Raw genomic sequence first — 72,089 nt, forward strand, 5'->3', positions numbered from 1 at the left:
CCAAATTACCTTTTTTTGTAATTGAGAAAAAAAGACAATTGGAGTTATATATAAAAGTTTATTCTGATGTAATTGTGAATTATAATGTTGCCTTTACTACTTAAAAAAAATGTGTATTTTAAAAAAATATATCAACATCCCCATCTGAACAGACAACGGAAAATGCCCAGCAAATGCATGAAACTGATCTGTGGCTGCAAGTTGGATGACTTCAACTCCAGAGCTGGGTCCTACAATAGCCAGACGGGTCAACTCAGGACAAAATCATCAAATATCACAACTGCAAAGTTTTTAAAGGATTTGCCAGAACTCACACCTGAGGTGGAGGTGACGCAACCTGAGAGCATAAAACACTTTCCCCAAATTTTGGGGGTCTGACTCTTTGGTGTTAGTGAATAAACACCAAAGAGAGAAGCCCTGTATTAGTGTAGCCTGTTCAGTTGTTTTAAAAGCTTATTCTATTAGTGTAAGAAACTGTTACCTTATGTACAGTATTTAGCCCTTTGGTGTGCAGCTAATTCATTCGTGTGTACATATATATTTGTTTTCCTAGCACTTTTGGCCTCTCAAGGTTCAGACACCATCAGCACTTTGCTGTAATCTGCTCTGTGTTTGTAGCTGGACTTTTTCTCTTCTCGTTGACAGGCCCTCTCGAGCATGTCTTTCCTGCCTCTTGTAAAGTGTTAAATGTTACCAATGTGTCACTCACTACCTGTTTCTTTTTACTCCGGCATGCCCTCCTTCACCTAATGTAGCGGTGCCTGTGATGACGGAAGCCCTCCGCCTCCCACAACCTACCAGACTAGTTTTATATGTTTTTTTATATATATTTGAGTTAAAGTTTAATTTGTATCCATTGATGGTCCAAGATTTAACTTTACAAAATGTAAAATAATATAATAGTTATTATTTTTTAGAAAGTATTCAGTAACTTATTATTACATATGATTTAAGCACTTTTTTTTGTTTTCTGCCTTTTCTGTTGACATGAGATGTGCCAGCTGCATAAAAATATAAACCAAAATGCATCTACTACTTATTTTTTTTTCCTGTTACACTGAACAGATGCTGTGTGTCCTGATTTTTATATATGTCGTTTTCACTTCTATGTCCCAATCGATGTTGTTTTCTCACACCACCTGATTTATATGGTCCCTGTGCGCCACATTTCTTACACCCAAGACATTATATTTACTGTATATATATTTGCAGTTCTCTTCTTTATTTGTTATGGACACCAGTCGTCCTTTTAGCATCTGGATATTAGCTGGGGATTTACAAAAGGTTGTAAGTGGAGTGAAATCTCCTGTTTTTTTTTCTATTATATGTAGAAGTAGCCATTAAAGTTCTGTGAATCTTAACATGAATTCCCAAGATTCGAAGCACGCCAAAGACTGGGTGAAAATTGTCAGAGTTCATTTTCAACCACACCTGAAAACTAGCTGTTGACTTGCCTTGCCTTGCTACACTTGAACAAACTTTTGAGTCCTTGTAAATCACACACTTTATTTTTTGTTTTTGTTGGCTGATTTTGTTTTGTTTTTTTTTACACACCTCTACCTAGCTGAAATACTAGTCAATGCACAACTGAGCTAAGCTTACTTGTGGCATGTCTTTATTGTATCTCCTAAAAATATTATGCGTTGCCATCTTTTATCCATTTCCTGTTATGGCAAGTCCACATAATTTTATATACTTATTGGCTTTTTTTTTTAGGCAACACTTCTCACTTAGTAGTTATGTAGTGCGTTGGGTAGACCCTTTTAGCATCTACATGGGGCCCCAGGGTATTCTCTGTTCAGCCTCTTTTCCCACTTCATAAAACAAAATTGAAAGTAGAATTTGCTACGGAGAACCATTGCCGCTAGGAATATATTTTGTGCAAAATTGGTAGTTCACATGAAATGTCAACAACCTTCACAGTAAGATCTCCAAATTGCATTCCAGGTAATATTACTGTGTTAACATTATACGTGAAGTTGAATCAAGTTCTAGTAATTCAATTCACATAAACCAAGCATTACATATTAATAATTTCTAGCATTTTCTTGGATTCTCATACTTCCAAATACTTAAGGGAGGTATTACTGGGCTTTGTAGATTGCCAGGAAACCTTCTTCTTGAAAGTAAAGGCAAAAAGCCTGCCATGCATATTATTAAAATATTCAGGCATTATTTTCATTTACCGTGAAAAGCAAATTCTTGGGGCTCACATATTAGCTGTTAGTTTATTTTTATGCAATATATTTTTTCCAGATGACTTACAAGAATAATAAATCTAAATCTAAATGAATTGAATATCATTTCTTTAGGTTATACCCTCAGAGTTCAAAAGGGCACGTAGAAGCTATAGCTGTATGGTTATTCCTAAACTTTTGCAAAAAGCCTTTATTTGAAAGTAAAAAATAATTTGGAGGTACTTTGATTGGCTTCTTTGTGTCTGAGCATCTTTTTGTATGTTGGCCCAATTAAAGGTATCTTCAAGTTTATAATCTGGGTGTAGGTGACAAGATTGTAAGCTTGCGAGCCGGGCTCTCTCCACCTAATGTATCGGATTGTCTTAGTCTGTCAATTCTCGTCTTGTCAGAGCCCTTGAATATATGTATTGTATGAAGCGCTGCGTACATTGTTGGCACTATATAAATAAAAAATAATAATCTTATTTACTATTTTATAGTGTAGGATTTTATTCAGATTTATATCGGTCTGGTATCTTTTGGGAACTATACTTTTTTATTATTAATGTGCTCTGAATATGTGAAGCATTTGTTCTGTATCTAGTTTTGTGTATTAATGAATGTTTTTATATATATATATATATATATATATATTTCATATATGGAGTGAAAGGAATTATACTTAATTGATTAAGAGATATCACAGATGTGTAGAACGCAAAAGGATAATGTTTTTTCCCCCTTTTTTTTAGTAATGTTCTTGTGCATGCATACATATCACAAAGCGAAAGAAACAGTAAAAGCTATGTATAAAAAAGTAGTTTTAATGCAAAGTTTGATATATGGTCTTCAAACAATAGCAACCAATGGAAGCGTCCCATCAGGACTAGCATTTCATTGTTTGTAATAGTGATAAGGCCATTTTTCCAGTGATCACTTTTTACATAATATAACCGTACAGATATGTTTAACGAAATCAGACTCACATAACAAAAATCTGCACCCAGGGAAACATTTTGGTTTCATGCAATATTATTCCACAGCTGATGCCTTCCAGGAGGCCTTGTTTAACAAGCGTGCTTTTAAAAGTATCTCACCATTAAGTGAGTGTATCAAACACACATACTGCATGTTTATGATAGAGGTTTCCACCAACCTGGAATGTAATAACAGACTACATGGCTTCAGTTTAAAGTTACAGTCTGACAAACCTATAGCTGTTGAAAACAGACATCCAGGAACACCGGAGATTGAACAGGCAAGTCACTCTGTGAATGGCGGTGACTCCTACAGAGTATAGATAATATTACTTAAACCGTTTCAGAAGAGTTCCACAATTATGACTTCATTACACTTCAATTCAATAAAGTACCTAGTTATAATAAATAGGCTTTGCTATCATTATTTTTCTTATATCCAAATCTAATACTTTAAATGGATTGCCAAATGATTTATCAATGCATAGTTATATTCACCAACAAAATACACTGTATTTATATAGTTCTTGAGTCACTTTTGGATAAATAATATAGACATATGCAAAAATGAATGTTTTATCATGCCCTTACCCGCTTGTTAATCTTATCTTGTTTTTGTTGCAAAATCTCATAAGGTGAAGCTAGTACATGGTAACATGCCATGCATCCAGCAGTTACAACCCTCCTTCACTATTTGACCAAAACAAACATCTTGACTTTTTGACACACAATACTAATCCATTCCCATAGCCAACAGTGAATAAAGTTGCATGTTCTGTCATATAGGAACACCAAGTTATTTCAGAAACATACTATTGGGCACATTTACACTTTTCACCAAAATCCGATACCAAAGAGACACTAAAATGCAATGACCCCTCCCTTGTATATTATATCAGAGCTATAGTGAATGTGTAAAAGCTTCACAGGTTGTTGGAATTGTCGTATGAGATCCAAGGGTGTTAAATTAGATTTCTACTTCTTAAGAATTTACTGTGTTGATTTTTTGTACTTTGGAAAAAATTCTGCCTATGAAATCTGCGGTATCATGGGAAATGCAAAAAAAAAAGTCACAGAATGGTCAATAAGCTGGAACTACATCATGAGTAACAGAAGGAAAATAGCACATGCTATGTTGCAACAAGAAAGAATGAAAGGGGAGTAAGTTTGTGACTTTCTGGAGCCAGTTGAAAGAAGGCGCTATTGAACTTTCATTTGTGTTCTGGCAAATATGAATATTTAAAATAAGACTGGACATAGAAACATAGAAAGTGACGGCAGATAAGAACCAGTAGTCCCATCCAGTCTGCCCAACCTCTGAGTACTTTTGTTTAGTACCTTCCCTTATCCTATATCTAGCTTGACCTTATGCCTATCCCATGCTTGCTAAAATGCCTTTACTGTATTAAGATCTACTACTTCTGCTGGAAGGCTATTCCATGCGTCCACTACCCTTTCCGTAAAGTAATATTTTCTGATGTTACCATTAAACCTTTGCCCCTCTAGCTTATGGCTATGTCCTCTTGTTGTGGTAGTATTTCTTTTTTTAAATCTTCCTTTACCTTGTTGATTCCCTTTAAGTATTTAAATGTTTCTATCATATCCCCCCTGTCCCGTCTTTCTTCCAGGCTATATAGGTTAAGATCCTTTAACCTGTCCTGGTAAGGTTTATCTTCTAATCCATAAGCCATTTCAGCACATTTATACCACTCCAAACAAACCCCCAATTAGAAATTATAATAAAATAAAAAAAAAACAATAGCAAATTCTCAGTTGTACTGTAAGTACCTAGCAAAAACCCTCAAAAGATAATTTGGGACCTAAACTCAGGTCTAGAGAGCCTAGACCTTGCTCGTTTCCCTTCAGTTGTACTGCTGAGTTCAGTTCTCTTAATTAAGATGTTTTTAAAGTGATATAATACTGAGAGCCATATCATGCTTTATTAAGAAATGTTTATTACTATGTGTAGACATTGAAGAGATACTTCAATATATCAAATCGTTCCTATTAATGTAACATTTTTCCCCATTGCAAATACATGGAGGTTCATTAAATCCCATCTTCCATTCATTGGCTCTCTTTCCCCCTTCCCAGTCAGCCAAACAAATTTTCTGTTTACTAGTGCGCAAGTGGTCTATACCCAATAACAAGATCTCCTGTGCATGTAAGCGCATTTGAGCAGGGGCGTCCTCACCTGTTGTTTCTTTATGTCATCTTGTTATATTCTAATTGTTATGTTCTGTCTACCCTTTGCACAGGAATCTGATGGCTCTATATAAAAGCACAAAAAAGTGGTCTCGTTGATTTCAGATGAATATCAAAATGATTTTAATATGAATGAACTTTAATATGCATTCTTCATTAATGCTTTGTATGGGGTACTGCAGTGTCCCTTTAATCCAAATTATAGATTCTGTATTATTTACATTTTAGATTTAGTGACTCAATATTTTCTTTTTTTCCGTTGTGTCTTTGAAATATATGAAGTGGTTCAAATGCAAACTCAAAATCAAACTTGACAACCCCCTTGACTAACAAATATGGCTTCAGTATAAACTGTCAAATCAACTTCTATACGGTCTTGTCATTGCTCAGTAGCTACCAGCCAATGACAAAGTTGGAATCAACTCAGGTTTTAACTTATAGACGGCTTCTTGTTTTAATTTGATTTGTAATCAAGTGAAGAGTTCGGTCAGTTGCATTACCCTACTGACAACTCATTCTGTTGAGAACTGACTTATAAAACCAGGGGCGTAAGTAGAAAGCACAGGGCTCCTGTGTGAAAATTGTTCCGGGAACCTCCATCTTCATTAAGCAACATGTCCCACAGTGCCATATTTGCCCCTAAACAGCTTGTGAGTGACACCTTTGCCTCAAGCAGCTTATAAGTAGCCCCAAAAAGCTTATCTGTGTCATCTTTGCCTCCAAACAGCTTGTCTGTGCCATCATTGCCCCTTACTCTCCAACATACACTATAGCACACATATGTAAACACACAAACAAATTTACACATGCTAACATACACATTTACTCAAAAAACACGTACACATTCATTTGCGCACTTCCCGTTATACATACGTGCTAACACACGCTTACACATACACATCCACACCCTTGCTCACACACTAATACATCTGTATCCATGCTCACACACACTTATACATAGATATCCATACCTACATGCACTTATACATAAACATACATGATCACATACACATTCATGCTCACATACACTTATACAGAGACACTCATGCTCACATACATACTAACATACACACCACCTCCCTCCTTCCTGCCCATACCTCCTTACTTCTCCTGCAGATTTCTGTCCACTGCTCACACACTGTGCATTCAGACTCGATTTCACCGCGGGGGTCACGTGATGTAACCTGTCTCTCTTTATGACGCTTCAAAATTGTTTAGAAAGGGCCCTTCCAACCTGGACCAGCGCGGAGGAATTCAGAACCATTTTGAAGTGGTACGGAGAGACAGGGATGACCGGTTGCAGGGGGTTACACCACTGCGTATAACTACAGTGTGTTTTATACAAAATTGAGAAGCCACTCGTGTCTGAGTATTACTAATTAATTGAATTATTTAACTGTCAGTTTATGGTGATAGCTTATATCCATATGAAGACGTATTATACAGGAAACCCTCACCAATTTACAGAGAGGCAAAGCCATACAATAAAACCACCTGCAGTTTCTAGCAGAGAGAGTGAACTTTACTGCACTGCCATAATCCGCAATTCCAGCCCAAGTCTTTTTAGTGAAATAGAATAGGCCCTTACTTACTAAAATCACGCATCTTTAAAACAATTGCACTAATTGAAAGTGAAAAAGACACTGTGAAAGAATGAATAATATCAAAAGCTGTATAGGTGACAGATTTAATATTTGCCTAGGTGAATGAGCTACAGACTGCATTCTATACACAGATCCAGTTATCTATATTAAAAATAATACCTGCCTTGCAATCCGAGCGCTGTTCAGTGTCAAAACTAAAGGAAGTGCTGTTAAATCCCCCCCCCCAAAAAAACGTATTTATATGGTGTGTAGATAAAATACAGAGAATTCCTTGTGTTAAAGAGTAATCACTTTGAAATAAAAATTGGCAAGTTTTGGTTTGAGTCACTTGTGCCTGTCTGTAATAATAAATTATCTTCGGCTACAGCGTTGCTTTGTTCAGCATGTGTTTAGGTTGTGTTTAGGTTGTATCTGGCACTGATGCAATCTGCCCTAATACCCAGAGTCCATTTAAACACATTAAAGTAAATTGCAATTGTCCAAATTCTCCTCTTTCTCTATCTTATATCAGCGTTGCTGTCAATCAGGAGTTTACAGCCTACTCTCTTCTCTCACTGCTGGTCCTCCTCCTAGTGTTCCCTACGTTTGGAAATTGAACGTTAAACAAATGCATAAGTGAGTATGTTTAAAATGTTCCGCAAAAAAACATTGAAGAAATACAGAAGCGTTCTGAATGGTGCTCTATAGATACATATCAGCAACATTTTCATTTTTTAATTATGTTTTGATTATGTTTTTGTTCTATTTTACTTTCTTATACATTTTGCTATTAATCTCAAAAGCAAAGTGTAGCAATACAACAGCCACAAATATATTTGCAAGAAGAAAACATCTTGCTGTTCCAGAAGGCCTTCCAAGTGGTTATGTGAGAGTGTTGCTTTTATGATTACATCCTAGCATGTTATTCACTTATACCAACTGTTAGTAGTTATTATAATTAACAAAGTTACTTTTACCTCCTGGGCAATAAAGAGTGTTGAGAGAAAACATTTTGCACAAAGTGGAGGATTGCAGTAAGCAAGTGATGTGGAATTAGAATTTCTGTGAAGAATAGCTTGTTCGCTTTTCGGACGTATATCATACTTAGAACTCCTTGTATACAACGTTTCGTAAGGACGAGAGACTTTACATTTTTCACTTAAGATGTTAGATAAAATCTAGATGAAGTGAGCAAATGTGGTAAAGAGCAAAAGATCGACCCTCTCCAATCATTGGATTATGATTCAAGCCCTAGAGCCCTAGAATTATTTCACACCAAATAGTCATGGAGCTTGGAAAGTTGAATTACTTTTTTATATCAATAATTATGGTGATAATAGCACTTTTGTGCCAGAATCAGTTTTAACCCATGGCCCTTAAGAGGCAAGAACCTAGTCATTCTAGTAAGATAAGTGACTGTAGTCTACCCTTCATTTGTTACTTAAACAAGAAAGCATGATATAGCCCAAGAGAAAATTGAGATTTATAGTTAAAGTTGATACATTTCATTGGGCAACATAGAAAAATATATAAATTTACAGAAGCATTCGCGACCTTGGAGGTCTCATTCCATCTCTAAACATCAGTGGATCATGGAGTTGTTTGAAGAAGTAGCCCAAACATAGAATACAGTTTCAAATCCATTCTAGAAAATGTTACTTTAATATGGGCAGATTTTGAAATAAATACATTGTTCAATGATTATTCGTGGACTCCTGTATTTTAGTTAACCAACAGCAATTCACTAGCACTTGTAGACTGAGAAACAGATGTGCTTAGAGGGTGGAAAGGGCATAGATACACAACATACAGCAAAATGTCAATTTCTACATGAAAGGAACAGTCACAAGCCCCATAAAATGAACCTGGTTAGTCCTTTAGCATATTACCTGCAAACATTCTGGTGTTATGTTATAGCCTGAAACATTGGAGAGAGTTATATATTAGGGCAAAATCTGAAAAGTGGAATCATCACCCAAACAACCAGTGGAATGGACCAAGCAACTGGATTCCAACTAGTAATTGTAAACTTAAGCACATATTTAATACATTGCTCCAAGATAAATTGTAATGCAGTATCCCCGTGTGAGATGCTATTTAGTCTAAATAATTGTGTGAATAGGTTCAACAATAGCATTATGTATATATCTATATTTAGTTTGCAGTTCTCCCAAATCAAGTTATTGATTAAACAGACAATAAAAATTAAATAATTTAATATTACATTCTGATCATGTACAAGACTATATTTATTTCTAGAAATATACACATAATACTCCTAATGTAGTCCTCAGCAGTTTATTTTTTTTTTCCATAGTTCCAAATTTAAACCCATTGGCTCTGTGAGACCTCAGCTCAAAGGCATGTGGTTTGACTTGTAGCTCAACATGGGCTTGTAACCTGGTGATTGTGCAGCTAGCCTCTCCACAAATTAGTTGGACACTGAAGGGAAGATAGGGCACATATGGTTGACGTAAAAGACCAATCAAACTTGTCAGATACTGCTTGGTTACCCATATAATTAGACAGTAATTGTTAAGAAAACACTGTTGGAACACTAATTCCTTTTGACACCAAAGTGATACACATCAAGTCAACACATTAGAAGAGTGCATACAAAAATTGATGTGTGTAACAGAAGTGCTATTTATTTACTTATCACACACCCATCTGTTTGCTACTAGCAATTTACATAATGAGGGTAACTGAGGACAACTTCATATGGTAGTTTTCCATATACATATCATAATATTGCCACTCATGGTGTTACATCATAAGTTTAAATTTAACTTGTCTTCTTCCCTAGGCAATATTTGGTCTTGTTAAGTGGGGTGAATAATTTACAAGAAATCTAAATTGCTGTCATTTTATTATAAAGTCAATTAACCTCCAATAAAATAATATATGCTTGTCTATTCTTAGATTGTATGGAAAAACTAGCAACCATTTAATATTTTTTAGTTCTTATTACTTTTAGACTAACTGCTGATAGAAAAAAATATTAAAGCTATAAGTGATTTTATTACAATAAAAAAGAGGGGTGTTTTTGGAAAAAAAATATGAAATTGTGGCAGCCTTTTACACTTTTGTTTCTGAAAGGAAATTTGACAACACTCAGACCTTAATCGGTCCTTGGTCCTGTCTTCAGATTCAAGATGGATTTATCCCTCCCTGTGTTAGCCTCTACCACGTCTGGTGGGAGGCTGTCCCATTTACCTACTACCTTCTCAGTAAAGTCAAACTCACTTACATCCTTTTCAACAGCAATCCTTTCATAGACTGAAATTGGAAAACTCGGTGAGAAAAAATTATGAGACGTATTTCAGTTAATGATTTCTTAATGAGTTTTGTATCATTTTCTTCAATGAGAAAGTTTTAAGATTTTTCTTTGACATTGAATCGACATAATTAGATCAACAAAATATAGATAAAATAATAAAATAAACAAAATAGTAAAAGATATTATATCGGATATTTTTTTATTAATATGTGATATTTTACCCAAATATTGCTATTTCATATCATTTAACATAAATCAATGCTCACATACTATAAGGTTCTCAGATGTCCCTGATGAATTGCTTTGCTTATTCTATGCATTAACAAGAGTCTTCCATAACTATTGCTGACAGCTCATTGAGGGATTGTGTCTTTTGGGTCAGCATGTATAGGAATGTGGGTTTCCTTAAAGACAATAGGTGTATGTTCCTTCTCAGTGTTTGCATGTGAACGAATTCTAGAAATAACATTGCCAGTGTTGGTGAAGTTGTCATAAACACCTGGTACAGGTGGGTAATGAGGTCTATTGGAGACCTTCTGTTATTGCTCAGTTGGGACACAGTAAATAATCCTAACATTATTTAAGCTAATGTGTTTTTAATAGGAACATACGGTTTAATGGGGTTTTAATGAAATGTAAATAAGAATGGCACTACTGTTTTTTGCTAGTTAAGTTTTTTAATGCAGTTTGTTCTTTTTACAGCACTCCCCAGACTTTTATATCTCAGCATGGTGACTGAATGCATGTTCACATGTTGTAAGGATGCATGTTTTCACCCATTATAGATGGCTTTAAATTCTTAATTACCACTGCACCATAGGCTAGATCTTATTTTATATATTTTTTTGTTCTGTGGTTAAATCCACTGAGTTGTTCTAGTGTCAGTTTCACAGGAGCGACTGATGTGCAATAAACCTGTTATTCCCACCTCGCTTCCCCCACCGACAAATAATAATTCGGTAATAATTCTCTAACACAAACTTTTTCTCTCCCCCTGGCTTTTTCTTTGACTTTAAACCATCCCCGGTCTTGTTTCATTTACTTTTCGCTTCCACTATGTACATACTGATGATAATGCCAATGAAATTAATATTTTTTGCAAAAAATGCAGTATATGTATATATATATGATTTGTATAATGTTTATATACTTGTTTTATATCTATAGTCATTTATTTTACATATATATATATATAAAGATTTAAAAAATATTCATTTGTTCGTAATTCGTAAATTCCAGTTTGGTTTCTTGCAGGAATATCAATAATTGGCCACGCTTTTTTTGCACTTATATATTTGGTCAAGGAAATTTTGGTCTAAAAGTAAGGCTTTTCTGTAGCATGCAATGGTTCAATTATTGCTTTAAATACCGGTATTATAAGTGATAGGAACACTGCAAATGAACACGGCCAGTCGTGGGTTTGATTGAAAACACATCATCTTCTTGTGGTTGTTTTAATTATTTGTTTTCTTGGGTTTTTAGTAAGTGAATTTGTCTTATACTAATAAACGTGGGAGCCACACAAGGCATTATCACAAATGCTTTGAAGCCACATCGTTAATGCGCAGGCTGGCAGATTGATGTGGACTTTTTCATCTAAAAATAAAATAAAATGTAAAAAGCAAAAATAAGCCATATATATATATTATGATATTAACATGGTGCATTTAATTAATCATTAACATTTATTTTAGCTTTTATTCAATCATGTGAATTTGTGTATTACACATTATTTTTTTAGATAAATTAATGTATTGCTGTTAAGTTATATATTTCGGAATGAGCGAATAGGAAAAATATTTTTATAGAATTAGGCATGAATGTGTGTTTATGGCAATCGTATATCTATAGAAAAAGGAAAACGACCAAAAAGAAAAGTGAATCTGAGATAATATTTAAAAACTTGCTGGTAGTAATTCACAGTAATGTCAGCAAAAGACAGTTGCTTGTAGTGTTGGCTGTGCTGCTTCTCCTATTTTTAGAATGTGTTTCAGCACTTATCTGTGCAGCTATTTTCCTGATAATGCCTTACAGATGTCTGGTCCTGTCCCCTTTGAAAAAATACAAATCGATTTGCTATAATCCCCAGCAAAGTCAATGGAGAAGGGAAGAATTAAACTGCTTAACTGCATTGCAAACACCTGTTTTATGAAAGGTTTCTTGAGATCTCCCCCTACACACACACACACACAATCCTAGCCCTATAACCTCAAATTTAGAAAAATCCCCCTATTTACTAAGCCTCTGAGAAAATATATTTATTGTTTCTCAGAATTAAAATAATTAGGTGTTACCAATTACCAGAGACCGTGTCTATATTGTTTAAAAAAATGTATATATATATTTTTTTTTTACTAAAAATAACTTACTGTGTTCCTATTGGGAAATGAATCAAAATAAAACACAGATTATTATTATTATTATTATTATTATAATTATTATATTTTAACATAAATTTTCACAAGTTTCTTGTTACAATATATTTTCTTACTGTTATACATATCGCTATATTATTGAAAAAAATCTCAGATAAAGGTATTATGAAAAAACAAAGATATGCACATAATTTTATATTTTATATATCTGTGTGTATTTCCTCTCATCACTGTTCTATTATTATTTTAACGGCTAAACACCTTGGTATTTGCGGTACGAATTCTTAAAGCACCACATAGCTATAAAAATAAAAATGAAATAAAAACTAGTGTTGCAAGCTTTTTGTTACAAAATGTTTTGACGCTGATGCATGAAAATGCTACTGTTTCTTTTTTTTAGGTTTATGTGATAATTCCAAGAATCTGAATGACTGCAATTTTCTATGTAGTAACTATTTCCATGCAAAATACATTATTTACAAGGGGGGAGATTAACCATTTCGGTACCAATGAATCCCTAAAGACTTCATAACAATAGGTAGACACAGATTACTCGAAGGTATATATATATCTACATTATTGCATTTTTTATGCTTTTATTATATTTTCTTATATATATATAGCATTATGATCACTGTCAATCGTCAATTGTATAATCAGGTTGAAATATGTATGAAAAGTGTATTCAAAGTGGCCTTGTCACCATAGTAATCAATGGTATAGTTCAACAGTCCACTGACCTTCATGGCGATAAGACCACTTTTTGAACGTAAGCGCTATTTTATCATTTAGTTCAAGGTGTAGATTCTCCCGCACACCCTACACAAGGATGACGTTCTATCTAAACGCAACAGGTTGATTAAAGGATGCAGTGACGTCACATTCCTATTAATCCAAAAGAGATGGAGGACCTGTTATTACGTTTCAGCCTAACAAATTTATTTTTCATCAACATGTGGTGTGTGGATTTAGGTGTCAAAACCCGGAGAATTAGAAATGGTAATTTTCCATCATTAAAGGTGAAATGTGATCTATCACAACAACTGGAACATGTCTGTGTGCTAGCACAAATAATTCTAGTGATTGGAGATCATTATGGATGTCAAGCGGACTCCATTAACTTGTATAAAGGAATTATCCTTGACGTGCAAGCCTGGGCCATAGATACACAGGCAGGGCATTCACTAAGCTGCGAGCAGGCTGCACAGGGGAGAATGGCAGTATTTTATTAAAAGTAAACTGGGTTAATAGACAGGAGTGGAATTACCCCGGAGTAATAAGAGCTCATGACAGAGAAAGGTAATATTAAGTGCTCTGCTATTAGCTGCCTTCGGTTTGATCATAAATGCTCTTCTTGATCAATTAGGTTATTCGGCTCCCTTTGCCAGTTGAATTCCCCTGAAATTGCTTCTTTTCAGATCTGTTACTCCAGCCCCTGGTTCATCTGACTCCTATTTTCATTCTCTTGTCAGATCTTGCTAGGGCTCTTTCTCTGTTTGCAGTCTGAGCAACTGTCCCACAGGGACCATCAGTGATCAGAGCTGCCTGCAGATCCTGGCACACCAGAGGTTGAGGACTATCATACCTGGATGGTTGGGGGAGTTGGGAATCAGAGCAAGCACTCAAGCTCCAGAGGAGAACAACACTCTGCCTACCTGAGCATAATGGAATTTGTGATCCCAATCCTCTGGCTCCCAGTGGACCATGAGTTCCCTTCCATAAGGGAGATGTATTCCTCAAAGCATAGTGAACCAAGGTTTGCTGCTAATTTGGCCAAAGTCTGAAATGGTGTGTTAATGTTACTTATAGTATACGTTAACCATTTTATCTCCAGAGAATGCCCAACGGTCTGATACTGACTGAGTTAAGTAATTCAGGAATTATTTAAGGGTTCCATGAATCTGAGCTGGGATTTCTGTTCTCATCTTGGAGATATCCTATGAACAGGGAACGTGTGTTACTGTGACTAATAACTATGACACGGTATTTACTGCGGACAAGCTCAGTCACTCATCATTCATTCCCAACAGATCACCCACAACCTTCAGTTAAACAGGGACCGCCTGAGAAAGTCTTTTGGGTACTAAAATTAATCCACTTAACTCGTATTTTTGGGCATGTATCTTGTTTATAAGGCTTAGGTGGCTACAGCAATACTAATAAAATTAATCTGATCGGATGTGACATGCTCCTATCTATGGCAGAATCATATATGATTTGATTTAGCCGCTGGAACTGAAATGGTTAATACTGTAATACATATATTTTAATATCCTTAAGTCATCCTAAATGTAACTTCACATTATTCTTTAAACAAAAACAATCATACAAATAAGCCTTAAAACAGAAAATAAATACGTCCTATCCTTTATAGTACTAAATCTAATAATGAAATTACAGTGACTGATCGCAACTTGAAGAAGAACTCATCCATTCTTTATTCAGATTTTAATGAATACTGTCGTTTGTCAAGATGAAATCATTGTAAATATGTTATTATTATTATCATTATTATTATTATTATTACTGTTGTTGGTAGTTATTAGTTATTATTAGCTGTCTCATGGTATTCATAACACTACTTAAAAATACTGAACCACTCATTGAAATAGCGCTACGGAATCCGCTAGTGCTCTGATGATAATAATAACCTGTAAATTATTACACAAAATAGTTTATAGAATCTGAAAATTACTTTTATTGAACTATAATATACTAAATATTTTACATTCTTCTATACATATATATATACCAGATCTTGAAAATACACAACACATGCACTAATATATATATATTTGGTGTGAGTATACGTATTTAGTAATTATGATTTAATTGCCAGATTGTATTTTAAATTATATTTACTATTTCCTATGCATATTTTACCAATTAACTAGAAAATGTAATGAAAATATATTGTATTCGTATTGGGATTTCATATTAATATTCATCAATGATCGCCTGATGATGACGAGTTGTATGTGTATCTGAGGACACCCAGCATAATGCTAATCTCCAGTTAACTTTTCATCTGAAAATGGATAAAACATTTCACCAAAATCCATCATTTTCTCAGTGATCCCGAGTAATCCTTGTAAAAACACAGTAATCCGGGTTAACTCCTTATCTCTTGCGAGGGCATGGAAAGGGTTAAACACGGCTAGAACCTATAAATCTCCCTGCACCGAATGACATTTCGAGAGGTCACTATGGGACTAATGATTAGTAAAATATAATGCCACGACATGTCTAGGTTAAGTAAGCCATGCAACGGATTGATGTATACAGTCAAGCCTCTAATATAAATAGATCATCCCTAATCACATAGTTTAACCCTTTACAAACCACACATTGCCGTATGTAACCCATAAACGGCTCCTTGTTTAACCTTTCGTTTTTAAAATCAACTCAATCTATATCTCCATGTTATTTATAAAATGTTTGTCAGAAAAAAAGAGATCATATATATATAATATAATATATAATATAATATATATGATATATATATATATATATATATATATTGTTCTTGTAAAGTCTGAAGTAAAGTTAAATGTTAATTGAACTGGCAAACGCAATTATTTCAGAATATGTTCAGCAATCCCCTGATTCGGCCCTTGAATAGTTAATTATCCCAGGACTATGAATTGTATGAAAAGCTGACAAAGTCAAAATATGGGGCCTTCTATAAAATATATATATTTCTTGTATGACTTGTATTCAGTGCCAAATTGTACTCCATGAACTGTAAATTAAAGAGCCAGTCCCTGGCTAGATTGTCGGGATTTGTTACAGGGAGACCCGTGTGATTTGCAAATGAGGCGTAATATAAACGTAAGTAAAACAATAAATGGATTCTTTCAGGTAGCAGCTAATCCCGGAGCTCATAAACGTAATCCTGAAATGCTAAAATAAATCCGAGGCTTCTGCAGTTGTGGCTTCCAATGTGTGATTTAGAGCATAAAGAAATTTCGCTTTCTCTTAGATCCCCTTTCACTTAAAAGAGATATTTGAGTTTTAAAATATACTTGAAAACAGGAAACAGTAATTTAGAAAAAAATCGACGGTGTAATTCTATCTATCTTTTTATCTATCTATCTATCTATCTATCTATCTATCTATCTATCTATCTATCTATCTATCTATCATCAATAATCAATCAGTGTATATCTATATCTCTATCTATCTATCTATCTATCTATCTATCTATCTATCTATCTATCTATCTATCTATCTATTACTACAGAGCAACTTGTATTTACCTGTCATGAAGGAGTTAACTCTCTCTCCTTTGCCTGCCATCTGATTAAACTCCCTAAGATGCATTAGACTTGTTTATATCACACCAGACAGCCTCATTCAATTGGATAAACTCTTCCCTAGAGAACCAGAGGCAGGTTACTGCAGACCATCCTGTCCCAAACTCCCATCAAGAATCCTGTTTTAAAAGACACTTGACTGTGTTTTATACTTACGACCAAGTGGTACTTTATTTATGGAATGGACAACTTTTTCCAAACCATCAGCCTTCATAATCATTGTATCTGGTATTTTGTTATCGCTTGTATATCCATATCCTGTTGAGAGTGCAATTTTAGAATAAGTTTTGTTTCCAACCAAAGGCCCCCAACTCCTCAATTAAGGCCAACACTATCTCATCAACCTTTCCATGACAGATGTTTACTAAAGCATAACATGGGAGAACAGTGACGTTTTCAGTACTCTCATAGTGAAAGGGTTAAACTCCAAAAAACGATTTACTTACCTAACAGATTTTACATTTCGACTTGTTGTTGTATGCTACATTGTTGATTTTAGTTATTATATTTTTATTATTAACTAGGAAACACAGCCCTTTAATAAGTAAGCTGGGCTCAGTGTTTCTCACCTCTTTAGTGAACCTCTCAAATGAAGGGGGAAATGAACCTGATGCAAATGTAAAATAATGTATTTTCTGAAATGTTATGTTAAACTTTCTTTCACCACTTGAGCGGTGGGAATTGGCTAGAAAGATGATATAATGGTATAATTTAGAATACATCTATAAAGAGAGAATCCCCTGTTATTTACTCACTTATGCAAAATCAAATTACAAACATAACCAAACCGAATTTAAAAAAAAAATAAAAATGTTCATACTCAATAGATGTAAATATACATGCAGCCTGTGTGTATGACAATCAACACTTTAATGAAGGTTAGGCATTAATTCCCTAATTCACCAAGTTTTCAGGGATTTAACTCCCTTCATATTTCTACCTGAGGGTGACAAAAATTGTAGACCACAAAAGCAGCCTGAATTTGTTTCTATGGTATATATTTGTATGTCTTTGTGTTTTTGTGTTTTTAAAATGCTTTCTTTTTATGGGGAGATGAGTTTACAGTAGGGGAGGAACTGTGATATCACAATTACAGGGATCAGGCTTATTCCAGCATGCTAGCTAGGTGATCTCACAATACAACAGCATGCTGCTTCTTTTTTTTGCAATGGGAAGTATGGTAGCAAACATCCACATTAGGCTGCCTGCTGCATGGTTCAGAGAAGCTGCTGATCAGTCAGTAAGAGCTCACTGTCCATCACAGTCAGAGTAACAATTCCAAGATGACAGCTTCCAACTCCTGCTGGAATGTCATAAAGATGCCCCAACTACTAGGCTTCCCCTTAATTTATTTTTTATTCACAAAGATTCTGCGTAAGTTAAGGAAAGCTGCTTAACACAATGCCCTCACCTCAAATCAGAAACAGATTATAGTAACAGAGTCACGCTTGTGTTATTATACTGTCTTCATCTTCCACAATCATCTACTACATCAGAGGGTAGAGGAGCATTAAGTGGAGATGCTCTTTGTGACTATTCTAGCTCACTGCCTGGAGACACAAGAGGGTTTCATCTTGGTAAATTTCCAGTAAATGAATGACAAGTGATCCACAATCCTCTTTCATAAAAAGTGAAATGAATAATCAAATCATGTGCATATCTATGTGTGATTATGAATGTGTGAGAAAAGCTACCACTTCAATCATAAGGACAAGCACTTAGTTTTCTAGAAAGATAAGGTAACAGCTCAGTACCTGAAACTCTGGCATGCTTTTGTTAGACCAGGTTTTGTTAGATCGCTGGCTGCCATAATGCCACCAGGCTCTGAGCATTGGTTCCCTCTCTCTAACCCTGATGGTAGACCCCTGAGCAGTGATGTGTTTAGGCCTAGGGTGGCAGGTCTCGGGGTGGCAGATTAACACATTGGTTTCTGGATATTAAAATAATTATTTATGAAAATGGTTGAGGTGGTTAAGGGGACTTAAACCCCAAGTCAGTTGGGGAATTCACTGAGTCCATAGAGGATGTTTTTAAGTATGTTTTGGAGAAGGGATAAGTAATATTTGTTCTGAGTATATGGACTATCTGTGTGGTAAGAGTGCTTATATTTTATTAAAACTAAAAAGTCTCATTTAATGGACCAGATTCAATGTTGGCGACACATTTATTAAAAGCAGTTGAATATCAATGCTTCTATAGATTACAACAAAAATCAGATACAAAAATAAAGACATGTTGACCCATATTCATTAACTGGGATACAGAGTATCACAGTACTTGAGTGAATGAGGGCTCACACACCCTATTACTTGATGTGCAAAAAAACAAGTTGTCTTCCAAGGTTTATATTTAAAATCTGAGCTCTGAAAAATGTTCTTATACATTTCCTATATGTTTTCTTCATGATTTTAAACGTACGACTCTAAAATAATAAAAAACAATACATATCACACAACATTTATAAATGCTGGCATCATGAAAATTGAAAATGTAATTTTAATCCCAATTTGCCAGAGAATGTGGATAAAACCATGTTATTCATCTTAAGTATCAATAAGGAGAAGTAAAATACCCCTCAAACAGAGAATGATACACATCTGCAGAATAAGCCAAATAATGTAGAACATATTTACTAAATTGATGAGACAATTCATAATAGGTTGAGGTCATTCTTTAGCTATAACCCAAACTAATTGCCCCATCCCCCCCAAAATAAATCAATGATTACCAGTTCAGTGCCAGACAAGAAAGCAGAATGATGCATTGAAATGTGCCCCAGCTCATTAAAGGGTTAACACACACTACCTAAATAGTCACTGCAGTTATACAATATCTGCTGAAATTGGCAGATTAACTATTTCATTTTAGTCACCCTTTAGGGCATTGTTGAGAGCAGTCATCTGAAATCCATCAAAAGATAACAATTTTAAGATTTTTCTAAGAACTCTAATTCATATCCTTAATTGTTCTTACGGAAGTTTATCTAGGTAAACATCATGCTAAAAGGCTGGTCTTTAAGGAGCTGCACAATTTAAAGAGTAATGGACAAGAATCACAAGATGCTCTTCCATACAGGGTATAAGCATTGCTAAGAAAAGGAAAGGACGCGCATTCAAATATATGGATGGACTTGCACAAGGTTTTTTATTTTCTGCTTGTAACAACTAATTCACAGTAAACTGAAAAAACATGGTTACTACTAGATTTCACATTAAATCATTAGGGCAATGTGCCTCTGGTGCTAAGAATTTATATGTTAATAGCAAATGCTGTGCTGATGAAAGTCAATGGAGGAACAGATTTCACTAGCATTACCATAAAGAATCAGCTGAGTGTGGCAGTGTTTGGGGGGGCCACACGTTACATACACTGTATGACCAAATAGTATGTGGGTACCCCTTTTAATTATTGCGTTTAGGTGTTTCAGCCCCATCCAATGCTAACAGGTGTATAAAATCAAGCACATAAGCATTCATCTCCATAGACAAATATTGGCAGTAGAATGGGTTGTACTGAAGAGCTCAGTGACTTTAAGTTTGGCACTGTCATTGCTTACCTACAAGACAGTTTGTAAAACTTCTGCCCATCTAGATCTGCCCCAATCCACTGTATGTGCTATTGTTGTGAAATGGAAGCATCAAGAAGTAACGACAGCTCAGCAGTGAAGCAGTAGACCACAAACACATTTGAAGAGAGGGGCTGCTGAGTGCTGAAGTGTGTAGGGAGTGCTAATCACCTCTGTAGCATTACTCACTACAATGTTCCAAAATGCCTCCGGAAGCAACATCAACACAAGTGCTGTGTTTCCACGGCTGTGAATCTCCACATAAGCCGAAGATCACTACGTGCAAATCAAAACATCAGCTGAAGTGATATAAATCACACCGCCACTGGACTCTGGTGCAATGGAAACATGTCCTCTGGTGTTATGGACGAATCTGGGTTTTGTGGATGCCAGGAGAACGCTACCTACTGGAAAGCTTAATGCCTACTATGAAGTTTAGTGTGTGGGGGGGGATATTGGCCTGGGGCTGTGAAGGGTAATGGTAATGCTACTGCATACAAAGACATTTTAGAAAATTGTATGCTTTCAACTTTGTGGCACCAGTTTGGCCTTTTCCTGTTCCGGCTTAACAGTGTCCCTGTGCACAAAACAAGGTCCATAAAATGATGGTTTGACATGTTTTTTGAGGAGCAAATTGAGTGCACACCTGTGGGATGAATTGGAATGCCTATTTGTGAGCCATGAACTTCACTGAAACTTACAACATCAGTACCTGACCTCACAAATGCTTTATTTGGCTGGATGAGCACAAATTCCCACAGACACACGCCAAATTCTAGTGGAAAGCCTTCCCATAAGAGTGGAAGCTGTTGTAGCCACCAAGGGGCAGCCAACTCCATTCCCTCCATTCCCATGGTTTTGGAGTGGCATGTCCAACAAGCTCAGATAGGTGTGATGGTCAGGTGTCCACATACCTTTGGTTTTAAAGTGTTCCGCCCTTATAATCGTTATAGACCCCCAAACACTTACTTGTTAAAGCAAACCCTTTTACAGTCAAGCTATTAACACACTGGCATTAATTCATTAACTTTTTCTCCATTTTTCAGTGTCATTCAATATGTTTTCTGAATAAATAGTGCAAAGGAGTAAAAGGCCAGCTTGAGATAGATTCTCTTTTTAAGGAATAATGAAGTTCTCCAGGTAGATTAGTTCCATTTGGTTGGTGGTTTTCTTCTAACCCTTTATGTGTCGATTCTCAGAGAGCATCCATTAGTTGGCATAGCTTCCCTCAGCAGCTTGTCACAATGTATTGTGTCACAGGTCATTGATGTCCAGTATGCAGCCTACACAAAAGTGTATTATGTGAAGGCTTTTGTTTGTTTGGCACAAAGCTCAGGAAGTGTGTCAGCCAAAGAAAGTGTCACAAATGACATGGTCAAGTTGTATTTTTAAGAAAACAATAATCAAACCAAAGCTATTTCTACCACTGTTCCTGAAAGGAAAAGAACACTTTGGTTTTCACGCAAAACCTACTGGATTCCCCATTTGTCAACTAGTCCCATTGTCTCATAAGAATTGTGCCTCCGTGTTCATTAAAGACAAGCATTCCTAATCCTACACCTGTAAACTAGGACCTTATGAATCTCAGACTCTGGACTGAAACAAACCTGAATCAGAAAAAACATTTTTAATTCAAATCAAACCTAAATGAAATTGAACCCTGAATCAATTGAACAATGAAACTATAATTTAAACTAAAGTTCCACAACAAAATACTATGCAAACGTTACATTTCATAGCATACAGACTATCAACCAAGTGACCAGTTTCTTCTGTCCAGCTCCTCTTCATAAGTGGCTGACTTGGGGCGTGAAGGTTTGAAGGCACAATGTGCCCCTGTTGTGTTATATTATGTAGCCACACATCACTAGCACGGTCAGCACTTCTCTTCCAACTGGTTAAAAACTTTGGAATTGGCTGAATTAAATCAAATCAAATACATTAATCAATAAATCAATAATCTTAATCCAGAAAATGAAGATTGACATGATCATTCTGTAAACATACAGATTTTCAGTTCGATTGTCATGTTATTTGTGTAGCTTTTTTAAATTAGACTTGTGATGATTAAAATCTAAATGAAATCTAAATTGAGATTACATATTGGTGCCTTGATGAACCTTGTCACTCAAAGTTGTACAAGTTATTTCGGTTTCCACTCTGATCAATTTGAGCAGATCATCCATACATAAGTAGATAAGTAGACACAGTCATCAACCTGGTGATGATATCCAGGTTTGTCCACTCACAAGGAGCTTTCTATTGAAATCAGTGGAAATGTCATCATTTTAGTTTTACATTGTGCAGTGTAAGCCTCCCTAGATGGTAATTACTAATTGATGTTTTAGTTTATTTGGAGTAAAATATTTGATACACCATATGACCAATGTACGTGGACACCCCTCTTAATTAATCAATTTAGGTGTTTTGCGGTATCTTAAATGTGTATACCCTTAGCAAACATCTACCTGCATTTGCATGCAGCTCCAATCCGTAGTAGACTAATCATGGTGGTCTAGTGTGGGAGAACTGGAAGATCTCTGTTTTAGAAAATAGAAAATATTGTACAGTAAATAGCAGACACCTGAAATGTCACCAGGTAAATTCTATAGCCAATGTTCTATGTTTTCCAATGTAGCAGGCGTCCATTGTTCAGACTCTCCAATGTTGTCTCTGGAGAACTATTTAAAATATTATTTTGATTATTTTCAAGTCTACAACAGGCATGATCCCTGCTACTATTGATCAAGATAGCGTATGGTCACACAGTTACATAATTCATGGACAGACTGAAATGCCTCCCGGCACGTTCCATTCCAAATGTAGTCCCAAAAAGTTACACTGGATTCAAAAATCTCAATCCTTTTTAAAGGGTATGAATGAGGGAGACATTTCTTTCCATGCTTATTCAATCCTTCATATAATTACCCTGATTATAAGATGACCCCCCAAAAATGTGAATATTAATTCAGGGAAAAAATAAAAATCCTTTAAATAAAGACTACCCTAAATGTTAATTCACATGTAAACTATTTTTTCATATTTAATAAAAACTATGATTAAGAAAAAAGGGATGTCTTGTTTTTTATTTCCTTTTATTTGGCAACCTGCCCCCCCAGTTATGTACATCTGAACTCAGTTATGCACATCTGCCCCCAGGCTTGCCACTCTGCCCCCCCCCAGATATGTCTTATACCCCTATATGCCAATCTGCCCCCCCTGATATGCCATTCTGCCCCCTCAGACTTACAAATGCATCCCCATACTTGCCCTCGGTGCTCCAGACTCCCTGGTGTCTAGTGGGGGCAGCCGGTAGACATCTGCACGATGCGGGTAGACAACCTCTGCTGCTGCCCAGCGCTTCCACCGTGGCTTCCATGACAGATCGCCAGAAGGTCATGACACACCAGTACTCCGTCATAAAAGCCCCTGCGGAAATGCTGGGCAGCAGCGGAGGTTGTCTGCGTGCATTGCACAGCCGTCTATTTGAGGTCAGATTATAAAACGACCTTGAATATAAGACAAGGGGTATTTTTCTAAGCGTTTGCTCTCAAAAAAACCTGTCTTATATTTGAGCAAATATGGCATGTTCCTTTATAAAAGCTCTATAAAAAAATCTAGTATAAACCTCTATAAGAAATTGTAGCGTAGTGTACAGATGTTTCCTGCATTTACACCCCAAAAACAATGAGGGTTATTTATAAAAGGTGATAACATAGCAACCAATGAAATATTGTTGCTGATCAAACCATTACATTGAGATGGAATGGTAATATGTCCTGTTTTTAAACTTGGCACCAGAACCACTTTTATACCGCTGAGGCATGATCGAGGTACATTATTTGAAAGAAATGTTTATTGGGTCTTTGAGAAAATGCAAGCACATATATTCAAGGCTATTGCGAACACAAGTCAAGGCCAGAGACCAATTAAGGTTAAGACTTTACAGTGGTTCGAAAAGTTGGCAGATGGAAAGGCCATGGAAATGTATAATACAAAATGTCTATGTTTCTTTAATGATATCTCTTTTTCCAGGCCCATTTTTCAAATCCAAAAATCTTGTCAATCTTCACATGTATCAGTATATCGAAAAGGGGCGCATGAACATGTGGAGAAAAATAAATAAAAGGAACAATAGTGTAATAAATTCAAATCCAAAAAAATTAGGATAAGTGACTTTAAAGGAGGCTCATCAAAAAGACCTTTGTATCTTCTTGAGGTCTGTAATATAGATGAAAAACCACAAATGGTGCAGTAGTTTCTAGCAGTAGTTTAATAAAGTAAAGCAGAACAACTTACAGATAAGTCTCAACCGAGACCGGAGAAGGTAAGATAAAATGTCCGTCTTGTAAATCCGTAGGTTTAAAAAATGTCTCAACGCGTTTCACCAACTAGTATCGGCTTCCTCAGGAGAAATAAAGATAAAATGCGGTCTGTCTGTTTTCCATTTTCACATGTAGTCTGATGGGCCTATTTTTGTTCCAGTCCTCCCTTGGTATTCTATTCTAAAGCTCCTCTCCTGTAGAAACTTCTGAAGGACCTGGTGCTTGATAAAAACTGAAAGACTTTTTTAGATACATTTGCAGCAAGTAGTTCAATGTAAGAACATTGATGGGGTTATTTAAATTGAGCTTTGATACTTTTCTGGCAGATTTCCTACAAATTGATTAAAAACACCATTGCTTAACAATCTTAAGAGGTCAAAATCCTAATTTACATCACAGCAGCAATAACATGAAATCTGGCCCTATTAGAAGAACACATTTCCAGTGCCCAATCCCAACTTACAAATATAGGCATTACTGCTCCATGTTTATTTAATGTATATACGTTCAGATTTTGAATGCTGTCATTTGCTCTTTCAAGACTAAGCAAAACATCATCCAACTGCATGAACTAGTTACTCGCTTTTTAATGGTTGCCTTGTTAACAAGTCCTTCTTTCCATTAAATATTAAATACCCCTGTTATTTTTGCATTACTGATCTTGGTGGCATGTGATAGCCAATGCCTTGCTGCACTTTTTATACTTTGGGGCTTATATCTGTGGAAAGTTTATAAATACATGACAATACTACTGCTAGTAATAATAGATGCTTTATTTTTGTGTGCAGTCCTTGGAACTACTTAAGCTATGACCTCACCACCCATTCATTTGTTATTGTTTGACTGTTATAATAAGTTAAGCTTACTTCACTGTTCAGTCCGGAAATTCTGTTTTTCAGTAGTGTTTAGAAAGACATTTTTAGAAGTGAAACAGTTCGTTTGTACATTAAAGACACAAAAATATTTCATTTATTTCATTCTATATGGATGTCCATTATGTGTACATATTCTGGGGAAAAGGTAAAATAAAACACTTCTATTTCCTATGACTCTGTTAACTTTATTTATTTATTTTTTTTTAAATATTTGGAATCGGCTGCATTTTGTAGAGATTCCCAACTTGTGCTTTTTGCTATGATTTGGTTTGAACCTCTGTGCATGCGGTTATTGAAGTGAGACCAGTGGACCTGCTCCCCACAGATTATCAGGAGCGATGTTGCACTATTCTGTAAACTTCAATTCCAAAGGAATATAGAATGAGAAATTATGTTGTAAATTTGACATTCTTTAAAAATATTCCTTAACTATCAAGAAACCAAGAAACTATGCCATGGGCTCAATACAACAAGTATACCAAAGGACCAGCTATTTTGTAGCTATTTTTTTTAGTATATAACTTCATTTTTCCTGTTACATACAGAAAAAAATAATAATAATAATTATATATATATATATATATATATATATATATACATACACACAGTGCTGTGGAAAAGCCTTTGCCCCTTTCAGAGTTCATCTATTTTTGCTTAGTTGTCACATTTAAATGTTTCAGATCATCAACATGAGTAAATACAAAATGCAACTTTTAAATGATCATTTCATATATTGAACAGAAAAGGTTGCTCAAAACCTATTTCAACCAGGTGAAAATGGAGTTGCCCCTTAAATCTAATAACTTTGTCCCAGTCTTGGCATCGACAACTGCAACCAAACGTTTGCAATAACTGCCATTCATTTTCCTGCTGCGTAACCCAACTGCGTCTGAGCTTTAGGCCATGAACTGATATCCGGATGTTCCTCTTCAGGATTGTTTCATCAATTATGGCGAGTCGCCGACGTTCTGAAGCAGCAAATCAGCCCCAGACCATCACACTACCACCGCCATGTTTGACTGTTGGTATAATGTTGTTATCGTGGAATGCTGGGTTGGTTTTATGTCTTTTTGCATAGTTTCTTTCTTATTATGAAATTTTGAACGTTGACACCTTGAAGCAAGTAGGGCCTGCGGTTCCTTACATGTTGGTCTGTATTCTTTTGTGACCTCCTGGATCAGTCATCAGTGTGCTCTTGAAGGAGTTTTGGTAGGTCAGCCACTCCTGGAAAGGTCCACCACTGTTCCATGTTTTCTCCATTTGCAGATAATGGCCTTCAACGTGGTTCACGGGAGTCCCAAAGCCTTAGAAATGGCTTTGTAACATTTTCCAGACTGATAGATGTCAATGGCTTTGTTTCTCATCTGTTCTTACATTTCTTTATATTGTGGGATCATGCGCTGCTTTTTGAGTGCTTTTAGTTTATTTCACTTTGCAAGACATGTTCTATTTAATCAATGTTTAGATTCAACAGGGCTGGCAGTAATTATCCTTGGGTGCATCTAGTGAAATTTAACTCAATTATCAATTGGGTTATTGCTTGATTTAGTAACTAAGGTGGCAATATTTTTCACATAGGGTCAGGTAGGGTTGGATAGCTTTTTATCTTTCTTTTATATCTTTCTATATATAAACTCATCATTTAAAAACTGCATTTTATGTTTACTCCGGTTACCTTTGTCTAAAATTTAAATGAGTTTGATGATCTAAATGCACCAAATATGCAGAACTACAACAAATCGGGAAGGCGCAAATACTTTTTCAACACTGTGTCCAGCCCTGATATAAATAGTAATCTAGTTCTAATCATAGTATATTATAGTGGATAGCAAACGTACACCAATGTAGAAGAGTTTAAAAGTCAACATGCAAATGCTAAGGACAAACAAGCAGGACAGGCCTCTCAACTTACAGTGATACCAGCTACACAGAAAAAGACTATAGGAAAAGAGTAGTGTGTTAATAAGGTGGTTTATTTACTAGAGGGAGAGTTGACTGGAGAGTTTGCAGGAGATTTGTCTTTCAGGTCCTTGACTTAACTATACATTATGAATAGCGAACCTCTGTGAGCTTCTGCTGCAGGAAGAGCTTGGGCTGGCCCTGTATAATGTATAGTTAGAGCAGCAAGATTTCATAAAGGTTGCCTTACACATTGATTTATGCATTGTACAGGCCCAGCTCAGCTTCCAGGAGATGCTAGCTACATATAGACCACAACTCTCCTACAAACCCTTCTGCCAAATATATCTTTAGTAAATAAAATCCAAACTGTCATGATTCAAAGTACAAGTCTTTCATTCCAGAATGAACCTATTGCTTGATAAACATGTAGTACTGTGGAGGTTGTTCTACAAGTAATGCACAATAATTTACCTTAGAATCTACAAGCCTTTCCCGAAAGGCCCAATCACAGCCCATTGTATGAAACAATGAATTCATATCTTGTCTCCTTAAGTGTTACAAATGAAAAGGAACTATATAAAGAAAATGGCAAAATTGGGCTTAATTTTGAAAGCTGTGAATTAGAGATGCACTTAGCATGTATTAAGCAATATTGAATTTTAAAATAAGATATATTTGTTGTGATGCTTTACTGTATCTTAATGTAATAACCAGCCTGAGGTCAAATCCATCTGGGAAAGATTGTATAACCCTGAATTGGATTTTTACTGCACTTCATTACTTCATGCTCTTTTCTGTTTGGAATATGTAATGAAGTTAATAAAAGATTCCTAGGGTCCTGATTAACTTCACCTCTTGGGGTGTTGCATTGTGAGCTATGTCCTCCAGAATTGCAAATTGTTTGAATATAATATTGATGCTGTGTTGTAACTTTGAATATCCTGCAAACCCTGATGTAGGTGGTTTGGGTCCTATGTGGATCTTGGTCCCCAACTTTCCCAACAAACAACTGGATGCACCTCTAACCAGCTATGTCTGACACTAGGAAGATCTGTTTTAAAGTCCATGATTCAATATGTGAATTGGCTTAACATACAAACCTGTGGATCTTTTATTACAAATATTACTATTATAAAAATATTTTATGTCACTAGCAGAGGATACAAATCACAGGTAATGAAGAAATAGGTTTCAAACCTGTGTGGCCAAAACACAATATTAAAACTACACATATATTTATATTTCCCATTCATGTGTCAATATTCATTCTTTATAAAGGAACTTTGGGGGTTATGTATTAAAAGTGATTGCACAGCAAAGTTTGAAGGAAGAGCTAACAATGGTTTATCCTTTCTGTAGGATCTAACAGGTTTCTGTGGAGATAAGACCACTTTTGGAACATTGCATCAGAATTACCATTTATACATACATATTTATGAACCCCCTGCATTTGATCCCTTTTGGTCATTGTTTTTTATACATAGGTCAATTTAAATGCCACATTTTTCTAAATTGTGTGACTTACAGAGGTATGGTACAGTTAAATTTCATGTTTGGTATGAAAACGATAAAATATGAAGGGAAATAATAAAACTAAAAACTTTGTCTTTCTATTTTTCTTTTATTTAAGTACATTTTATTTATTATTTCAATTATTGATAGGATGTGCTTTAATTAGTCTTTCTGTGAAAAAGCAGCAACAAAATGAAAATTCCCTCGGAATCAAAAGGTATCTCCCTTAATTCATGCAGTTCTCCTATTGGCAAGCAAATAAAGAGGATAAAATAGGATACTTGAAGGATTTAAACCATTGGTTTGTCTAAATCACTGGAACTGGAAAGGGTTAAGCAAAAATGTTCCATTGCTAATTGAGTGTTACTGTCCCTTCGTCAAACTGTCAAGTTTTGACTAAGAAGATACTTATTTCGAAATAAGAAATATATTATGTAAACATTAATTATAATTCTTCATGCATATCATTAGAAACAGTGTGTCTCTAAAATATGATACAAAATATATTCCATTTCGGCTACTAATTCTATCAGGTATCTTTGGTTGATTAATGGATAATTCACATGATTTCACATCTGAAGTATAGCAACTAAGGAAACCATTACTGATGAGACACAAAATCTAAATACTTGATGTGATATGCAAAGTGTTCAACAGCTGATTCCAATATTTTAATTAAATACGAATCTCTTCAATTTGATCAATTATTCAAAAGCCTGCCTTTGTGTTTGAGGATTCTGATTATGTGGGGAAAGCATGATTTATTATTAATCAAATGAAAACATTTAAATGCACTGAGAATCATATGAAACCCCAAAGAGCTGCCACTTAAAATGTGATATGCACTAACCTACGATATACTCGGTCTCTATCGACCACTCCGTGGGTTACTGTGGCGATAAGATCAATTTTCAAAGTTTGCCCGCAGCACACACTCACTCTCGCTCATACCTCTTGTATTTGCCATCAGGGTAATTGCCTATCCTACACAGAACTGGAATGAAAAATTCTATCAATCCTTTATACACCTGGATTAAATGTTAACCGGACCGCGAGGGGTTAAAACAGCGAATAAACCTAAAAAACGTTGCAATTAGTATTTAAATACTAATCACATTTGTAATTCCGGATTACTATTGAGATCTAAATTCATAGAACGATGTCCGTTGGAGCTCTTTAAAATGCAGGTTATATATAACAGTTATTCTGGTGTAAAATGGTAAAGGTGTAAGCCATCAGCGCCACATCCCATGGTTGCTATGGCGATTGCACAACTTTTAATAATTTGCACTAGAACGGCCCGAAATACATACATAACCAAACACCGAATATTTTTTCAAGAAGAGCAATTAATACTGTAAATTCTCTGATTTTCGGTGAAGTGCTGTGTTCTGAACTGAATTATCTGCATTAGCTGCGTGGCTCTTGTTTTATCTTAATTCATGTATCCAGAAGCATGATAAGAAAATAACGAAAAGTTAGTTCCACCAGTGCATAAGCAGATACCAGCCCAGTGCAAGGGGCCGGCAATCAAAGTGTTAAAGCTATAATGTGGCGCTGTATATGGGCAATGTACATTGTGCTAAAATCTGTCTATAAATATTTCCCTGGAAGGAAGCAGAACTGTAGACCCCACGCACATTCCTCCAAACTTTGGTTCCAGCCTATAAAATTATTTTACCCCCCCCCCCAAAAAAGTAAAACCTGGGTAATTGGTCTTTGCAGAGTTTCAAAATATGGCTTCATGTTTCTAGAAAAAATCTGGGTAAAAAAACCATGATATTAGTGTACTAATTTGTAGTATATCCTAGTAATATTGCAAGCATTTAAACGAATTATGATTGGATATTTGCACATACATTACACACACACGTAGACACATATACACGAATATAAATAGAGAATGCGCAGGTAACACCTACTCAATGACTAGAACACATGTGTGTTAAATTGTAATTTTATAAATTAGAAAAAAAAAGGTACAACACCTTAAAAATATTCACAATTCCTTTCGGTAAATAAATCTAGTCGAGTGCACAGTGCCTGCTTCATAGAAAACATACAAAAGGAATGATCTGGATTATTAAAAATATATATATATATATACTGTAGGAGGTGATACTAAGCAGTCCATCGAATGGGATGCTGTTAGTTTTCTGGAAAGGGTACAGAATTGCCTTGAAACCCATGTTGTATATGAGAAAATATTCACATTGCATAAAATAAGTACAATATTATACTAGGAAAGTGCTAGAAAGTCTTAAACTCATGTTCCCTTTTGGATTGTTCCCTGTATTCTTTTCATTACTTACTAAACAATGAAGAAGATGAAACATTGACCTGGACCATGCATGGTCTTGGAAGGGTCTGGCTATCTCCATAGTCCAGGTAACCCCTAGTAGGCACTTGTGGCAGTACAAAAAGTCCACATTGAAGGATCTCCCCTGCAATCACCTCTCTACTTGTCAATGAGCAGAGTAACCAATTCAAATAAATGTAACCATAATACATAAAAAAACATATACAGCATATTGACAACACATGGATACCATGAACACAGCCTGCTGCCTGGAACAGTTTAGTCCTATTTTCAAATGAGATTGTCTAATGTTTTTTTAAAAGATCTGTGATTGGGTCAAAGTGTTGGCAGGGGTAGCAGTCACCTTCTTTTATAATATATAGTCTTCTGAGTTTAGGGGTGGCACCTCTTCTCCCCCTAAAAACTGGGTTAGGGGGTCCCCCCAGTACAGGCGGCTGCAGCTGCTGCAGCGGCTGCTGCAGAGAGCGTCCACCCAGGCAAGGCGCAGTAATAGGGGTAGTAATAAGGGGGCTGAAGGGGCATCAGTGATGGCCTCAGCACCTCCCCAGGCTGGTACTGTCTCTGGTCATCCCTCACCAGGACTTTGACTGCCACCTTCTTTGCTGCCGGGGCAGTGGCCAGCAGGTCGGCCGCCATCTGCCTGCGCTTGGTCTTGTAGCGCCGGTTTTGGAACCAGATCTTGACCTGAGTCTCGGTGAGCTTGAGGGAGGCGGCCAGGTCGGCCCGCTCCGGCCCGGACAGGTAACGCTGGTGGTTGAAGCGTCGCTCCAGCTCGAAGACCTGGGCATGGGAGAAGGCAGCGCGGGAGCGCTTCTTCCTCTGCTTGGGAGCTTCCAGCAGGAGCTGCTCACACTTCGGGTCTCCATCTGGGGGGCTGGGGTCTGAGAACAGGGGGAAAAAAAAAACATGCCGTTAATAAAGGAGAAATATTCAGAGTGCGTCAATAATTATCCCTGCTGGGTTGTGACTTGGGTTGGTGCAGCTTTAATAATAATAATAACCCATTCTATGCCCAGATAAACTGTAATAATAATAATAATAATAATAATAATAATACACACTGTGGATTGGGGCAAAACACTACAAAGAACCTACAAAGAAATACCATACATATCCGGATATTTTTTTAAATATTGACATAAAGGCTGTACAATTAATGAAAATAAATTTGCTGGCCTGTCTGTCCCCCTCTTTTACATACATATTCTGCCCTGATCATTTAAACCGCTTCATAATGTACGCATGTATTTGTTGTTATTTGTTGCATGTAAATTGTTATTGATATTTTCTTATATTTATATTTAAAGTGCTTTTACATTGATCAAGGTTTGAAAGAGTTAAACTCAATACTATACCTAAGACCAGTATTGAGTCCCCCTGTATATGTACTATTCTGTAGTATATGAAATATTTAGTAGACAGTATCAGGTGACTTAATAGAAGGTGTCCAACATAAGCCACAGCTACAAAATGACTACATGGCTTCACTCACATTAACCTGTTAATTACTGGAGTGCTCTATAAGCAGTAGCCTCTAGTCTAGCAGGTGCCCCATCTATGGGGCTAGGTCTCAGCCTACTGAAAAGCAACAGTGTCCTAGTATAATAATTTGCTAGCTCTAACCAACCTCTCTTACCACGGAGGTCAAAAGTTAATTTTGGTTACAGAGCTTAATATTTCAGAAGGGGTGGGGGTGGGGGGGCACAAGGTTATCCTTCTTTTTTCTATTCCTCTTTCCTCTGTCTTCCGCTCCTACTGTCTGTGAGGGATAAAGCACTGAGCTTTTGCATATACGACATGGGGATTTTACTGATATATGGTTAATATATATATATATCTATCTATATATATCTATATATCTATATATAGATATATAGATATATATAGATAGATATATATATCTATCTATATAGATAGATAGATAGATAGATAGATATAGATAAATATATACATACATCAACTTTATACACACACACACACACATATATATATCTACGTATATATCTATATATATATAGATATATATATGTGTGTGTGTGTGTGTTTGTGTGTGTATATAAAGATGATCAAATCAGTCTATCCATCTATATACAAAGTGTTTATTACTAACTAGCTAACGTTGCCGAATTAGGCTTCACAAAACTAGACACATCAAGAACGCAAATTATTTTAAAAAACTCATAATCTTGAAAAAAAAAAAAAAAATACAGACAATGCCGGTTTTTAGAATCTCTATGACCAGATACATGTATTCATACTGATCTCTAACCGTGTACCGCCCGTACAATATACTTTTTAATCTAAAGTAAAGTTCATTAAAATACATTATCAACGTGTTAACATAAAGGTTAATAATAATAATAAATATGTATATATATATATAACATAAATAAACGTATTGCAGCTGGCGGTATTCTCGATTGTTTTTTGAACAAGATCTATATTAGTTATTGTACTAGTTCATTTTGATCTGAGCTGTGGGATCTAACAACAAATCAGGCCTAAATTCTAAAATGTCTGCATTAACACGGTCTGCGAACCATATATTTCTGGGGCGGAATAAAATACTTTTCTGTTCCTTAACGTGCGGCTCCAAAACGCCTAACCTCAGTTAATTACAATTTCCGATTTATTTGAATAATTAACAGTTACCAATTAAGTTATTAATATTGTAAGATTAATAATAATAATAATAATAATAATAATCACGGGCACGTAGCACACTTAGCTATTTGGTGTATAGATATTATTAATTCAAGCATCTCATACAATCGAAAATCAGATTTATAATAGCATCTATATATATATATATATATATATATATATTTGTATAGTTTTAGTTTTTTATTTACTTAGGTTTCTTATTTTAAAATAACTTTGTAACATACATGTAACATCTTTTTGTTTGGAAAATCACGATATTATAGAATGTGAGTAATATTACTAATTATAGTCTTCCAAAACAAAAAAAAAAAAGAAAAGGGGGAATCGATGCCCGTAAAGTATTGTAGGGCATAAAAAGCGTGTAAATGGTTCAGAAATTGTGTACACATTTATATATTATTTAAAATATGAAGCAGACGTGGCCCCCCCCTCCTGTAGCCACTCCCCAACCGGAGAAAAGGCAACACAACGTACAAAGTGCCCAACTATCTGATCATGGGAATCACTCTATAATTATTAGTCAAATTACCATTTTCCAGCATGTTACATTTATCTTGTAAAATATACTGCAAAAACTTGGGGGAAAAAATGGAAATGAAACAAATTTTTGTTTTTTCAATTAAAAATATTTCAAATTTAAGAAATGTATTTTAGAAGTAATGAAAGTAGTGATGATTTATTTTATATTGTCATACAAAACCACTGCATATTTTTTCCATGTGCATTTATATATATAATTTTGTAGCAATATTTATATATACAATTTTGTAGCAATATTTGCATTCAATTTCTACATTTCTACATCTATCTACCTATATAATTATATATATATAACTATATATATAAATATATATATATATGTGTGTGTGTGTGAATATATATATAATAAAGTGAATATAATACTATGTTGTAAAGTGTATTTGTATAGTTGTTATCGTTATTTTATGTATATTGTACATATATGTACTGCTCTTGACAGCCAATGGGTGTTCGCCATTTTCTATAATCTGATATCGTCAGAATGTGGACTACCAGATCCATACAATGCTTTCCGCATGGTGGCCACGTGCATATTTTTTCCAGCGATGCACATATACATAGAATTGTAACATTTAATACATTTGTATTTAGTGACCTGCTGGCAAACATCTTAGATATCCCTGGGTAAGGGGTACACAGGTGATGACCCCGGTGATGTTCAATGGGTTAAAACTTCCTGCACTCTATTTTCCCCAAGGATGGCCATGCATTAACCCCTTGCACCCCGGGTACCTGAGACGCTGGCCGTCATTTCGCAGTCACTGCAGCCCGGGGTCTCCTCCTCTTCTTCCTCCTTGGGTCTAACCTCCAGCGGCCTCTGTTTCTTCCTGCCCTCCACCCCATCAGCCAGGCCAGAGTCTGCCGGTCTCCCCGGTTCCCCCTCCTCACTGAGAGCTGAGTCTGAGTCCCATCCAGCCGGCTCACCTCCGACTCCCACCCCTTGTGGCCCTCCACATGAAGATGCCAGTCCCTCGGTGTCTACTTCCCCAAAAAGCCTCCAGCAGCAGGAGGGAGTGGTGGGGCTGCTGGCTGGGAGAAGGCGCCCCATCCTGGGGTAGGACCCAACTCTATCCTCCTTCTTGTTCAGGATGGCCTGGATGGAGAAGGGGGTTAAGCTGCTGGAACCTCGGAGAGCCATCTGCTAAGAATCAATCAGTCTGGAACTTTATGGATCCTACTTCAGCACTGCAAAGAACTCAAATCTATCCGCAGACAGCGCTCACTGGAGGGGGGATCCTGAGCAGGGTACACTGGAAGACATCTGCTTGTTAAGAGTTAATCCAGATTTCTCCAGAAAACAAGAGGAGATCCCTGGAAGCGCTAGCCACGAATCTCCTTAATAATGACTGAGCCACCACAGCTCTCCAGCAAAAGAGGAGAGGCTTACCACAGCACTCATCTGCGAAATGTCAGAGCCTCCCATGCATGAAGCTGTCCAGAGTACCTCCTTTATGTGCAGAGTCTGGGGTAAATGGCAGGGGGCACACTGTAATGCCAGGTGAGGCTGAATGCTAGGGTGACTGATCTTGCTGCTATAGTCCTATAAAGGGCCAGTCCTTTGCTGCTCTCCTAGAAAGAAAAAGTCCCCTGTAGTTTCCTTATAGAGAGTAATTTCTCAGCAGTTCCTATTTCTCCAGAACTTGTGTGTTTCTGTAATAGTTTGTCCTCTTCTTCCTTTTTTAGAGCGGTTCCAATGCCCTTCCTCAGTCCAGGCTCCTTTCCTCCTGCCCCTAATACAGAGTCCTGTGCAGCTGGATCCCTGGCATTGGATGCAGTCTTTGCACTCTCACTCTCTCACTCTCATTCCTCACCTGTGAGTGACAGCTGCAACCAGGACTCCCTGATTGGTTGAAGTTCCAGCCAAGACACAATTTCATTGGCTCATATCCGGAGGGGAATGTTGACCTTAAGCTGGAGCAGGAGATGGCTTTTTTAACCCTTCCACGTCTAGAATGGAACAAACAGTGGATATAGAGTATTTTGCATTTGAGCACACTCAGTTTTATCATAATATAGTCTGCAACAGATGCAAGAACCCCCAAAAATTATTATAAAACAACAATAAAACAATATTTTCGATGTCATGTCTTTGTTGCGTTGCCATCTATCAGTTGGGAGAAAATGGATTTATATGCTTTGTAGTGATATCTAAGTATATATGTGGGTGTGTTATAGATATTCGTACATTTATATGTACTATAAATATACTATATATATATATATATATATATACACATATATATATATATATATATATATATATATATGCATACTATATTCAGTATTTATATAATAGATATATCTATATCTATCTATCTATCTATCTATCTATCTATATCTATCTATCTATCTATCTATCTATCTCATATATATATATATATATATATATATATATATATATATATATATATATATATATACATGGTGTATTATTAATTATTATGATTATTATTATTACTATTATTATTATTATTATTATTTATTATTATGTTTTAATTGCTATTTTGTTAAACTATCCAGGACGTTAATTTGGCAATTTAAATTGAAATAACATTTTTTTCTTGTTATGAGCACAAATTGTATACCGGAAAATAGTTAATTGCAACAATGTAACATATTGTATCGAGGGGCTTTCTGGCGGTATGAGCTGTGATTTTCGGGTATGTCTGAATTAAAGTATCAATCACTTGCGCAGTAATTATGTATATTATATTCCTTTTATAAACTTTTCCACGATTGCCTAGAATACGTATTTTCTCTATATAAAAATAATTTAAATAAAAGCTCTTCATCACCTACAAAACCAAGTAAAATATTATTGTCGTATTTCAGAATGAAATCGATGGACATTATAGATCAACTCTATGGAAATGCAATATTTTACTTAATAAATAACAATATTTTTCAAATTTTAATACAGATAAATATACATTTTCTCATGATAAAAGTAAATATAATGAAAATGTATTACACCAAGTGTTTAAAGCAAACATATAACCAGAATAAATATGCCCTGCATAGCACCAAACAACAGGATTATAGACTGGAGGACTTTGTAAAAAGATGTGAATATTTTCATTAATTTTCAATAATTAATATATAATTAATGTTCGGATTTTACCAGTATTTTTAAAATTCACGATAGCGGATATATACATATCCAATAGATGGCTTTGCACTAAATAGATTTTTACGATTAAATGTTAAATGATAGGCGTAATTATTTAATAAATATATTATTTATTCTATGTTTCGTTACTAATAGACAGTCACGACCGATAGAAGATAGATAGATAGCTAGATAGCTAGATAGCTAGATAGATAGATAGATAGATAGATAGATAGATAGATAGATAGATAGATAGATAGATAGATAGATAGATAAAACCACACTCTCTATAGTCGGTTTTTAAATTTCCAGAAAAAAACACCTGTGTATAAAAAAGTGTTGTGTATTGTGAAAATAAAAATCCAGAAGAAATCAGATTATTTTAAGTTTACAATAATAATAAATCATAATAATAATAATAAATGCATCCATGTTTTCGCAGGAGTAACTTAGATATTCTAATCGAGCAAGCCAGAAAGTTATTCTGTTCCTTAGATATTCCAGAGAGATGGTCAGGGCTTTTAGTCGAACAGTAGCCCTTATTACTCATCTGTGTCTAAATAACCACAGTGGTAATTACCCACCCAAGTATAGCTGAGACACAATAGGTACTTTTGTAGAGATTGACCCTCTTTTCAAAGTTTTCCTACTGCTAACACTTGAAAATATTACTCTTTTAAACTATGTGCTTCCTTGCGAAAGCCAATCACACTGTAAAATGAAATACCTCATATAAGAATAAGTGCAATTCTGGAATTAAGGGGTTCTAGTAAACTTAATGCCATTGTTGTAAGACCACTCAAAATCCGTTGCTCATTAATAAAAGGCAGAATGACACATGAGGGAGCTTGCAGAGGTCTGATGAGGTTTCCTGAGATCTGGCAGACAAGTTGGGTGGTCTATGTTTATTTCAACAGTGCTAACTAGACCCCTTCCTCACCTCCCCTTTGCAAGTCCCCTTAACAGTGTGTCATGCTGAGCTCCTCTTCAGCCTGTTTGGTTTGATCCCCATGGAAAAAAATCTCCATATATTCAAAGATTTTTGTTTATTTTTCACCCTACCAAGAAGTTAATTTATAGGCCAAGCTCAACAGGGCTCCCAGTTTGTGAACAAGAAACCCTCCAGCCTAGGAGAGAGAGGTTCTAGAGAATCCCTTGGGGGTACAATGCAACATTTCTCCATCTTTCTAATTCTAGAAAAGAAAAAAATATGATACACTATGCATGCTAATGTATGAGTCATTACCCATAACCCCCAGCTGCAGTAAAATCCCTGAATACCAGCTGGGAAAGCAGAAGTCCAGACTCAGGGAATGACTTTTATTTGTCTGCTTATAATTGCTCATACACATTAGAAAAGTACCATTAGATTGCCTGAAGGGGATAAAATATAACTGCAGGCATATGATTCTAGAAAATTGTGCAATGTCTTGTTACTTGATTTCAAACAGATTTTCAGTAAGAAAAAATCAGATAGCCAGGTTAACCCAAGAGAAAATGCAGTCTTGTATTGTATCTTGGATTATATTGGGGCAACATATAAAACGATACAAAATTAGTTTAGCTTTTAGGACCTCAGAGGTCTCTCCTTCACACATTTCAAAGAGAGACCTCAGATCTCAAAAGCTTTTCTTACTACACATTTTGTCTGCCCGACTTCAACTTCCATAGGAAAAAATGAACTGTAAGATGAGCAAAGGGATTTCAAAGTGACCTTGCTTTCTTGAACTCAGTGAGGTAGTGAAAGAAAGACTGGAGGCTGTTGGTATCTTTATAGGTAATAGTCTTCCATTATTCTTAGAAGAAGTCTCATTTGTAGTTATTGATATCAAGGTGTAAAAATGTGTGTGCTCAGTACAACCTAAAGCCATTGCTCTAGCTGTTGGGTATTTTGATCTGTCAATAGCAACATATTAGGCTGCAGATTGTTAACTTGAGTATCCAAAGTTTCATCATGATTTAAATTGTTCTATAAGCCAACGGTGTATTAAACTATTTAACATTTGGGCTTGGGGGTTATTTCATTACTCATTATGAAAACCTAATTAATATACCAAATAAATGAGTGATATACAGTGTAGATGGATTTTGTCCCTTGGTTGCTATGGCGATTGCTCCAAATTCGGAACCTATCTTTAGAAATGTTCTTCACAAAAATGTACAGATTTTTATTACACCTCTCTCATTTTTATTACACCTTTATTACACCTCTCTCATACGGATAGGGACATAATACATGTATATGACATTTCTCTTCGGTAATCCTCACTTATGCTCTCACGTGTATTTCTTCTGTTGGCATAAAACACGTTACATGCGTTACATGCTTTATCTATGAAACAGAAAGAATGTTTTGTTCAGTTTCTGAATAGCTGAACAAGCCCTTCTTCTGTGAATGGGTAAAACAGTAAACCTTCGCCACCTAGTGTTAGATATATATTACTGCACGTGTTTTGGGCATTTTCCAATATATTTAAGTCAAACCCATGGTCTCTAAATGTAATACCATAATGGTTGACATTATCATATAGTATAGTAACACATATAAAGAGAGTGAGTATACCAAGCCCAATAATAATTCAAATTAAAGTTACAATACACCACCACAGTGAAAAAGATATAACAGTATGAAAATACTTATATAAATCTGTAAGTTCTTCTTTGATGTAAATAGTTGCTTCCACAATTTTATTGCATATATATATAAATATATAGGAAAATATACATTTATGCAATAAAAATGTGGAAGGATTTACATAATTTACAGATTTGCGGAAGTCTTTTACTGTGGTGGTGTATTTTAATTTGGTTCAGACCACATACACTTATTCTATTGACCTGAAAGAGTATTGAAATCTCAATGAAGGCCAAAAAGGAAATTTTGTCAAATCACAAAGGACAAGTGGTTAATCAATAGAAAGGTCAAGGATAGTTGTATAAACTTTGTGCTATTCCATACATGGTATTTATGGATAACAATGACTTTTTATTATTCTAAACATAGACCCAAAGCAGATTGACTTGGGATTGACTGGGATGACAAACTGACACAAAATGTCAGTTTTACTGGTGATATGAACAGTCTTGTTAGTCAAAAGAATTCTGTTTGTAAATTTGATGCTGTACAAAACAAATACGGGATGCTTTTTTTGTTTCCATATAAAACAAGGTTAATTCACTGTATGATTTTGTGATCCACATATGGAGAATTCCACGTGGCTTATTGATTTTAGTTATTTAATTGATAAACTTCAGAGGAGAATGGTGTTAATATAAAACTCCTTATAGTTTCACCTTCTAACAAAACCAGGATAATCAAGGTCAGGAGTGTAAAGTAGTTTCCTGAAGCCCCTTTGGCACAAAGGGGTTCCCAGGTCTTCTTAATTCACAAGCAGACCATTTGAAGATGGTGCTAATGACATATGCTGCTAATGACTTCTGTAATCAATTCTAACCGTGCATGTACAGAATGTTTCGTATGATACAACTAGCTTAGTTTTGTGCAGAAATCACACAATTGCATTCATTGTCAATTGAGCAACGATAACCCGTTACTGCAAGGGAGCAGTAGGACTGAGGCCTAGCATTTTCACCATGGCAGTCCTACCCTACAGCACTGGACCTCAAATGTGGACAGTCCACAGCAGCGGAGATGCCCCCACATACATCTGGCATGTTGTCATGGAGTTTTGCATGTGGTAGACTGATGAACAGATATGTTAACCAGCTACATTTACTCAAGGGTTTCTTTTTTACCTTATTGAGCATCCTGGGTTGTGCGTTCGAGTCATCTTGGCTGAGCGCCCATTTCTAGGGAGAGTAGTCACAGTACTAAATTGTTTCCATTGACAAACAATTTGTCGAACTGTGGACTAATGAATATGTGAACTCTTTGAGATTACTTTGTAACCTTTTCCAGCTTTATGCAAATCAACACTTCTTGATTGTAGGTCTTTTGAGATTTATTTGGTTCAACAGATGCTTTTTGAGAACAGCAAATGTTTGAGTCTCATTTTTATGTCAATGTAGCTCTAAAACACACCTCAAATCCCCTCTCATCCAATTAGCTTTTGTTTAAGTGATTAGGCTAGGGGCCACACTGTGAATATTTAAATGATGTATTCAATATGGACAACAACAATACAATACCTTGTGTGTTATTTGTTAAAAAAACACACACACAAAACCAATAATATGCTATTGCACTCCAAACCAATTTTGTTGTAGCCTGGTGCTAGGTAACAAGGCAAAGTAATATACATGGTATATGGATAGTTACCAGCACTCTAGGTCTTTCCCCAATAAATACAGATTCCTCTTTTGTGTGTCAAAGTGTGTCCTGATGAAAGTCAAATAAAGACTGAAACGTTGACCTGCAAAAGAGGAATCTGTATTTATTGGGAAAAGACATAGAGTGCTGGTAACTATCCATATACCATGTATATGTATGTATGTATATATATCTATATCTATATCTATATATATATATATATATATATATATATATATATATATATATTGTCCCTCTGGTAGGTATGCAGCAGAGGTGGTTGCCCCTAAAATGTTTGAGGCGAGCTCATGCATGGTGCCAGCGCTTCTCAGCCAACCAGGTGATCCAGACAGCCGTGCAGTGTGGGAGAGTCCCAAATCACCACACATTTTAAAGGGCAACACTACTGGAGGACTCATTGCTGTGTCTGCCACAAATTTGATTTATGCTTCTTCTAGAGGTAGTCTCCAGAGCATTAAAATGCATAAGAAAGCCTTTCTTACCAGTGACCAGTCCTCTTTTTATTTTGAAGAGTAAGTGTTCACAGTTAGAAATATATATATAAAAAGCATGGCCTCTCCACTTCTGATTCTTTTGAGGATAATTTGTCAGGCTCTTCTCCTCCTGCTGCCCCTTTGAGGAAATGCACATTTAAAGAGACTTGTCACGATAAAAGTTAATTTTGCTCGTTTGAGCAGCACAAACATACTTCCCACTTTAGGGATAAGGTTTGTTAGAGTCAGAATAGCCCCTTAGCTACATCTTCTAGAGTGTTTGCTCATTTAACCCCTCAGTTCCCCTGAAATGGACCGGAGATCTGAGGAAGTAGTATGCTCAGCTACGTCTTCTGGGAAAGGGAAGTTAAGCAATTCATTGCGCAATAATCTCCCATCAAAGCTCTTTACCTCTAGATGGGATATGGAATAAGATTTTGAGGTTAGAGATTTTGCAAAGTTGACCTTTAGAGCACAGAGGTGATGGAGGATGGTTTCTTCTTAGAAATCATATTATGGTTCCTTATATCTAATGTACAGTTCAAGAAATATACGTTTCTCATCCCTTATGGTCTCTCAATTGGCTTTACTGAAGGCATCAAGCAGAGCTGTTCTAATTATTGGACAGTACTCCAATGACATAACCAACATAACAAGAACTTGATGGCTTCAAGCTGCTGGCATGTTTGATTTAGCTCCCAAATCTCATCAATTTCCCAATTTGAAGGTCTCCCATTTATTTGGTCCTTCTTTTATTCAGGAAGTGAAGGGATGATACAAAGCAAGGCGATCATTGGTGCAGCTTAAGGGGGTCTTCCTGCTTTCAAATGGTCCTTTCAGACTGATATAAATAGTCTTCTTAGGCTCCCAAAATAATTCAGTTTCTGAATTTGATTCAAATACCAGAAGCTTCTTTTTTCCCTGTAATCTAAAACAAGGTTAATTCCTGGTATCATTTAGTGATCCACATATGCAGAATTTGACATGGATTATTGATTTTAGTTATTTAATTTTATTTAATAAACAAAAACTCTAGAAGCTTTAGACCTGTGGTCCCAGGCTTTGACCATCAGCGTAAGAGTAGGTCACAGAGTATGTTCCAGGGAAGGGAAAAGAGTAAGCTTCTATGTAGTCGACATCTATTGTTAGTGACCGTTCACTGGAAGACTGATTTGCCTCAGACGTCAACTCAGACTCAAAATTTTTTATCACAAACGTGGACAAAAGGGGCATGGAGGATGGATGCGATACCATTCCCGTGGATGGACCATCTACACTGATAAAGGTTCTGCCAAAAATTCATCAGGACAGAGTTTGAGAGGCAGTCCTGGTATATGTAATTTGGACATCCAGACCCTGGTACCCCCAGATTCAATCCCTAATCATAAAATGCAAAGATTTCTTTGGGATTTGGGATGTATATACTCTATATTTATAGTTCCTTTACACATATGTACATTGTAGATCTCAAAATACTGCTCTGAAATGTTGATAGCATTAAAATACATATATGTACATATGGCCACATGGCAGAAATGTACACGTGTCGGCCAGCTATGTGCGAAATGCATATATATATATATATATATATATATATATATATATATATATCATGGACAAATGGCTGCATGTGGTCCCCCTGGTACATGAACATATGTTTTATAGCCCATTGAGCCTACTTTGTATGATGTGAGAGGATGTTGTCGATGATTGTTAGTGAGCTCTGACAGTTATACTAAGCTTGGTGCACCTGCTCAGTGTAAATGTTAATGGAACCTGCAATTACTGTATATGAAAAGATGTTGGGAAACTGACAGTGTAAGCCCTGTGAGTGTGTCAGATATTTTCCAGGTCTTGTGGGTTGATGCAGGGCTCGCTCTGTCTACAGGAATCACAGAATATTTTCAATCGTACCCCTTGGACAGTGCTGCGGAATACGACAGTGCCATATAATTCAATAAATAACAATAAGTTAGTAAAGGAATGGCAAAGCACTGTCCTGATTTTGATTTATTTGTGTAATAAAACAGTGTTCAACTATGTGTGACACATATTATTTAAAATACTTAATAAAACACAGTTCTTTTTTTGTAAATATGAAGACATGCAAGTAAAGTTTCAAATTAGAATGGTGAGTCTCTGAGAAGACATAGATACCGTATATGAAGGACCACATAGAAGAACTACATGAAGATGTGACAAATAGCCTATACCGTTTAATAAACAAGATGATCGAGATTGGCATATTATCTTGTGTATTGAGTGATAATAACTATGTGTGCTGGTAAAGGGTATGAGGGCCACTTTATATCTAGTCCTCAACGGAAATTTAATAGTTACTTAACTCCCACCACTGCAGTCAGGGCAGCGCCGAGGCAGGTGGCAGCAGGGACCGGAGGAGCAAGAGGGGTTCAGAGCGATTGCTCCTCAGCTCCCTGCCCCCTGGGTGCTGTGCACCCCAAGCACTGGCCTCGGTGCGGCCCTGCTTAATGTGCTTCTAGTGTGGAAAAGCACTGCTTGTTAGATATCCTCAATTAAATATATTATTACAAAATATGAATAAAGTACATGTGTCAGGTCTATTTTTTTATTTATTCTATAATAAATTTTATATTCTGTATATTTTATGAGGTGTTTTTTTCTCATGCTTAGGGTGCCAGCCATCATGTATATTGTAACAGATCACGGTATACAAGAAAGCTATTTATGGAAAAATAATATTACAATTACAATTCCTATTTAAACCTGAGGGATAGGCTCATTTTAATTTAAATATATGAAGTCTTTTAAATGTTACAGATCACTGTTAAAATATTAAAGGGATGCTCCAGTGTCCCAGGAAGTGCCTTTAATAAGTACTTTAATATGCATTATTAAACCTGCAAAAAAAAAGAGTTAAGGAAAAGCTGCAGCTTCCTATCTCCCTCCTGGTCTGATGTGTTCCCTCCACTGATTGGCTGCTCAAGCTAGGGCCAGAGCTCCCGTTGAAATCAATGGGATACCATGAAAATGCATATGCATTGAAGTACTCATGATGGTTGATATGTCCCCTTAAATTTAAAAATGATCTCTGTAATCCAGCTATAACTGATTTATAACATGCCAGGAGGTGTTTGTGCTGGTAATTCAGTACATCAAGTCCTAATAGAGGATTTATGCTGGAAAATGTGATCTTTCATTTTCTGTGTGGTTTCCCAATATTTACTAGCCCACATGGACCAACATTTGGTTAAGTAAATGGCAGTAGTTGTGTCCAGGAGAAGCTCTCGTCCTCCTGCTGCCTGTGGCAAAAAGGGAAATGTCACCTCATACCACCATTACCTAAATTAACTTACATAAGACAACATCATAAAAAGGAGGCTGTGTAACATCGAATACACACAACCAAGAATAAATATTGTTTACCAAGGATTTTTTGAGCAGACCATGTTCTTGGATTGTGATAGTTCGTCTTGGAACCCTTCATCTATTACCACTAGTGAAAGCCACAAAATAGCCATGCTTCTGCATCACATAACAACTTAAATAACTAAAAATAAAAAAATAAATTTGTTATTACTAGTTCTTGCCAACCTATACATCTGATACCTCTATCGTCTTCTATATTCGCCTTTGTTTGTCTCATTTTATGACTGCTCTTGGTTAAACCACGTATAGATATAATGTAAATAAAAAACCCTTGCATTAATCAATAAACCAGAATAAAGTGTCTGTACATTAAATTCTGTATTAATAAATTCTGTATTAAATTGTATTACATTAAAATCTGTATTAAATTATCTTGTCACGTTCCAGTTAACAACAGGATAGAGATAAGTTTATATTATATTAGATATATATATATATAGTACATTTTACTCTGTAAGCACAATAGGAAGCCTGTTAAATTTCAGCCTGTGGGGTAAACCCAGTAATATAAGTAAAATCCAACCCCATCCAACACGAGTATCTGTCAAAGAAGTGTAGGAAGCATCTGATCATGGGGTAAAGTCTGCCTAGATATCTCAAGACCCTACTGAATACTTTGATCTGCAAATAAATATATAAAAACAAAACAAAAAAACAAAATAAAAACTTCTGGCAGTGGCTCAACTTTTTTTTTACGTGAGAGCAGCCATTCCCAGGTAAACGCATAGCTTAATACACTGAACAACTGGGAAAATTGGCAGCTCTGCTTTAACCACACATCTGCTGCGAGCATGGAGTTAATTGCAATGTAACAGTAGGTGCATACATTTTCTCACAATAAAGTCATAGCAAACCCGACACAAGTCTTGAGCATTGCTCTGGGTTTAATGAACTAAGCTTCTGTTGAAGGGACATTTACAGTGGATGTCCAAGCTCCATACAGCTTATAGCCTCTTATAATAATATATGCTAAGCGGATATAACGGGGGTGGGGGGGAGAGAGAGTGAGAGGGTGCCTAATTAAAAAAAAATGAAAATTAAGACCATGTATGGTTTCACAAAAATATTATCTTTAGGGATTTACATATTTTTTTAGGTTTGCCATGGAAATCCTGGTTTTCCATTATCTTATAGGTAATCCTCAATCAATGGCCGAGCAACAATTTTGAAATATTGACCAATCATAGGGTTACATAAATCTTTGAAATACAGCAATTAAAAGAATAAGAGTCATTTAAGAAAAATGTAAAATTGTTGAAGATCTTTAAATATCCGGGGAGCCAGTTTAAATACCGTATGTTGTACTTAATGGAATGTCTTAGGTTGGCGTTCTGTTAATAAATGTCATACTGTAGCATTTTACCATTAGTTTTCTGGCATAGAGTCCAATTAGACAATCCACCTGTAAATGTTTCAAAATCTTTTACAAAAGCAAAGCAAACACACAAAATACTATTTTTTTTATATAAGGCATGTAAGTCACATAGCCATGTAACATTAGATTACATCAATATAATAGATAAATAGATTATAGATAATAGATAAATAATAAATAAATAAAAAATAAATAAATATAAGTAAATATAAAATGAAATTCAATAATTTTTTGTTATCCGCAGGAATTCTTAAAACTGGCAAAGGTGAGAATGATTCCCTCAATAGGTATGGATTAGTAAAATTGAAAGAGTGTACCTGGGTATCATCCGTGTAGCTAGTGGTCTCGGAGTGCTGTGCAGAGAACTCTCTGTAATGTGTCTCTGTAGCCAATGAATGTTCTCCTTTATTTTCATTTGTTTGTTGGGCTCCCTCCCTCGTTTTCGGACACTCTCACTCTTTCTTACAGTCTCTTTCTCTTGTTTACACTCTCAGTGTCTCCCAAGCCAACAACAGTAGCTACTGCTACTGGAAGCGCTTGTTTGAGTTTATTGCTGTCACCAGAGGTTCAACCAGTTATTAAATCTAAGGGTTAACTTACTTTTTTCTCCAGCACTGTGAACATGTGTGTTCATAAAAGACATGAAAGATTATCATAGTTTGCGTGTTATTAGCTTAAGCACATTGCGTTTGTCTATAATTGTGACATATATATATCAGATTGTCTGTTTCCTACAATAAATCTGTCTGATGGAACCCCTGCGTGCCTGGAGCCTTCTTCTATTTTTGATATATATATCAGATAACATTTTCTGAAAAACGAATGAGGAAAACCAGGTTATTCCAAAGTTCATTGACTTTTCCTGCCACTCTTTTCATAAGAGATACTCGTGAAGAAAAAACCCCAAAATACATAGTGTTGCCCTTGACTTGGGGCCTTTTCGGTTAACTTTAAACCGTTTGTGCAAACAAAAGAACTATGGTATTTCTAAACGTGTCCACTACTTAAGATCATATACACAAAGCAGTAAAGTAACACTAGACAGAAATGTGTCCTGAGAGATGGAAGAAAAGGAAATATTAGCCACACTCTTTAGCCCTGTGTTGTAGCTCAAGGAACAAAAGGCTGTTCCCATCCCACTTGGCTGTAATGAGCTTTTTCCTGTGTCAAGGATGAGCTCCAGTGTCGTCTTGTTTTTTCCTTTGATCTAATTGGTGGTCAAGTGTTTTGGCAGTTCTCACGACGCAGGTTGTGGAGTTTGGTGATATGGTCACTAACCACATACGTGCATTTTGGCCAGCAATGGCCGTTCATTTGATTTTAGTCAGGGAATTGAATAGCTCTGTACATTCTGTGTAAAGAACAACTATTCGGTATTTTCTGAGTACAACCAGATTTAGTCAGCTCCACTGACTCAATGCCACGGACTTTGATTTAATAAGACGCCAAAAATTCAGACCTTTTCAGAAAAAGCTGATTGTACAATACATGTATTCTCATGAGTAAGCAACTCAACAACCAGGGCAAAAATCAAATAAAAATTGCACGTCCTCTTTTCACTGTAAAAATGTGTAGCGATCCTTGTTAAGTTAATCTTATTATAACCAAATGCATGTTGAGATTCTTGTAAAATTAAAGCTGCATACGGCAATTTTATAGAACGATACAATGTATAATAGTTATATAGTTATTTTATCATCAAGAAAGTATGTGTAAAATATATCAATTTAAGACGTGCTAATACTTTGCATACCCCACTGGAAAACTTGGGTAAAATTGTTTCATATTGCTTTCATTGTAACTTTTTTTTTTTAATGGAGACAGTATAGATTCTAGGACTTCAAACTTGTTTTAAGGTAGTTAGATAGTAAACCATGAATGTTTAACCACCGTTAACACCGATCAGGATTGACAGCCCTCGAAAAGCAATCACTTACCCATCACTGGTTCTTACAATTAAAACTAATAAGGCAGTCTGTATATTTAAACTTTGTCCTTGGATTTTTTTTAATTAAAAAGACCCATTTTGCCACCGGAGATTATATGTGTATTAGATGAAGAAGTTGATTTTTTAATAACAAAACAATGTAGTGTAAAAATTATATTTATTTTAGTAAATTGTGTCTGGATTCTAGATTAAAAAGACCAATTTTTTTCTCACCAGAGATGATATATGTATAAGATGAAAGAAGTTTTATTTTTCAAAGTGTAACATAAAATGTTTTCTACATTAAATTCTGTCTGGCCCTTCATTACTTAACTAAGATATTTCTATCCCATATTTTCTTTAATTCTCAAATTCATATTTATCTTCAGAAAAGCATGTTTTCACAAAATGGTGCATTGCTCTTTATAATTGAGAAAATATTTGAATGTAATTTCTCAAGTGAGAAATTCCCTCCTCTGAGTCTTTGGCCCCCTATCTATTATTATCTGCCACTCAGTATTTCAGTGTGTAAGATGTTTGGCTCTCGCTAACTCATGGTAACTATTTTGTATGGATCTCTTCCAGAAAATTTGTACAACTGTGGTCATATGTAGAATAAGAATGTTAATGCATTTTTGGTTTTGAACCTGAAACTAGTTTGATTTGACCACTATTCATGTCAGTCAGTACTGCTATGCGGGGCTGCAAAGTCTCCCTCAGGTAAGTGCTTTTTTTAAAGAATGTATATTGAAATACTTATAGAGTGCTTTAATATGCATCCTTCGTTAGTGGGGTTAAACATAAACGACTTGTGTTATGTTCTTGTACATGGACACTATATTTGGTACACTATATGGACAAAAGTATTGGGACACCTGACCATCACACCAACAGGGACTTTTATAACATTGTAGTCTAAATACATAGACATTAATATGTAGTTGGCCTCCCTTTTGCATCTATAACAGCTTCCACTCTTCTGGGAAGGTTTTCCACATGATTTTGAAGTATTTCTCTGGGCATTTTTGCCCATTAATCCAGTAGAGCATTTGTGAGGTCAGGATGTTGGAGAAAAAGGCCTGGCTCACAATCTCTGTTCCAGTTCATCCCAAAAGTGTTCAATGAGGTTACGGTCAGGGCTCTGTGAGGCTGGACAAGTTCTTTCACACCAAACTCATCCAACCGTGTCTTTATGGACCTTGCTTTGTGCACTGGGGCACAGTCGTGATGGAATAGAAAAGGTTCTTCCCCAAACTGTTCCCACAAAGTTGGAAGCACTGCATTGTCCAAAATATTGTCCATAGGGAGAAAAAAGGCAGGACAGAAGAAGAAAAGGTGGCTACAGGAGAGGAGACAGACACAGGAAAAGTAAGAAAACATTGTGGGAGTGTTAGAAAGCATTAAGCAAATTAAAACATGTTTACACTGTTTAAAAGTTATCTTTTTTAATTGAAAAATAGATATAAGGGGTGTAACCATGGGAGGGACTTAATCAGGAAGGGGTATGATCAAAAAGGGTGTGGTCACAGGAGGGTCATCACCACAGGGGGCCCATGGCTTTTTGTTGCCGGGGGCTCTGGATGGTCTCAGTCCGTCCCTGGCAACAACAGATCATAGCAACGTTCCATTTCCTCATGTTTCCCATCTAGTTATAGATATATACAAGCACATATGAACAATTTCTTAGCGCGAGTGACAATTCAGTGATTTATATCTTTATTTATCTGGAGATGTACTTTAGCTTTCAGTACGTTTCGCAAACTGTGTTACTTTTCGGGTGGATCTGTTTCTGTAAATTATACTTAGAAATGAATGTTAATTATAATTTAAGTCTTATTATAATGCACCATCCTTTCAAAGGTGTGTTTTGGTAAAGCCAAGTCTAGGCTCTAAGTTGATGAGTGCTTTTATTTTCATCGAGAGGTATCATTGTATAGTTGAGGTTTCTATGGTAACTTCATACAATATTATATAATATAGAGTGTTATTTAAGATTCAAGCAACACAATTTGTTGGGTAAACCCTGTAGTGGAAAAACACAAGTTGCTACATGTTTCTAATTCCATCTCAACTGTAACATTTTTTACAAATTTGCTTTAAAAAGTACTATCATACGATGTATATACTACTGAAAGGCCTCTGGAATGGAAGTGGAAGTAGGTGTCTCCTCATCTATTATTTTCAGATCTGAGAAGTATTTTTTTAATTTAAGTTGCATTTAGAGACACTGACAACTGGATGAGGGCCATGTGCAAATGCCTATATTTTACATACGATAATGGGGTCATGAATAGAGTGAAAATTCCTAGCTTTGGAAAAACAACACAAGACTTAAAATGGAATGACACTCTGCAGCAGTTATGGTTAGTTTTTTTATTTTAAACTCTGTCAACTTAGTCTATAAAGTTTAATAACCTCTGATCAAACTTTAGCATTGATTGTGAAGCCAAGCATAACTTGCGATGTTAGAGGCTTACAGCCAATCTCTACAACATCATTTTGTAAGATTAAGTCTATGCCTATAAGACGACAATAAATGTATATTTCTAGGTAGTTAATCAGAAATTTGTAGGTACAGATCTCATATATTATAATACCGTATTTGCTTGATTATAAGACGAGTTCTGAAAAATATCCCTCGTCTTATAATCGAGGTAGTCTTCTAATCAGACCTCAAATGAGGTCTGACTATGAGACTAAGATCCAGATCCCCCGCAGCGCTGCAGGGGACCTGGATCCTCCTGTCTGGTAACCTCAGCTACTACCGGCACTTACACCAGGCGTCTATCACCGAGCGCCAACAGCAGCGCTGCAGAGAATTGTCATGTGACCTTCCGGTGCTCATAGAGGTTCCGGCGGGAACACCTGCTGCCCCCATCGGACACCAGGGAGTCAGAAGCACTTGTAAGCTGGGGGGTGTTGTATGGGTTGCATAAGGCTTTTCTGGAGACAGAGTGCCCCATATGCCTTTTAACCCCCTGTATGCCACTCTGCCTCCAGAAATGCCTTATACCCCCTTATATGCCACTCTGTCCCATGATATGAGTGGCATACAGGGGTATAAGGTATTTCTGGAGGAAGAGTGACATATAGGGGGTTAAAAGGCATTTCTGGAGGCAGAGTGGCATAAAGGGGGTATAAGGAATTTCTGGAGGCAGAGTGACATATAGGGGTGGTATAAGTCATATGAGGGAGGCAGAGTGGCAAGCCTGGGGGTAGATGTGCATAACGGGGGGGCAGGTTGGCAAATAAAAAGAAATAAAAACAAAAAAATATTTTTATCAATCATAGCTTTTATTAAATATGAAAAAATAGTTTACATGAATTAACATTTACTGGTAAAACATTTTTCCTATAGGGTCATCTTATATTCAGGCTTTTTCTTTTTTTCCTAAATTAATATTCAGATTTGGGGGTGGTCTTATAATCGAGCAAATATAGTAATACATGAATTTGGGGTGTACATCAGAGATAAAGGAACTTGCAAAAAAATATTCTCAAGGTACTGAGAAAACTGTAGATCCAGCACTCATCTCCAAACACATTGGCAGTTTTAGCCACTATGATATAAATATCCTGTTTTTTTACAAACACTTTTTTTCCACAAAACGGCATGAATGTATTAATAATGCCATGTCATAGAAGGGGCAGAGTACACTCAATTTTATGATGAATGGCAGCCAACTCTAACAGGTTGTTACTCTTACCCTTAGAGCATGCTTCTATAGAGTAGACAAACTTAAGCCTTGTTTTAATATTAGTACCCACTGATTTTTTTTGGGCCAATGACAGCATTTTTCATTAGAGGAAATGTATTGCATCAAATCAGTAACAGCTACTGGGGTTTTATAAACAATACCTTTGAAGATGATCATGCCTTGTAACAGAGTCTACTAAATCTCTATCAGACACAAAAGTTCATGACCCTATCATTTTCTACAAATAAAACAAAATGAATCTTAGTAAAAATAAACTTCCAACTCAAATTCATATTAAACAAATTCCCCCAGATCTTGGCGACCACCCAAAATCGGATCAACTCCCTACTCCCTACTGCCGTTAGAATGCTGTTTGGCTTGACTTTACAGAATCTTGGCCTGGATTAAGCATACGTCTTCCAAAATAATAAAAACTATCTGTGACTCATTATGTTTAACTAAAACATGGATCCCATGGTAACTTAACTAATGAAATCTACAGTGTAAGTTAAGTGTAAAAAGAACATTTTAAATAGACATTCATGCACTATCCCTCAAAGACAATATCCTCAGCATGTAAGATAGGAATGCAAATATCAAAAGGCTAGATAGAACGTTCTGAGGAGTAGAGAAACTGAGAAAGTAAGTTGAAGGGTAGGAATAAGTGGTGATGTCGACAGAAAAAAATGGAAAGGATTGGGTGGATAAAATGAAACTAGTGTGAAAAGAATTAGAGGTAATTTAAGTAAACACATTCAGGAAAATGAAAGTTAAGCAAATATGATATTAATGATTTTAAACAAAACATATGTTTCTTTTAGGAATGATAGTAAAATTAATAAAATAACCAGGATTATATATAAAGAGCAACTGTGGCCAAATGTTTGAAAGCGGAACTCACCAACAAAGCAACCTAGTCTAATGAGTAGGTACATTCCATCAGTTGCCACGGTGATAAGTCCACATTTCAAACTTAGCACCAGAGATAAAGTTGTTTCTGATTATGAAACTGATTCAGATGTGAAAGGTGTTGTTATCTACATCACATCATTAAATAAAGAACCCACAATAAAGGAAAGCTCCCTGGACCAGCAGGTGATATGTCCCTGATTGACTGGGCCAAGCAAGCTAAACTTAGATATGAGCCAACTAGCTTTTAGTCTAAATTTTAGTCTAAATTCCTGAAAACTTCCCAGGTCTGGAGATCTCCCATTGTGTTCTATATGGCTGACAAAGCTTTTAATAGACAGTGTAGATATTCTCAGCTAATCATCAGTGTGAGGTAGGGAGAGAGCCGAGTTAAAGACAAAGCCAGTGTTCACGCACACTGACTTTGTCATGTAAGCTTTGATCGGGCTGAAGTTCCATCTTATTCTGACCCCTACTCTGCAATATTAGAGACAAATCACCTTGACTTGTGATCCTGTTTTTTGACTGGTTATGCCTGTACATATAACTATAACTCAACCCCCCATCCAATAATGGCACGTGGACATCTGGATATGAGTAAAAACATTGGCCATAGCTTTATTTAACCATTTAAACTGAGATGGCTTCAGGTGCCACTGCCTGAAATTGGCTCTCCAAACCTACTTCTTGCTGAACCAAAAGAACAAAAGAAAACAAAAAAAGACCAATATAGGTGGAGGGGCAAGATTCGACCAAAGGCAGTTCTGTTAGAAAAGGATAATTTCCACCCAACTTGTTGGCTTACATTCCTGGCTACCACAAAGCAGCAAACACTATGGACCTCATAGTCCCCATTACACTTACTGACCTCACACAGGTCAGTAGTCATGCCATCATAGCACAAATTACACTATTTTTCCAGCTTTGTTGGGTGCGACCCATGAATGTGAGACTCTAATACAATTGGTAGAAGATGGTTGTGGCTAACTGGAGGACTTCCACAGAAGGTAATCTCACAACTCACTGTGCCTGAAGGAGTTAATATACCTTTGTTTTGGAATGCTCCTGTATGTTCCAATTCACTAATTCTACACATTGGCCAAAGTACTTATAAATGTGTAATGCACTTTAAAAACAAGCAATTAATCATCGTACGGACTGCTGTTGACACATTATCTTCGCAGAGTGACAGAAATCCATCAAAAATGTAAAGTGATCTCTAATAGCCCTATAGTAGCAGGTGTCTAAAAGGTGTGGCTCTGAGTATAGGGCTATTGTATTTGACATACGAGACATTAACCACACCAGCATATGCTAAATGGGACATCTGCAAATATTAATGCGGGTGTTCTGGCAATTCAACACGAGAAAAAATGCACCTTTAAAATATTCTAATCTATTGAGAGGCGATATTTTTATTAAATCTAATGTATTATTAATGTGGAATTATTTTGAATAAATATACTGTTTAATTAACTACAGCTATATGTAATGTAATTTTAAACAGGTGTCATTTATCATACATTTATGATATGTTCTTGTGTTGTGATGTTTCCACGTGTAACCACCTCAACCGTCTTCAGAATTTTCAAGACTTACTTTACCATGTAAATAAAAGAAAGGTGTCTTTGAAAACTCTAATTAAAAGATTGGGAATGGGGAACAGAAGACAGGGACTCTGCTCATGTAGAGATAATATTATTTGCAATCATTATTGTCACTTTTTAGTTATGTACCACCAACTGTTGATACACAATATAAATGCAGTGCAGTCCCACTGAGCTCAACATTGTATAGCCATGAAAAATTATATAGGACTCACTAAACTTGGGGTACTTTGACGCATTGGCGGGCTCTATAAGAATGCTAATACATTTCTTAATAATAATAATAACAATAATTATTAAAATAAAAAAAATATCTAATTAATATAATTTTCTTAATTTATTATCTTTCTTTAGCTTTAGCATTTGTTACACTTTAATTAGATCCTCAATCAGTTTTAATGTACAAACCTAGAATTGTAAGGGTAACTGAATATATTTGCTAAAAAAATATTTATTTTCTGTAATTATGCTAGCTTTTGAGCAGCACAGATTATAAATCAGTTTTAAAGTCATTTGTATGCAGCAGGTGTCATTAAAAGGTGAAATGTAACAAAGACGCAAGCAGTCATGGACCCTCATGAAAAAAAATATGAAAGCCCTCCAGAAACAATGATTGTGATGCACTGAAATAAGTGCATATTCTAGTAGCACACATACAGTGGCCACAGATATACAGACTCCTTAAAATGGTTAACAGGTGTTCTCGCTATAGAGAATTTAACGAGATAGATTCATATATAGATTTGGATATGTTAACTTGTTATAAGGAAATAACAGGTGCTTAATTAGAGCTCACAGATGTCTGGTTATGGGCCTTTATATTGGCTTTAGTAGCAACAGTCACTGTGTAAGTATGTGAGGATGTCTAGTAGAAAGTCTTTCTCATTTATCAGTCTCTTTTGCTTGCTAATGAGAGCTTGACTTGTGCTCACATCCTGCTGTCAACCTACATAGAAAAGCGCTCAGAATTGCAGGAACCACTTCTTGAATGAATTCTTTTCTATAGAATTCCAAGAGAGAAATCACTTCATAGTCAGGCAGTGTTACCACCCAACATTTTCAGGCCAAGTATCAGTTTGGGGCCCAGGCCCCCACCCTGTCACAGCACGTCGTGCGAATCCCTCAAGGTGACCTGCTTGTGATAAAAGGCCCATGCCGTCTTCCTGCTCACCAGATCCAAGAATTACAAACTTCCCCCAGTCCTCTGTTACAAGTCCCTACCATGAAACCAAAGCATTGTAGGGAATAATATAAGGTCTTTAGAAAACCTTTTTACTGCCCATCAACCCAAAAGTATAAAAAATTATATGGTGTGTAGGGAAGAATTTTGGTTTTCTATTATTCTGCCAAATATGTGAGGTGTTACTGTATTCTGGATTGTGTTGTTGACCATATGCAACATTTTAGGAGTTACTCATACATACACACACTACTTTGTGTGCAAAAAATGTAGATTTTTTTTGTACCACCTACTTTAGAAGAGAATGATGGCAATATGGCTACATGAAATGCCATTCCCCGACCCAGAGTTTCCCCTTAGTGACCCAGAGAAGCAGTGCTTCACTCTCTGGGCAAAACCTGAAGAGTTTCCAGGTACGAATATTGCCCTAGTTTATAGTTGGTATTCTGTCCATTGGTTTGTAGATGATAACCTGAAGTCCTAGAAGGACTTGCAAAATCACAAGCTAAACTGCGGGTCCCTGTTGGTATTGTTTTAGGCAAAACATGGAGACAAAATTGAGGCAGAAAAAAGTGGTATCTGCAGCTGTTGGAAAACCATTGATATTCATAAAACTGACTCATTTTCACCAGTGCTAGCAATCATAACCCTGTATAGGATGGTGATCTGTAGAGACTGCAGTCCAAAGGAGTTTAGGTACCCTTAGTGGATGTAGGAGCCCTGCCAGGTTGGTGAACACACAGGAGATCAGTTTGGTACAGGTGGAATAATATCATATTATTTGCTTTATTTCATTTCTTGATTCAGAAATTAAATTCAGAGGGATATTGTCAAAGGGGAGGTCTCTGACACCTTCTGGACTCACCTTTCACTTACAACAGCTGGTTTAGGAAAAGATCCAGACTCGACTTTGCATCGCAGGACCATAGATCCACCTGCATGCTATCAGACTGAACTTCTCCTAAAATTGGACCATTTTCATGAAATAATCCCTTGGAGTAAGGAAGGTGATAAAGCAGTGGCAGAAGTAGGACACCGGGTAGATGCTGGCAGATAGGGGCCTCCAGCCACTTGGTACAGCACTGAATTTTTCCAATATTCAAAAAATGAAAAGAATTGAAACTGAACTGCAGCAGCAAGCGCTGGGCAGGCATTGACAGACATACACATACAATCATATGGTAGAATCCCCCAATATTAGAAAAGAGAACAAGAATTAATCCCCCAGAGTAAGGAGGAACATTGTGCTGCAGCAGTAAAGGTAGGGCACATGGCAGGCACTGGGTACAGGACTAAATTTACCCCAGAGTAAGGAAGGGGATTGATCCACAGATGCAGAACAGGGCACCCACTGGATGATGATGATGATGATGGTGGCACATTTTTTGTGCAGAACAGAAGTATAGCTATGAGTACCAAGTTCGCAAGTTGATTTGTGTCATTCTGGGAGGAAGTTTTTATCTATTAGCATGACTGGAGCGGAAGCTGGCGTCCTATTTTAGATATATAGAACAACTTCATGTGTAAAGCACATATAGATCAACTGAGTCATTTTTGAGCCATTTGAACAATTGGGGAATAATTCTTGCAGCAAGTTAAAGACCTAATATCATAACCTACTTAGACATCTATGTGCAGGACAATATACTCATCGTACATTTTTTAACAGAGCTGTTTTTTTTATTTTTTGGTCCCCTTCATTACAATGGCTATTTTAACATTTTGCGGTGCTTGTGTATAGTTTCGGACAAAACTTTGTAGCTTTTTATTTCATCTGGTTCATGGGGGGTTTTGCATAGTTTTCAGAGATTTGTACGAATTGACTAAATCAGCAAATTTCGTTACATTTGCAATTTGTATGAATCCAAATGCACAAGTCTGCTTTCACTAATTTATAACATTTTAGATACAATTTTTACAAGAATATGTTTTTTTTGTACAGCAGGTGATAAGGTTGATTGATTTATGATGGCTTGTCTGTTCATGGGTACAATTTACTCTAATTTATGTAGCTAAATTGTCATAGCGTATGATCCTTCACACATAAACGTGCGGTACCATTACCACGCATTTATAAGTGTTGAAAGATATCATCCTATGGTAGATGTTTTTCCTCTCTTCTATATTCGTTGGTTTGGACTAACTGGGATACACACCAAGGAGTCTGTTTTTGGAGGCCTGAATTATTCGTACATATTGTTCGTACAATTTCTCGGGTTATTGACCATACTACACTATTATTCCGTATATGTCATTTTTTGTTTTTTTCTGAGTTACTGAGATCGGTTGTCACAAGCGCCCCTAGACGGAAGTCTTTTTGAATTGCTTGTAGAACTGCAAGAAAGAGAGAGAAATGAAAATTAGACTATAAATCCACAATTACAGGGAAAACATATAAAATAAAACAGTTCATAACCTGTCACTCTAAAAATATTTTTATTTACTCTGCTGCCCAAGTGGACTATAATATACAGGTCGCACCACAAGACTGGTTCATGTGAGAGTAGAAGAACACATGTGTAAAATAAAGAAAGGCTTTACATTTCATAGTGTTTCCTCCCATTATGCCAAATATCACAAAAATGATCCCACATTTTTAGAATTTAAGGGCATACTACAAGTTAAACATTCAGGGGACGAGTTCCTCCTGAAAGCACTGACCAGGAATGGTAGAAACACCACTGTCAGTCAGACCACTGAGGACTTTATTGCTTTCTCGTATTAGACTCAGAACCCCCATGTAAGATTTAATATAAATGATGTATACTAAAGCAACTGATTTTATTCACATTCCTGCTTCTGCTCTTACTTTGTTTCTGCCACACATAGACCTACACCTGCCCCATAAGGATGAGTCAGAAGGTTCCTTCAATCCACCACTAGAGCGTGTCCTGTGCCAGGATAACAGTGTAGTGTCTGCTCTGCAGAATGTAAGAACCTCTCCTATCCCTCTTTATTGCCAGCTATTTTTTTGAATGTATGACACTATACGTGTTGGCTTGTGTTTTTTCATTATGTTTTGAGACTAATTGTTCCTTTACCTCATTGATGTGCGGTTCCCTACAGTGGTATTTTTCAGTTTTGTTACACTCTATATTGTATTTCTATACCTATCTTCATGCCTACCTGCAGCCACTAGTGACCACCTTTCCCTCTCAGGAGCACCCCTGTTACTGATTATTCTAGACGGCTGAGCCACGTTACCTGGGTTTAGTTCTCTCTTTATATACCTAAGAACTGTGCCTCATAGAACAGATGCAGAGAAATCCGTGTTAAAATCGATATGGCATTAAGAGTAATCGTGCGGATAGACTTATGAACAAGGTTAAAGGAAAGAAATTAATATACACAAAATCAAAACCAAAGACAATATTCAGCTCTCCCCAAATAAAATAGGTGAGGCTTTTGTACAATATTATCAAGAAAGAGATCATTTTGGCAATGGCACCTTAAAAAAAAAAAAAAAAAAAGCTTCTGTGCGCCTGTTGCTGATGGATTCACAAATATTTTCTATAACATTTGAAAGACGACCTGGTGGATCACCTGACACCTATAATGAATGTGTTTAGCGTAACAAGACTCCAGTGAAATGTTAAAGCCTGGAATACCAGAGGACTTGGTATCTTCTTACCGCCCGATATTTTTATTAAACACAGATATAAAGATTTATGCACATATTTTAGCTAATCGACTACAGGAAATGTTGTCAAGTTTGGTCCATCCGGACCAGGGGGCTCTGTCAGGAGAAGAAGTAAAACGGATATTACAAGAAGAATAGTGGATATGTTGGAGAGGGTGCAGAGTTCAGGAGTCCCATTCCTGGTCCTGTCGTTAGATGTCAAACTACATACCATAGCCACTGCATACCATAGCCTTTAATGTTGATAATCTAAAAACCCCTCTTTGCCATGAAAATGAACTTAATCCCAAAAAACATTTCCACTGCAATGCAGCCCTGCCACAAGAGGGCCAGCTGACATCATGTTTTTATTTAATTTAGATTTTTTATTTCTAAAGATGTTGCTGGTACAAAAACAGGAATAGAACAAGCAAAACTGCATCAAAATTAAAATGTAGGTCTGGAATAAAAAAAAAAAGATGCACAGAACAGGTCATATAAAATTGTGCATATTATGTTCAGATTTTTTTGTTTAGATTTTTTTGTTTAGATTTTGTCCCAAGAGAACTATCTGCGAAGGCAACTTGCCGGTGCCAACTTGCGGGCACCCCTCCAGAGACGAACAGTAATGCCCGCCGCTGGAGGAGCAGGCTCGCAAGGGAGCGGTATCGGAGGTTTTTAACAGACCAACGGCTCCCTTGAGTGATTTTAAGCCGGTTCAAGGATCTCCCTTGAACCCGGCTTAAAATCACTCAAGGGAGCCGGAGGTCTGTTAAAGACCTCCGATACCGCTCCCTTGCGATCCGCGCGACAACAGCTGCTGTGCGCCGGGGTTTGTTGTCAGATCCCGGCGCACAACACTGAAGCCGCGCCCACCGCTGTCCGTGACCTCTGAACCGGAAGAAGACAGAAGAACCGAAAAAGAGGAGCGAAGAGAAAGAAAAGGAGCTGTAAGCAGAAAAGAGGAAAGGTAGGAAAGCATTCAGTGAGAGTGACAGTGAGAGTGGATTGGTATGTGTGGATTGGTAAGTGTGGATTGGTAAATGTAGATTGGTATATGTGTAGATTAGTATATGTGTGGATTAGTATATGTGTGGATTGGTATATGTGTGGATTGGTATATGTGTGGATTGGTATATGTGTGGATTAGCATGTGTGTGGATTGGTAAATGTGGATTGGTATGTGTGGATTAGTATGTGTGGATTGGTATGTGTGTGAGAGTGATGGGTGTTATGCTGTACCATTTCCTATGTATTTTTCATTATATAATTATGCTCTAAAGTACATCATAACTCCTATCACTCTATACTGTTCCATACAGTGGCAGAGCTGGGAGACAGAGGCTTTGCACCCCCACCGCAGGACTCCTGAAAGGTAAGTGAACTTCAAAGAGGGAGAGGGTAGATAGTTAGTAGGGGGTAGATAGGGCAATCAAACTCCTATCATGCCAACTCTGCGAGTACATCCTGGAATCTGGGTATGCCTGGGCATGATAGGAATGTGATTGCTGTTAACAATCATATATATCTATATCTATATCTATATATATATATATATATATATATATATATTAATATTGTTATTTAATTGTTTTGTCCTATTTTGGTGTGTTACTTACTTTAAATAAAAGTGTTAGATTTTTTTTTTATGGTGTGTGGGGGGGTGATATTCGGTTTCGGCCAGGTAAATGCTGCATTTTCAGTTTCGGTCCAGAATTCGTTTCGGTGCATCCCTACTACTAATGAAGTGGTAGGCCTACACCACATCAATGTTTGGCTTAGTATATAGTGATAGGAGTTATGCTGCACTATTGTCAATGTCTGGCTCAATGTATAGTGATAGGGATTACGCTGTACCACCGTCAATGTGTGCCTCAGTATATAGTGATAGGTGTTATGCTGTACCACCGTCATTGTCTGCCTCAGTATATAGTGGTAGGTGTTATGCTGTACAACCGTCAATGTATGCCTCAGTATATAGTGATAGGTGTTATGCTGTACCACTGTCAATTTCTGCCTCAGTATATAGTGATAAGTGTTATGCTGTACCACCTTCAGTGTCTGCGCCGGTATATAATAGTAGAAGCTATGCAGTTTTAAAGTGTGTGTATGGGGGGGTGCCACATACAGGATCCGCCCCATACTATACTCCTCCGTGGAAACCCCTTAACTTCACGCTGCAACAGGTAAATCCTGTTCCTCTGCTCTTCCGGCGTTCAGGCGGCGCCTTCACATAGTTGGCTGTCTAATGAGGAAGACCGTGTGCCCTGCTAGGACATACAGTATTTGCTCGATTATAAGACCACTCCTGTTAATTTAGGAAAAAAAAGAAAAAGCCTGCATATAAGACTATCCTATAGGAAAAAAGGTTTTACTAGTAAATATTAGTTCACATGTACAATCAGCAATAAGGTAAAAAGTAGACTTGTGCATTCATCTTCGGGCGAACATAAAAACGAAAACGAAGAGTGCGAAGATAGCGCCGGTAAAACGTACACGAAGACGAAGACACACAAAACGAAGAATCTTCGTGTTCCTCTTCGTCTACCTCTTCGTCTACTAATCTCCTTGGTCCCTTCTCTATCTAGCCTACCTTATCTATGCTGCATCGTAGGAGTTGACAGAAGCGGAAATCCGTAGGTTCGCCGTCAGGGATCCTGCAAACGACTCTATTGGTCGCCGGCAATTGGTTGATGCCAGAGGAGGACCCTGCCGGCGACCAATAGGCTCACTCGCACTGCCTTTTTAACTCCTGATGGCAAACCTACGGATTTCTGCTCCCGTTAACCCCTGCGATGCTGGTTAGATAATGCGAGCGGAAATGTGTAGGTTCGCCATCAGGGGTTAACTTGGCCGGCAGAGACCACTGGTCTCCCTGCTCCAACAGTTAAAAGTCCGTACGAACGACCAATAAAGTCGCTTGTACAGACCTTTAACTGTACGAGCGACTCTATTGGTCGCCAGCAGGGGGCTCGTCTGCCATCAACCAATGAAGTACAGGTCCGTACCAATGAAGTAGTCCGTACCGAGTTAACCACGTATTAAACCCTTCTACAAATAACGGAAAAAATGAAAAAAAAAACGAAGAAAAAAAAGAACACGAAGAAGGCACATGAATATTTGCCAGAACCAAACACAGGAACGGGCGAATATTCACGGAATACGAACATTTTCCCCCCCACGAAGACGAACACAAAGAGTTGGCCGTCGTCCAAGTCTAGTAAAAAGTCTATAAGATTAGATGACCGTAGAAAGCTTAGAGAGACAGGAAACTGCAATATAGAAAGTTGAGGACTTTCCAGGGGTGACATGATAATATTTACTAAAAAATAAATACCTAAATGGAAATTACCTTATTTAAAAAAGAAGTCACTGAATCTTCATCTATTCTTTGTTCATTGTTAGAAGTGGATTTTGCATCATCTCTTGGTGTCCATGTTCAGCCTAAACAATTTACATTTTAAAATAATAAAAATATAAATGTAAAATCAAAAACATAGACACTCTGTGAAAACAGAGGGTAAACTAAAAGGGATAGGATAAAAGCGCTAACAGCAATAAAAAACTAACAATAAATCACTGAAAGCATAGGCTTAAGGATATCAATTTTAAACCAGTAGAAGTATCTAGCGGTGTTTGGGAACAATAAAAAGTCCTTATTAAAACAAGGTTATTGTGAATATAGCAGCAGAACCACTTGCCAAGGTTTCCTCTTCTTGGCTTGGACAGGTAAAGTAGTTCACAAGGGGGTTAGTGGCTGCACTCACACGGATGTAGATATGTGGAAGAAAGAACAACACGATATGTCTCTTAAAGCGTTTTTTTTTTTTTTTTGAAAAATAAGATTTATTGGTCGCATATAGAAACAAATACATAGTACATGTGCACATTCCAGAAATCACAAACGTTCAATAAAGCACAATACCGGTCAAAGGAACAGCTCGTCTGAAATTGTTCTTATAATATAGATAGAGTGATATCTTCACAAGACGGAGAAGGCTGTGTAGATAACGTATCACTCACACGGATACACATAAACTGGGTGGTAAAGTACGATTGTAGGACGCGTGAGTGTGTGTAGAGATGTTAGCATAAAAAAAAAAAAAGAAAAAAAAAGGGAAGTCCGAAGGACCAGCTGGCAGCGAGCGGGCAGCGAGGTACAGAAGGGTCAGGCAGAATCACAATCAGGACACAAGCTGAGGTATGGTACACGAGCAGGCAACGAGGTACAGAAGGGTCAGGCATGCTTTGCCCCACTTACACATCCATGCTATCACGCAGATTAGTTCACTCATTCAGAAACATTCATTCACCAATTTACAGATACTCATTCATTCACTCATTCAGATACTCATTCACAGATACTCATTCATTCCCTCAATCATGCATACCCATTCATAAACCCTCCCCCACCCCCTTACCTGAACTGCTGAGCTCTCGGTTCTGCTCGCAGACTTCTGCAGGGGCCGCTACTTCCCCCTGTGTTGCTCGCACTCTGCGTGAACAACTTCTCTTGTGCCACCTAGGGGAAGCAGGAATGGAGCAGAGTCATGTTACTTGACGTAAATTCACGTGACTCTGCTGCGGAGCAACGCACAGGAAAGCAACAGGGCCCCTGTAGAAGTGATTGCGTGGGTTGTGATCTCTGCAATCACGGTTGCCGGATGGCTGTTTTGTTTAGATTTGTTTTGATTTAGGGAGGCCTGGGGGGCAAATGCCTCCGGCTCAGCCTGCCCTTGGCAGTCTACATGGGTGAATGGGTATTAGATAATATAACATCAAAGCTGAGTCACTGAAACAGAAGGGTAGGAAGCCTAGTCAGTCAGGCCAAGTCAGTGGACAGGAGAAGACAGCAAAGTCAAATGGTCCAGATAAGCTGTACAGGCTCCAAAAATGGTAACGATGATGGTCCCTAACATGGAAATTGGGGTCCAAGTCTGGTTGATGTCAGTGCCTGATACCCTCACTCCTGTCAGTGTGTTCTCCGGGAATTAATTTTCTTTCGGAACCAAAATGGACGGAAATTAAATTTGTTGTCTAAAAATGAATGAGCCCAACCAAAATAAAAAATGTGTCCGAAATGATTTTAGGCCTCATGGACAATTTTAGTAACAAAAATAAGTAAGAATGTCTCTGTTGTAAAGTAGCTGTAGCTAACTGCATACGACCAGAACATAAATGAAGGCATAGTTGTATAGGTATATCCACCCGAGCTGTCAGATCGGCTTAAGTTCTAATTGTAACGATGAATACAAGTTTTATTGTTACTAGGGATATTTTTCATCTGTATGATTTTTTTGCATTTTCTTTACACCATTTAATGTATAAACTTGTTTCCTGCTATCTCTATAAACATGTGTGTGTTTTAGGTCTGTAGAACACTGTGAAATACTCGTACCCACCAAAGACGCCTAGAAGAGAGGAACATCCGATGAGGGCAGAGAGATTTCGGTGGCAAAAAGGGACTATCCCTCTTATTGAAGCTATTGAAAACAAAAATTACAGGTGAACAGGTTTTTCTTGTTTTTTGCTTTGTGCGTTTCCTCCTTAAGTTGTATATAATACTTCACAGGTGTTATTGTACCCAATATCTTCAGATGCAGCACAGATAGTGTGTGTCCTTTTTCTGGTAGGTGTTCAGTTGACTTGGTTGTTTTGTATGATATACAATGACATATATGGAAATTAGAGGCTAGATTTTTGCAATAAGAATTTTAATATATAGTATGATCCTACACATATTTTCAAACACGATGTTGTAATGTTGCCTAAAAAGTTGTATTGTGATTTATTTTGTGGAAAACCTAGCTACATTTTGCAAAAAAGTTTAGGAAGTTACATAAAGTACATACAGTACATCATTGTAGACTAGGAAAAGAATGAAAAAGATACACATAGTGAAATAGCTTTATCTGAATGTCAATAACAGTGTACTTTGTAATCTGCAGTGTCCCTTTTAATGCATAGTGTATAGGTATTTGAGACTCGAGAATGTGTTGTCTGGCCACTTTATTAGGTACACTTTGCTAGTACCGGCTTCGACCCCCTTTTGCCTTCAGTACTGCCTTCATTCTTCATGGAATATTTTCTACAAGGTGCTGGAAACATTCCTCAGAGATTTTAGTCAATATAGACATAATGGCATCACGCAGTTGCAGCAGATTTGCCAAATTCACATCAAAGATGCGAATCTTCCGTTCCACCACATCCCAAAGGTGCTCTATTGGATTCCGATCTGGTGACTGTGGAGGCCATTGGAGTTCAGTGAGCTCATTGTCATGTTCAAGAAACCAGTTTGAGATGATGTGAGCTTTGTGACATGGTGCATTATCCTGCTGGAAGTGGCCATCAGAAGATAGGTACACTGTGGTCATAAACGGATGGACATGGTCAGCAAAAATACTCAGTGAGGCTGTCGCCTTTTAACGATGGTCAATTGGTACTAAGGGGCCCAAAGTGTGCCAAGAAAATGGCACCATTACACCACCACCAGCAGCAGCCTGAACCGTTGATACAAGGCAGGTTGGCATTCAGATGGCAGGGTCAGACTTTGGTGTGAACAACATGAAAGCATGGATCCATCCTCACTGGATATTTTTTATTTTTCAGACCATTCTCTGTGAACCCTATAGATGATTGTGTGTGCAAATCCCAATAGATCAGCAGTTTCTGAAATACTCAGACCAGCCTGTCTGGCACCAACAATTAAGTCACTTAAATCCCCTTTCTTCCCCATTCTGATGCTGGGTTTGTACTTCAACAAGTTGTCTTGACCACTTCTACATGCCTAAATGCAGTGCTGTATCTGCCGCAAGGCAGGCAAGGCAACTGCCTCGGGCGCCACATTTCAAGGGAGCGGTAAAAAAATGCTGCCTCAAACACCCATCGAACGCCTTCACAGCAGTTACTACTTCCCAGTCCCTCCCTGCAGTGACATTGATGGTTGGCCCCACCCCTTTCTGCTTCCCAGTCCCTCCCTGCAGTCACACGGACAATTGGCCATGCCCATTTCTTTATAGTGTCCACACTGCTCAGCAACTCATCTAACAGTAAGTATAAAATTCATATTGGTGCTGCTGAAAGTTAGGGGAGGTGGGGGTTAATATAGGGGCAGTTATGGTTAATGGGGTGTTTAGGGTTAATTTAGGGGCAATTATGGTTAATGGGGTCTTTAGGGTTAATTTAGGGGCAGTTATCGTTGATGGGGTCTTGAGGGTTAATTTAGGGACACTTATGGTTAGGGATGGGCCAGATTTAGATTAGGGGGGGGTGGCTGAGTTTAGTTTTGCATAGGGCAGCACAAAACAAAAATACACCACTGCCTAAATGCATTGAGTTGCTGCCATGTGATTGGCTGATTATCTATTTGTGTTAACAAGCAATTGAACAGGTGTACCTAATAAAGTGGCCAGTGAGTGTGTGTTACCTAAAGTAATATGGTTTGATTTTACTTTAATGGAGAAAATTTGGTTATACCACTAAACAAATGGCATTTGTTTGTTTGATGGATTAAAGATGTCCAACAAATATAGGTGTGATGGTCATTGTACACATACTTTTGGTCATATAGTGTGTGGTATGTCAGCGTTGTCAGCGTTGTCAGCTGAAATTATGCAAATTGGGCAAAGTGGTTGACCTGTGAACATTATTTTTGCTCTGTGAGTTTCCTCCAAAAGTTTCAGACAATACCTCTCAGGAATTTCAGTATCAAATCTTTTCAGACTGTTTGTGTCCTGTTTCTGGTAGGTGTTCAGTTGACTTGGTTGTTCTGTATGATGTATGATAACATATATGGAAACTAGAGGCTAGGTGTTTTCAACAGGTATAGCAGGTAGAACACCAGGTGCAGTTTAGCAGACAGGCTCACAGAGGGTATGCTGGTATGCAGGTATGCAGGTATGCAAGACTGCTCACAGCAGTGAGCTCAGAACACAGGATCAGAGCCGGCCTTAGGTGTTCTGGCGCCCTGTGCGGACTACTCCTCTGGCGTCCCCCCCATCCCAAAAAAAGAAAGGAATAAAAACTTGTAACAAAACTTGTAACAAAACCCCAATCACTATATACTACGCCAAACATTGATGTGGTGTAGGCCTACCACTTCATTGTCTGGCTTAGTAGTAGGGATGCACCGAAACGAATTCTGGACTGAAACCGAAAGTGCAGCATTTACCTGGCCAAAACCGAATATGACCCCCCCACACACCATAAAAAAATCTAACGCTTTTATTTAAAGTAAGTAACACACCAAAATAGGACAAAACAATTAAATAACAATATTATATATATATATATATATATATATATATATATATATATATATATATGATTAACAGCAATCACATTCCTATCATGCCCAGGCATATCCAGATTCCAGGATGTACTCGCAGACTTGGCATGATAGGAGTATGATTGCCCTATCTACCCCTTCTCACTCTCTTCTGCCCTATCTACCCCTTCTCACTCCCTTCTCCCTATCTACCCCCTTTCCCCTGTCTCACTCCCTTCTCCCTATCTACCCCCTCCTAACTATCTACTCTTTCCCTCTTTGAAGTTCACTTACCTTTCAGGAGTCCTGCGGTGGGGGTGCAAGGCCTCTGCCTCCCAGCTCTGCCACTGTATGGAACAGTATAGAGTGATGGGAGTTATGGTGTACTTTAAAGCATAATTATATAATGAAAAAGACATTGAATATGGTACAGCATAACACCCATCACTCTCACACATTGACCAATCCACACATATACTAATCCACACGTATACCAATCCACACGCATACCAATCCACACGCATACCAATCCACACGTATATACTAATCCACACGTATACACTAATCCACACATATATACCAATCCACACGTATACCAATCCACACGTATACCAATCCACATTTACCAATCCACACATATACACTAATCCACATATATACCAATCCACACGTATATACCAATCCACACGTATATACCAATCCACACATATATACCAATCCACACACATACACCAATCCACACACATACACCAATCCACACACATACACCAATCCACACATATACCAATCCACTCTCACTCTCACTCAATCCTTTTCCTTCTCTTCGTTCCTCTTCTTCAGTTCTTCTGTCTTCTTCCGGGTCAGAGGGCACGGACAGTGGTGGGCGCGGCTTCAGTGTTGTGCGCCGGGATCTGACAACAAACCCCGGCGCACAGCAGCTGTTGCTGCGCGGATCACAAGGGAGCGGTATCGGAGGTCTTTAACAGACCTCCGGCTCCCTTGAGCGATTTTAAGCCGGGTTCAAGGGAGATCCTTGAACCGGCTTAAAATCACTCAAGGGAGCCGGAGGTCTGTTAAAGACCTCCGATACCGCTTCCTTGCGAGCCTGCTCCTCCAGCGGCGGACATTACTGTCCGTCTCTGGAGGGGTGCCAGGTGCCCCCCTGATGAGCGGACCACCCCCCCCCGCTAGGTATGCTGCTGGCGCCGTCGGACCGCACGGCGGCGCCCCCTGGAGTGTGGCGCCCTGGTCGCACAGGTCGCACAGGTCGCACACCCCAAAGGCCGGCCCTGCACACGATAACCGAGCACTGAATGGAAGTCAGTGCTCGGTTTTAAACCTCCCGCTTCCTCTCGTCCCGCCCACGGTAGGTGACTTCACGTACTGGGCGTCCCTTGCGCCACGGAGGCAGGGGATAAGAGGGGGGCGTGGTGAGCGCGCCCGCCCTCTGTTCCCCTCCCGGCGAACGAAGAGGACCCACAGAAGAGGATTTTTCGCGAGCGCCCGCTACACGCGGGTGCTTGGAGAAACGGCAGCGGCAGACAGGCGGCGGATAAGGTAAGTGCCAAGTACTCAGACGACGAGCTGCGCCGTGTGACGTGACACTGACATTGCACATTGTTGCGTAGTTTGTTGTCTATAACAATTCCCAAATCCTTATCATTTGTCGTTATCCCTAATTCACTACCGTTTAGGGTATAAGTTGCTTGTGCATTCCTTACCCCGAAGTGCATAACTTTGCATTTATCTACATTAAATGTAATTTGCCATTTGTGTGCCCAGTCCCCCAGTCTATCTAATCCCTCTGCAGCACAGTAATATCCTGCTCACATTTTATTACTTTACAAAGTCCTTTATTCAGCATGGAATTATAAAGGGGGCTTATTATCTCTTTTTAGTGCTAAAGTTCAGAGTTCAGCAATATATTAGACATAAAGGGTAGACAGAAAATAAAGGCAGACACCAAGTGTTTTAACCATTAGTGTCACACAGCACTTCCTAACCTCTCAGGTTTAGGCCTTCAAATACTCGCAATCTTCTATTGTAACATTGTTGTCGTTACTACCAGTTATCCGTTACAGGGAACTGTCTTGTATTTAGCTGCCTTATGTTCCTCAATCGGCAGGTTATTTAGGAAAATATATTAATTTTGTTTGCAATCATTCAAGATGAATTAAAGATGTCCAACAAATATAGGTGTGATGGTCATTGTACACATACTTTTGGTCATATAGTGTGTGGTATGTAAGCGTTGTCAGCATTGTCAGCTGAAATTATGCAAATTGTGCAGAGTGGTTGACCTGTGAACATTATTTTTGCTCTGTGAGTTTCCTCCAAAAGTTTCAGACAATACCTCTCAGGAATTTCCGTATCAAATCTCTTCAGATGCAGACTGTTTGTGTCCTGTTTCTGGTAGGTGTTCAGTTGACTTGGTTGTTCTGTATGATGTATGATAACATATATGGAAACTAGAGGCTAGGTGTTTTCAATACCTATTTTAATGTACAGTATGACCTTACACCTGTTTTAAAACATTGTTGCAATATTGCATAAGAGGTGTCTTGATTTATGTTGTAGAACTGGAAAAATAGCTACATTTTGCAAAATAAGTTTAGAAAGTTACATAAGTACATCATTGTAGACTAGGAAAGGAAAGAAAAAAGATGAATGTCAATAACAGTGTACTTTGTAATCTGCAGTGTTCCTTTTAATGCGTATTATATGGGTATTTGCGACTCAAGAATGTGTTGTCTGTGTATGTTACCTAAAGTAGTATGGTTTGATTTTAAATAGAATTTAATGGAGAAGATTTAATTATACCACTGAACAAATGCCATTTATTTGTATAAGTGCATTTTGCATCTTGCCGTTTCTTTTTAAAATATTTCATACGATAGAGGATCATCAGAATTTCCATTACCAATTTACATTTTTTTAAAAAAAATCTATTTTTAGTTGAAGCTAGCTGTTTCAAATAATACAAGTGTTGAAATTCTGGTTTGTTTAGCCCTTGTGACACTTCGGTAGTAGCTTTTGAATAGCTTTATCTCTTACTATGGTGACAACCTATTACACGATTAGAATTAGTTTCTTCCTGCCAAGATGAATTAGAGATGTCCAACAAATATACATGTGATGGTCAGTTGTCCACATACAGTGTATGTCAGTGTTACATGTCACAAGACCAAACCATGAGAGTGCAAAGTGGGTTCTAAACAGTTGAAAAAAGAAAAGAGCACATCATGCTTTTTTGGGTTAAACTACCCCTAAACATAGGAATAACCCCCATAAACTATGTATTACCTGAAAGCACATCACCCAAAGACCTCAAAGACAGCCCATTTACCTTTCTTGGTGGACCACCATGAATGTAAAGTGAGCACACGATATTGAGGTCTTGCCTTTTACCTCTTCTTTTTTGCACATATAGGACACATAGGTCCAAAGTAGTATATTCAAGCTTGATTGCACAGCGACCGAAACTGTGTCTTTTAATATTGTAAGTGCAATCTTTTTTTTACATCATCTGACCAGAGATACCTCCACCACGTTGTCTTCTAGATTTTATGAAATTATTAAAAAGAATCTTACACAGAAACATTAGATGGGCT

General features: G+C 37.1%; 1 protein-coding gene across 1 annotated transcript; it reads right to left on the reverse strand.

Annotated features, from left to right (window-relative positions):
• Positions 1–31,039: 31,039 nt before the first annotated feature.
• NKX3-2 (NK3 homeobox 2) lies at positions 31,040–36,542 on the reverse strand. Its single transcript, XM_053458288.1, has 2 exons — positions 35,349–36,542; positions 31,040–32,293 (listed from the first exon to the last, which is right to left on the reverse strand). The coding sequence occupies exons 1-2, from the start codon at positions 35,752–35,754 to the stop codon at positions 31,821–31,823; spliced, it is 879 nt and encodes a 292-aa protein (XP_053314263.1). The 5' UTR covers positions 35,755–36,542; the 3' UTR covers positions 31,040–31,820.
• Positions 36,543–72,089: the final 35,547 nt, after the last annotated feature.

Source organism: Spea bombifrons, chromosome 1, assembly GCF_027358695.1.
Source record: "Spea bombifrons isolate aSpeBom1 chromosome 1, aSpeBom1.2.pri, whole genome shotgun sequence".
NCBI lineage: Eukaryota > Metazoa > Chordata > Amphibia > Anura > Pelobatidae > Spea > Spea bombifrons.

Excerpts from the sequence above, each read along its gene's own strand:
- NKX3-2 (XM_053458288.1), bottom strand. The coding sequence starts at position 35,754 with ATGGCTCTCCGAGGTTCCAGCAGCTTAACCCCCTTCTCCATCCAGGCC. Across the intron at positions 32,294-35,348 it reads AATGACGGCCAGCGTCTCAG|ACCCCAGCCCCCCAGATGGA; the intron begins GTACCCGGGGTG and ends CCCTGTTCTCAG.